The sequence below is a fragment of the Eschscholzia californica genome, unplaced genomic scaffold, assembly GCF_041429995.1.
Source record: "Eschscholzia californica isolate CP2 unplaced genomic scaffold, dmEscCali1.0.p SCAF_5, whole genome shotgun sequence".
In the NCBI taxonomy this organism is placed as follows: Eukaryota; Viridiplantae; Streptophyta; class Magnoliopsida; order Ranunculales; family Papaveraceae; genus Eschscholzia; species Eschscholzia californica.
In genome coordinates, this window is record NW_028238472.1 from 27,104,158 (window position 1) to 27,175,693 (window position 71,536).

Here is a 71,536-nt window from a genome sequence, read left to right on the forward strand (position 1 = left end):
CAATAACTATGGTATGCATCTGGGAATAGATCAATAACTCCTTTGATAATACTCGGGTGACGATCAAACAAGAAAGTATAAGTACGACTTCTATCTACAACACGAGCCAAATTCTCTAAAAACCAATTCCCATTTGAGTTGTTTTCAACACTAACAACAGCTAAAGCAATAGTAAAAAATCTTGAAAAGAAAACGTAGTTAAATAAATAAATTGCAAGTAGAAGACTGGTTAAACAAACAACTATTTATACCACAATACTATATTAAGTCATTAACTTAAGAAACCATACCAAACATGTTTGCATGACATATATTTGCAGAGGTTGAATATGAAAACATGTTTGCATGACATATATTTGCAAATATGGTTGTAGAACACACAGATGCAAACAAATAACAAACATGCAAACAGGTGTTTGCATACCTGATGGGCCTAAAAGGTTACCCTAAAAGGTCACCACCCGCAAGTATACAGGCGTCAAGTAATAATATCCCGGTAAGACCGGGGTCGATCCGCAGAGACTAGTCAAATCTATTCTCAATCTAAAAGTAGTAAAATAGTAATTTTGACTTTTGTGTTTGATGAGGAAATAAAATAGTAAAGCGAAACAAAAACAAAAGAAACAATGAACCACTCAGAGGAATGAATATGGAGAAAAAGTTAAAGTTTCTGAATCCACCTCGAACTATGATAAATAAATTCTCTTTAACTTAATCATGATTTCTAACTTTAAAACTCAATATTTGCTAAATTACCATTATCCAAATATCAGAAGATTTATCTTTATAAAAGAACATATTCAATAACTAAACAGATAAACCTATATTTCGATTAAAAGATACTAACGATTCAACAATTGACTATCACATGTTATAACTAGAAGAAATTGAATAAGAGTTTTTGTCTACAATAAAACACCAATATAATCATGAAAAGAGAAAGGAAAAATTATTTAACCAAGTTTGGGGCTTCATCTTCCACTTTAGGTGAAGATTTAGCAACACATATGATCAAGAATTATTTTCATTACAATAAAGAGACAAAATGATATTAAAAGAAATCACCTGAATGTGTTACTTAAGTTCTGATCACTATCTTTTTCTCTTTTTCTCTTGCTATCCCTTTTTATTCTTGATCCAATATGATCCTAATCCCCTTGCTCGGCTGCCTCTAATTTTCCCAGTGGCTTTGTCCCCCCCCCCCCCCCCCCCCAATTCGCTTTTGAAGAGCTCCTACTTTATAACCCTTAATTCCCTCATGTCAATCTCGGCCAACTCCTATGCTGCTTTGTTGTTGATGGAATGAAAATTAGTCAACTTAGTAAATCCAATTTGAATCTCATTTGGAAGTCTCCCACGTGAACCATAACTTGGTTAATTTGGTGCCAACCAACATGGTATTAAATGTGTAAGAATGAAAGTAATGGGTGGAGATGTGTTGTTCATAAAGAAGCAAATAATTGATGGGGTGATTATTCCCTTTAATGAGTTGGTCCCACTAAAAATAGACGGAAACAAATCAAATGTTTGACCACTCATGCATATTGCGTGATGACTTAATATCACTACAATTGAATCCTCCTTCACGTGCCCATCAATGTCACTTCCAAATCTAATCCGACCACCCTTAATATTTTAAGCTCAAGTCCCTTTATAGATATCTAATTGTCGAATATGCACCACAATAACTATTCTTCGATTAATCCTGAAAAACATGTCAGTTCAACCAATTTTATCAAATTTAATGATTAACAAACATAATTTTGACGATAAATAATTGAGTTCTAGCGAACTCATCAAACGTCCCCAAGTGAGTCAGACGACTTCAAATCATCTTCAATTCTAGCAACCTCTTCATTTTGGTCTAAAGGATTTCAAATTCGGCACACTGAGAGGATATTTCAATATTTGGTTCCATTTGGGCTCAATAACGATGTTTTCGGGAAAACTATAGTCCTCTAAGATTGTATCCTCATCATTATACACAGGGTGTTGTGTATTGTGTTCTATATTATCTTGGTAATCCTCTTCTATAACATTAGTTGTCCTACAGAGCATTTGTTGTATAGTTCTGCAAATATTTTCAGTCTTTTTTCTAAAATCTGACAAAACTCGGAAGTACTCTTTTGAAGATCACTAACAGTTTGGGCTAATGAAGGTGATGCTAAATATGGAGAGTCAACAGTTTCACCGTTATCCCATTGAGGTTGAGACACGTGTGGAGCATAAGACTCTCCATTACTCCTCCTTAGCATACTAATAGCTTCGTGCAATAAAGATGAAGAGTCAACAGTTCCACCGTTATTCCATTGAGGTTGAGACACGCATGGCATATAAGACTCTCCATTACTCTTAGCTAGCATACTCATAGTTTGGTGCAACAAAGATGTAGAGTCAACAGTTCCACTGTTATCCCAGTTAGGACGAGACACGTGTGGAACATATGACTCTCCATTATAATGAATGTAAGATGATCTATCAGAATATCTATAATGAGACTCATTACCTTCTTGCGGTTGACAATAATCCCAACGATCATCATTATGCAAATTATAGCTAGGTTGACGAACACTATTTTGACCATTTGCTAAGTACCACCATGGTAGATTTGAATAACTCTCGTCCCTTCTGACATTATGTTGGGACCACGATCTATCCATCTCTCTTTTAATTTATTTTTTTTTATTTTTTTTTCGAAACCAAAGAATCACTACGAAGACCCTAAAGGAAAGCAAGCACAACCAAGCTAACTCCACCAAGCAACCTAAACAAAATTTAGCAACAAGTTGATTAGACTTAGATTTAGTGAATGAGTTTGTCAGATTCACCCTAAAAATCTAGACAGCTCCTACTTTGTAACAAAGCTTGAACTATAATTTGTTATGAGGGTTACTCCGTCAAAGTACTACGGTCACACATTCTTGGAGACAGCCAACGATGAACATTGTGATAGCCGTCCTACCTTCGGTAACGTTTCCTCTTCTCGAGGTGATCTTTTAAAGAATTGAGTGACACTTCCTTTTTAGGAATGCCCAAATAAAAATTAAGTCCCTCAATTGTTTCAAAGATCCTATGAGCTCGAAACTTTAGGGGTTAATGTCTAAATCAGATTTTAATTTTTAGGTGAGGTTTAGGATCGTGAATGTTGTTACCTATTTGGACAAGAGAACGGTGATGAAATTCGTCTCCTATCTTTCAATTGGGTTATTGCCCTACTAGAATGCTTATACTAAACAATTCGGTTAAAGCAATTAGGCACACGAAACACACAATTACCCACTGACAGGAGATTCGTGGGTGATCAACAAGTTACCTCCCGTTTTAGACGGGCGATGACCTTTGTAGACGACCCGGGCCACTCTCCCCTCGAGTGTTCGAACCCGAGGCTTCGTTTTGGTTTTCGGTTACAATTTTAAAAGCCCTCCAATTTAGCGTCAAAACTTTAAAACAAAAAATAAAAACTAGAAAGTCTAAAGTCTCTCTCTCACCAAAAATAAAAATAACTAAAAATATAATGTAAATTTCTTCTTCTTGAGCTCCTCTCCTTGTTGCGCCTTTTTCTTTGCTCCTTATCGTTCTACACACCAAAAATGGAAAAGCAACTCAAAGTGTCCAAAAAATCAAACCTTACCAAAAATAAAAACATTCCAAGATTAAAACAAATTTAAAACTTAGTCCCAGGCAGCGGCGCCAAAAACTTGATGGCCCTAAAAGGTCACCACCCGCAAGTATACATGCGTCAAGTAATATTATCCCGATAAGACCGGGGTTGATCCGCAGAGACTAGTCAAATCTAGTCTCAATCTAAAACTAGTAAAATAGTAATTTTGACTTTGGAGTTTGACGAGGAAATAAAATAGTAAAGCGAAACAAAAACAAAATAAACAATGAAGCATTCGGAGGAATGAATATGGAGAAAAAGCTAAAGTTTCTGAATCCACATTTACTATTCTTCGATTATTCCTGAAAAACACGTCAGTTCAACAAATTTTATCAAATTTAATGATTAACAAACATAATTTTGATAATAAATAATTGAGTTCTAGCGAACTCATCAATACCACACATTATTCCAATCATGTGCCTGCATACAGAAACCTTAAAAAGTGTACCTACAACAGTTTCAAGCAAATTATCTTTGCATACATTTAATCAGAAAAAATTTCATATTCAAATGTCAAATAATCCTTTATCGAGTAACAATGATGCAAACAACTATTTATAACACAATACTAAACATAAATTCATTAACTTAAGAAACCATACCTTCGTTACCATTCTTTGCACAAGCTGTTAGTAAAGTCCCCTTATATTTGGATTTAAGATGCGTCCCATCAATCCAAATAACAGGCTTGCAGTACTTAAAGCCATGAATACAAGCCTCGTATGCTATAAAAACCCTTTTAAACTGATAAGTGTCCATATGAAGTTGTAACTGCACATACCTAACAGGATTCCACTTCATAATGGACTTCGTATACCAATCAAGTTTAGCATATCCAAATTCCTCATCACCAAATGCAGATACAAGTGCTTTTCTTTTTGCATTGTAAGCAATATGGTGCAGGATTTTAATACCATAATCTGATTGAAAAAATTAATAATAACTTTGTTTTTCTTTTTTGGATCAACCTTTACTTCACTTTCTATCAAATTAGATACAACACTAGAATGAACTGATGACTTGTTTATATCAGTAAAACCCCCACCACAAGTATGCTCAGGAACATATTTATTCAAATAAAATAACGATGAAATACCATAACTTGAACAACCATGAACCTTCCACCCACAACCCTCAATCGGACATACTACTACTACCCGATGAGCATTGTTCCTCTTCATTCTATACTCAAAACAAAATTTGAAGGAATACCTATTCAATGCAAACCTAAATTGATCAGCACCTCCTTCAAACTTCTGACCAACTTCGGTAAACACAATCCCCAAGATTCAGACCGGAGAGGATGTTGGAACAACTTCGATGAAGAACCAGCTTGAGTAAAACAAGATGAAGAATTAGATGACTCAACTAAATCCATTTCCTGAACATCGAAACAAATATGTTAACAATGATGCAAATACAAAAGCAATGTTCTACCCAATTGTGCAAACACCATTTACAGAACAAATTCATCAAAAATAAATGTGCTCATTCATCAGAACCAACAAACCATGTATGAAAATAATCAAACACAAAACCAAAAACAATCTATAATAACATCAAATAAACAATTGATATTTAGGTTTGAAGATTCATCAAAAATCTGTTAACAATGCTGCAAATACAAAAGTAATGTTCTACCCAATTGTGAAAACACCATTTGCAGTTCTACCCCAATTGTGCAAACACAATTTGCAGAATAGATTCATCAGAAATAAATATTTACTCAATCATCAGAACCAACAAACCATGTATGAAAAAATCAAAACAATAAACATAAAGCAACCTATAATACATAAAATAAACAAGGGTTATTTCCCTAATGGCCCCCAACTTTGTGACCAGCTTCCCGCCTGACCCCCAACTTTACGAGAAATACCCATATGGTCCCCTTCCGTTATAACACCGTCACTCTCTCTCCTCCATCATGTTTTCCCTCTCTGCCAACTCACGCCACATCATCTGTTACGCCACCTCATCACCTTCTTCGGCAGAGGTCGCCGGCGACCTTCAAACTAAAAAAAAAAATAATTTCTCTATTCCTCTCTCTAGAAATTTTATTTTTCCTCACCCTCTCTCTCACTCTAAAACTCCGGCGAAGGGCCTTCGCCGGAGTTTTAGAGTGAGAGAGAGGGTGAGGAAAAAAAAAAATTTCTAGAGAGAGAGAGGAAGAGAGGAAATTTTTTTTTTATATTTTTTTAGTTTGAAGGTCGCCGGCCGGAAATTTGGCCGGCCGGCAACCTCTGCCGGAGAAGGTGATGAGGTGGCGTAACAGATGATGTGGCGTGAGTTGGCAGAGAGAAAACATGATGGAGGAGAGAGAGTGACGGTGTTATAACGGAAGGGGGCCATATGGGTATTTCTCGTAAAGTAGGGGGCCAGGCGGGAAGCTGGTCACAAAGTTGGGGGCCATTATGGAAATAACCCAATAAACAGTTCATGTATAGGGTTGACGATTGATCAAGTAGATAGAGGAATATAAACAGAGCAAACAAATCAAAGATAAATAATAATCTATTATATAAATAAAACTAGGTTAAATATTAAGAAAACTAACTTACAGTAAAGAAGATGAACTTAGGAAACAAATGTGAATGTTGATGAACAAATTATGGAACGAACCAGTGAAGTAGAAAACTTCGGCAAGATGAAAAACTCCTAATTCTTTGTATAAAAAGAAAACTAAGAGAAGATGAAGACCTAGAACTACATATGAATCAGTGAAGGAAGGAAAAAAAACTTCAAATCATCGTCTTCTCAATCAAAAATCTCTGCCCTAGCTTTCTCCCGTCGAGTTGTAGTCGTGAGGTAGAGAGAGAGAAAGCAAAATAGAACAAAGGTATTATTGGAATAATGAAAAAATTCTTTTAAAATTTTGACCTGAATAATAATTAACGAAATTATTTTAAACCTAACCTCTAGTTAGCCTTAATATTTTGATAGGAAATGAGTAATAGTAAAAGATTGTGGCTTTTTCAGCTATTTTGAAATTATTTACTACATAAGTCGTCATTCTCCAAAGTTAAAAAAATGGTTATTTCCCAAATAGTTCCTAACATTGTGACCAGCTTCCTGCCTAGCCCCTAACCTCTCGCCGGTGAAGACGATGAGGTGGCGAGAAGATGAGGTGGCAGAGAGAGAAGATGAGATGGAGGAGAGAAGGTGATGACTAGTTAACGTTGTGCTAACGGTAACTGAAAAATGGGCTCATCTGGGTATATTTGATAAAGTTAGGGGCTAGGCAGGAAGCTGGTCACAAAGTTAGGGGCTATTTGGGAAATAACCCTTAAAAAAAGTGTTAGTATTTAATACCGGCCAGCGCTTTGGGGAAATCAAAATAGTTTCCGGGGTGTGAAGACTACGTAAAAAACTAGTCAATAGTTGACCTGTATATTTTCCAAATGTTAGGGGGAAAGCAAACTTTTTGACCATTTCTTCTCCATTCCAGCAAGGGTTGTTGGAATCCGGTCACCACTATCATCACCGAAATCCTCCCACCACCATCATCACCAAAATTTGGACACCACCATCATCACCAAAATCCGGCCACCGCCATCTTCACCAAAATCCGACCACCGCCTCTCTCTTTATCGATCTCACTGCCTCTCTCTCACTATATCTCGTTCTCTCTATCATTGGATCTCGTTTTCTCCGATCACCAAACCCTAATATTCAGTTTCGCTTTCATTCACCCTAAACTCGCTCTCTCTCCCTCGACCCGTCTCTCTCTTACCATCTCTCTCTCTCTCTCTCATACACAGTTCCGGCGAAGGAAGCTCTTCCTACGCCGGAACAAGACCTCGAGGAGAGTTTCACCAAACCCTCCTCGAGGTCTTGTTCCGGCGAAGGAAGAGCTTCCTTCGCCGGAACTGTGTATGAGAGAGGGAGAGATGGTAAGAGAGAGAGGGGCCAAGGGAGAGAGATACCCTTAAAACTAAGAGAAAGAGGGAGAGAGAGAGATCGATATTTAGGGTTAGGATTTGTATTTGAAGGTCTAAGAGAGAGAGACAAACAATAAGAGAGAGAGAGGGGAGAGGAGGAAGAAATGGTGGTGGCTGTAGCCGGGGATGGTTGTCGGAAATGGTGGCCGGAGTTGAAGATGATGAAGAAGAAGAAGAAGAGGAAGAAGCAATGTTTAATTTCCCTTTAAAATTTGTTTCCCCGCAAAATTTCTAAAATTTCACATACTCCCTTTAAAATTTGTTTCCCGGCAAAATTTCTAAAATTTCACATACTCCCTTTAAAATTTCATACCCGGCAAAATTTCTAAAATTTCACATACTCCCTTTAAAATTTCATACCCCCGAAACTATTTTGCTTTCCTCAAAGCGCTGGCCTTTAATACCTCGTCTACCCACCCGCCCTCTATATCAGTCCAAAATACTCGGACGTTTTCTGTCTGATTAGAAAAACATGGAAATGAACAAGGACCTGCTCTCTTTTCCGTTCTTAACTCACACGCTCTCGTTTCTCACCAATTCTCGGATCCCATTCTCTCTCCCTTGTTCTTTCACTCACTCTCTCTCTCTACGGCTCTACCTCTTTCTCTCCCGTCTTCTTCCTTTTTGAAAAACCTCATGAATCCGAAAGAGTAAAAAAAAGAAGATAAATTCAGTACGAATTGATTATTTGCTAGTCTGATCTTCAGTTATTCCATACAACTCTTTCCCGGAAGGAGCAGAAACAGAATATAGACGAGAAAGGAAATAACTCATGTAACAACGAGTAACATTTGAATAGAGCTTGTCTGAATAAGGATTATTCATTAAGAAGAAGAAGAAGAAGAAGAAGGAAATGGAGAGTTATTTGAATGAAAACTTTGGAGGAGTTCTAGCAAAGAATTCATCTGAAGAAGCACTTCAAAGATGGAGAAATGTTTGTGGATTTGTCAAGAACCCTAAGAGGAGGTTTCGGTTCACTGCTAACCTCTCCAAACGTTATGAGGCCGAGGCTATGCGTAAAACCAATCAGGTTTTTCTTTTTGGTTTTTTCATGATTTATTTTTCTCCATTTGTTACTCATTTTATATAATTCTTCTCCAAGTTTAGATATTTTTGTGCAGCTGCCAGTTTGGTTTAGGTGTTTTTATTGGAAAATGCTAGGGAACAAGAAAAACCAGACATACTCTAGGCAGAAATCCTATATGAATTGTCAGTTTGACTCGTGTTTTTCATGATTCTGATCCTACTTTTTCTTGTTCTCTAGCATTACTCGTTTTAATGGTAATTCTTTTAATGCAAATCAGCAAATGGATTAAAAGCTAAAACTTACTATAAAAAGTATGGATCAGCTTGCGGATTGCAATTTTTGTAAGATATTGAAACCAAAGGGTGATTAAGGATGAGACTCTAAACTTTGGATTAAGATCTAATGCAGAGGAATTGACAGAATAGATGAATAAACATATTCATGTATTTGACAGTTAGGGTTGAATCTAATGGTTTGGCTTAATTGTATGATCTGGTTCAACTAATATAATGATATCTTTGAGGTGTTCCCAAATGATCGAAGGGAATCAAAACTAGCAATTTGGTTCCCCAACTTATCATGGGTAGTCACTAAAACTTCGATAACGCATAGAGAATTCTGATGTGTTTAATTTTGTAAAATTTTTCTTTTCAAGTTGTTAGACGGACGCACCTTTGAAAGGCAGATGAGATTCTATTTGATTTGTTGTGATTTCTCATAACCGAGCTCTCCCACATATTGTAGGAAAAGTTAAGAGTTGCAGTTTTGGTTTCTAAAGCTGCACTGCAATTTATCCATGGTAAGATCTTTGCTAATTCGAACACAAAGCTGATTTTAGTTATTATAGTTATTCATTTTGATTCCATTGGTTATGTTCAGGTATAACTTTACCTAGTGAATACATTGTGCCCGATGATGTAAAGGCTGCGGGTTTTGAGATTTGTGCTGAAGAATTGGGTTCAGTTGTTGAAGGCCATGATGTAAAGAAGTTGAAAGTGCATGGTGGGGTAGAAGGTATAGCAAACAAGCTCCGAACATCGACAGTGAACGGGCTTACTGGTAATGCGGATTCATTGAATTGCCGGCAGGAACTTTATGGTATCAACAAATTCACTGAAAGCCAAGTTCGAAGCTTCTGGGTTTTTGTTTGGGAAGCCCTTCAGGACATGACTCTCATGATTCTAGGTGTTTGTGCATTAGTATCTCTTATTGTCGGCATAGTAATGGAAGGATGGCCGAAAGGAGCACATGATGGTCTTGGAATAGTTGCAAGTATCCTGTTGGTTGTATTTGTTACTGCTACCAGTGATTACCGCCAATCACTACAGTTCAAGGATTTAGACAAGGAGAAGAAGAAGATCAGCATTCAGGTTACAAGAAATGGGTTCAGGCAGAAGATGTCAATATATGATCTTCTTCCTGGTGATCTAGTACATCTTGGAATTGGAGATCAAGTCCCGGCAGATGGGCTGTTTGTATCTGGATTTTCTGTCTCTATAAATGAATCCAGTTTAACAGGAGAGGCTGAGCCTGTGATGGTTACTTCTAATAATCCTTTCCTTTTATCTGGAACAAAAGTTCAAGATGGGTCGTGCAAGATGCTGGTGACTACTGTCGGCATGAGAACTCAATGGGGTAAGTTGATGGCTACTCTCAGTGAAGGAGGAGATGATGAAACTCCATTGCAGGTCAAACTCAATGGGGTTGCAACTATCATCGGAAAGATAGGTCTGTTCTTCGCTGTTGTGACCTTTGCAGTTTTGGTACAGACCCTGTTTAGCCGAAAGCTGAGAGATGGGACCCAGTGGAGTTGGTCTGGAGACGATGCCTTAGAGATGCTGGAGTATTTTGCCGTGGCAGTTACTATTGTTGTGGTTGCAGTGCCCGAAGGGTTGCCACTGGCAGTGACCTTGAGTCTTGCCTTCGCCATGAAAAAGATGATGAACGATAAAGCACTTGTTCGTCATCTTGCTGCTTGTGAGACTATGGGATCTGCTACAACTATTTGCAGTGACAAAACTGGCACACTTACAACAAACCACATGGCTGTTGTGAAAACCTGCATTTGTGGAAATGTCAAGGAAGTAAATTCAAAGGACAATCGTAGTTTGTGCTCCGAAATTCCTGATTCTGCTTTAAAGATCCTTCTCCAGTCGATATTTACTAACACAGGTGGAGAAGTTGTAGTTAACGAAGAAGGGAAACATGAGATCTTGGGATCACCAACGGAGACTGCTCTGTTAGAGTTTGGCTTGTCACTTGGTGGAGATTTTCACGCTGAGCGCCAATCATCTGAAATCGTAAAAGTTGAACCCTTCAACTCCGAGAAGAAGAGAATGGGGGTAGTGCTACAACTATCTGAAGGAGTTCTCCGTTCCCACACCAAAGGTGCTTCAGAAATAATTCTGGCTGCATGTGACAAGGTTATAAATCCTAATGGTGAAGTTGTTCCGCTGGACAAATCTTCTGTCGATCATCTGATTGATATAATTGAACAGTTCGCTGGTGAAGCTCTTCGAACTCTGTGCCTTGCTTATGTAGAAATGGAAAAGGGATACTCTCCCTCAGATCCAATTCCACTTACTGGATACACGTGTGTAGCCATTGTTGGTATTAAGGATCCTGTTCGTCCTGGGGTAAAGGAAGCTGTTGCAATTTGTAGGTCTGCTGGGATCACAGTACGGATGGTTACAGGGGATAACATAACCACTGCAAAGGCAATTGCTAGGGAATGTGGAATTCTAACAGATGGTGGTATAGCGATCGAGGGTCCTGTATTTCGAGAGAAGAGCTTAGAGGAACTACAAGAACAAATTCCAAAAATTCAGGTTTAAAAATCTAAGATCCTGTTCTCGATGTTGATTGAGAATGTGTCGTGGTGGACTTATTGAAAAACAACAATTAATTTTTCTTTTTAATCTCAGGTGATGGCTCGATCGTCGCCTCTGGATAAGCATACTCTGGTGAGACACTTAAGAACCTCTTTGGGCGAAGTCGTTGCAGTGACTGGTGATGGTACAAATGACGCTCCAGCACTTCATGAAGCAGATATTGGCCTTGCAATGGGAATTGCTGGAACTGAGGTAATTATCCTGCGCCTTAAAATTGTCTAGAAGTTCCTTTTTCCGTTTTCAGTTTTTCAGCTCAAAGCATTACAGCTTAAGAATTATTCTTGGTCGATGATTTTTTGTCTACCCGATGCATCCTTATATCTCACCAAGTCAGTTTTGCTTCTACCATTTCTTGATGGTAGTGTGGCTTGTTCTTCAGTTCTTCTGATTAGATCTATGAAATCATTGTATTACGGGTAAAGCAGAAGTTCTCTACAGCCCAGACTAGAAAACTAAAATGGGCAAAAGTAAATAACTTGGTAAAATCTTCCAACGCATTATATGAAGTTCTTTGACTACCTATGAGCTTAATATATTAATTCAGATCGTTTCTAGTATATCTTGTATCTATGGCTTTGGTTATACATGAGAAATTCATGGAAAGGCATCAAGGTGTAGTTTAGAAATAACAAGAATCCTAGGCTTCACCCTCTCAAAAACAACAGATCAGATTGACCGTGATTATCAGATTTGAGATGTATTACTTGATTTGGTTATCATATGGATTGACTTTGCCTTATCTGCTCTATTTCCGACTATTTATCTGTTCGAAGGGACATATTTCTTCTGTCAATTGAGCAGTCTTCTTTATGTATGATAACCTACTAGTTATATATAATATATTAGAGGTCTGATTCCCTCGATTTGCAGGTTGCAAAAGAAAGCGCTGATGTTATAATCCTAGATGACAATTTCTCCACAATCGTCACAGTAGCCAAATGGGGGCGTTCAGTCTATGTTAACATTCAAAAGTTTGTACAGTTCCAATTGACAGTCAACGTAGTTGCCCTGATAGTTAACTTTTCCTCTGCTTGCTTAACTGGTAATAACAAAATCCGCATACTCCTTTTTTTTTTTTTCTCTAGCTGGTTTATAACTTATTTTACGCCGATCATTCAGGAAATGCTCCCCTAACAGCAGTTCAGCTTCTATGGGTCAACATGATCATGGATACACTCGGAGCACTTGCACTAGCCACTGAGCCTCCTAATGACGAACTAATGAAGCGAACTCCAGTTGGAAGAAAAGGGAACTTCATCAGCAATGTCATGTGGAGGAATATCATGGGACAATCTATTTATCAGTTTGCTGTAATATGGTATCTCCAGGTTGCAGGAAAATCGAAGTTCAATCTCGACGGGCCTGAATCAGATCTGATTCTGAACACTCTAATTTTTAACTCATTTGTCTTCTGTCAGGTATATCTCTTGCTCTTATATAATTTAATGTTCTCCAATACGGCAAAAATCACCGAGTGAGTATTGGCGGGAATTAGTGATTCATGCATTAACTGTGGGGAAAGTCATTTCATTTTGTTCTTGGGTTTTCGACGTTGAATAGGAAACAAGATCCAGTTGTTCATCCAATAATAGAGATCTGAAACGACCGTCACTCTGTCAATCAAAAATAAGAATACTAGAAATGAGTCCCAAACATCTCTGAACAAATTCCAGTCTGCCAAACGACTCAGAACTGGTCAAACCCGTAATTCTTTAGATATCAATGCTTGGAGCCTCACTTGTTTGAATCTGCAAGGTCTCAGTCTGACTTGTTTAGTTCAGGTGCATAATCGTCATTGGTGGAAAATGCTACTTACACTGCAATCGATAATGTTGTGCAGGTTTTTAATGAAATAAGCTCAAGAGAGATGGAGAAGATCAATGTTATTAAAGGCATACTAGAGAACTATGTATTCGTGGCTGTTCTCTCTTGCACTGTGCTATTCCAAATCATGATCATCGAGTTTCTCGGTACTTTTGCAAACACCTACCCGCTCACATTACACCAATGGGTCATGAGTGTTTTCATTGGATTTCTCGGCATGCCAATTGCTGCCTTAGTCAAGATGATCCCTGTTGACATGTGAAGTACTTTCCGGTATTTTTGTGAATGACACGGTTGGAAAAACCAATTCTTCTATAACCCGAAAGAGCATATGCGCCAAAGTTAGGGCTGAAATGCTTGCTTTTGTTGCTGATTTACGCTCACAACTTTTTGTAGACAGACTTTCAATATGGATTTTAGAGTTTACCTAAATTGATCGGAGGGATGGGAAATGGCGAAAGCTTTACACCAACCTAACTGTTCCCACTACTACCAGTTCGACATTGATGTTTTTAACTTGTCTTGTAGAATCTTTTTTTATGGTTATTCATTTATTGTATCTTATCAGTTCTAATGATCAATATTTTTGCTTAAAGCTCAACTGAAACACAAAAAAGCTATGTCCAGAGCTTCAACTAATGTTCTTTCGTGTCTGCATTTCTTAATGTTATTTATTTACTTCTGGTGTTGTAGTTCTTGAAGAAAGATTGAGTGAGCAAGTTTGTCTCAATAAAAACACACTATCTTCGATTTTCTTCTCAAGAATAGAATGATTGTCTCCAAAAGTTTTGGGATTGGCCAAGTACAAGAATTAGATAAAGAGATAATAATTAAAAGGTTATTTCCCAAATAGACCCCAATTTTGTGACCGGTTTCCTGCCTAGCCCCCTACTTTGTCAAGAATACCCATATACCCCCTTTTTTTGAGTTACTGTTATAACACCGTTAACCAGTCATGAATTCTCTCTCTTCCATTTCATCATCTCTCTCTGCCACCTCATATGCTCGCACCTCATCGTCTTAACCGGCGAAGGTCGCCGGCCAGGCAATTTTCCGGATGGCGACCTTCAAACATAATTTATTTTTTAAAATTTCTGTTTCCTCTTTCTCTCTCTAAAAATAAAATAAAATAAAATTTTCTCGCCTCTCTCTAAATAATCCGGCGAAGGGGTTTCCCTTCTCCGGAGCTAGGTTTGTTCGAAAAATTGGGCGAAAAATTTATGTTTGAAGGTCGCCAGTCGAAAAATTGGCCGGCCGGCGACCTTCACTGGTGAATACAATGAGGTGGCGAGAATATGAGGTGGCAGAGAGAGATGATGAAATGGAGGAGAGAGAATTGATGATTGGTTACAGTGTTATAACGATGACTCAAAAAGGGGGCCATCTGAGTATTTTTGACAAAGGGGGCTAGCCAGGAAAGCGGTCACAAAGCTGGGGGCTATCTCGGAAATAACAAAAAGTCAAAATAGTATTGAAAACGACTGGAAACAAACAAAATATTTCATAATTATTATTTAAGTCAAAAAACATACGAATACGAGAGTTCTGGCACTTGGTCATTTTGTGTAACTAATTCTTTTGTTTTTTCTTTAAATTTTAAATATATATAATTTTTGTAGGTTTTTGTATGTATCTAATACACTAACTAATTTTGTAAGCGGAATCTGATGAAGGATATAGTCCTTCGGTCTGAAGGAGGTGTCCTTCTGAAGGAGGTGTCCTTCCGAAGGAGTGTCCTTCGACCAAGGTGGAAATGCGTACAATTTGTCAGGTATGATGACGATAACTTTATCCGGAAGATCATCTAGCCCGGTCAAATTGGGGGTCGTAATGCTTAGCTAGAAGCTGCTTACGATCGTCGGATCACTTCGGTAATCCGCGACTAACATAGACCGGATCTTACAACGGGTTACACCAAAGAGTGGTAGCTTGATCGGATAGAGTTGACTCATGGGAGCTTGCCTATAGATGGATATGATCTAGTCTGATAGTGCTAAAAAGATAGAAAGAATCGGGCTTGAAAGAGAAGTCCGGAAAGGGCAAAAAGGCACACTTTTAGCCAGGGAAGTAAGGGATTCCCCTGGCCGGCCATGTTAAGGAAGTGGGCCGGCCAGAACAAGCTCATAAGGGGATGCCCTGGCCGGCCATACTTATGGATGCCCCAATTAGGGTAAAACCCTAATTAAGAATCCCAGATAGGTTAAACTCCTTTTTGTGCTTATCTTTTCTGTGAGACTCTTTAGGATTCCTTATTTGAGCGGGACTCTACTAAGGTAATGCCCATATAAGGGTCATTAGAGAACAGAAAAGGTGCTGGAGAAAACTTCCTCTCTCTCATAATATATAGCTTATGGAGAGAGAGGGTTTTAGAAAAAGAGCTCCCAATCTATCTAATGGAGTCAAAAGAAGAATAGTTCTTCTTCTCAACCTTCAATGGAGTTCTAGCAGACAACAAAGAAGGGAGATCAAGTTATTTACTCGGATGTCTCAAGTAGAAGAACGACATATGGAGCTCTCATCTTCTTCGGGATAAAGTTAATGGAATCTAGTTCGTGGGAAAGCGAATCCAGGTATTTTACTTTCAGTTTCTAGTTCATTATTATTTCATGCATATGATCCTGGTTAATTAGTGTTAATCATATGATGATTGAGATTCCACTCACAACACTAGTTAGATGATTGTTAGTATTAGATACGTACAATGGTTATTAGATAACCCCAAAACTTTACAGTGTCATTACGAGCCGTTTGCATGTAACTAGTTTTGGCTAGAACGAATTAGATTCAGACTTTACTTATTAGATAGATTAGTTTGAATAGAGATTCGGACACATTTTGGTTAGTTTTAATTAGATTTATTCGTAATCGAAACACGTATTTGAAAGAGTTTCAATGCGTAGAATTGTTAGATTTGGTGTTTTTGAAAAGGATTTTCGAAGACAAATCTAACGGATCATAGATTTTAAAAAACGGGTTTCAAAATCATGAGTTTTGGTGATGAATATCACAAAACAACAACTTTATAGGTATGAACAGCAGTTTCTAGCTGTAAACAGCAGTATTCTGGGCGAAAACAGTAATTTTCTAGGCGAAAACAGCAGTTTTAGTCAAGAAAAACCTGAAAAAACAGCAACAATGGCGTTTCGAAGGAAGATGAAGACAGGAGTTTTAGTCAAGAAAAACCTGAAAAAACAATAATTTTCCTGGCCAATGAGCTGGATGCGCGCAAAGGGCGCGTCCAGTACGCGTCCTGGACGCGTTCCTAGTGCGTCTGGAACGCGTGTCCGAGTCCCACTGAGACGCGACTTTGTCACGTCCGAATCCTATCGGGAAGCGACTTTGTCTCGTCCGAGTCCTATCAGCTCGCGTCATGGACGCGACCGACCAGGCCATCCAGACGCATCTTGGACGCGTCTGGGAAGGACCGGACTTCTCGGACTCCTTGTCCGAGAAGGTCTCAGCTCGGAAAGACGCGTCTACGGCCAGAAGACACGTTTTGAACGTGCCGGTCCGGTTCGGCCAGTGCTACGGCTAAGTCCTGGACTTGTCCGGAGCAACCCGGGCTAAGTCAAAGGGCATGTTGACCTAGTTTAACTTGGGTCTTTCGAGTATTACTCGGGCCTTAATCCGAGTGGGAGATATTGACTTTTCTTCTTCTGACTTTCAACAAATTTTTCCGAAATCGACCCGGGTCATCCGAGGGCCCAAACAAAATTTTTCCTTGAATCGATTTTAGAAATCATTAAGGAAGAAACATAACGTGCCATTAGTTCATATTTTACGAAAATAGACTATAAGCATGATTGACATAGATATATCACAATTTCCCACAAATAGCAAAACTAAAAACGAATCTAGGATACATACTTTATTTTATGAATGTCGTATTTTGTATGTATATGTATGTGAATGCGTAGAATAGTATTGCCTTTAGATAAGTAATCGACTCTTTTTCCTAAGCACAGAGGAGTATGTGCCGAATAATACTTAGAGTATAGGGTCGTAGAATCCATTGATGAACCGAACGATGAGATCATGGTTCAAGTGAGAGTAATCAATGGAGGTTCAAGGACGTAAATCCAAACGAACCATAGGCGAACAAGAGGTAACCTAAAAGATTTGATCTTTTAGGGCCTATACTAAGAATTAAGAAATTCCTTACGCAAACTCACATAAACTTTACGTAATAAGTAATGAATGGCTATGATAGAGTTCACAGTAACGCAAACTTGATAAATTACGTAAAAGTCTCCAAAAAGAATTTTGAGTAAAGCCTACCCAGAATAAGAGACCTGTTGCACCCTTGTTCATCGATGGTGGGTCTACCTCCGCAGGGGTCTATCTGTTACCTCGGGACAGTACGGATAGATCTATGAAGAGGTCTACTTGTCTAACTGGATATTCTCAACGAGTCAACAAAAGGGTTTTAGATTTTGAGGCAAATGAGGAATTGAACACATAAACGTGTTATTCATCAACCAAGAGTCATAGGATTATGATTAGTAAAGAGTTACTCACCCAGGACGATGGTGTTAAAGGGGTCTTGGAATCGCATTATTCAACCGGGGATGTTTCATTGAATAATGTGGCAAAAACTAAATTTTTGCTATGATAATAAGTTTTAGGATTTTGCTTTTTCTTTTAGAGTAGAGTATATATGACAAATAGAAAACAGTTTCCCAACCTTCGTTCATTCCTTGAGAAGGAATAAAACGAAAGTTATTTCCTTGATTGGATTAGAATCCGATAAACATAATCGAATTCGAAACAAAGAAAACGTCGGAGAATATCCCATTCCTATTGTTCGTTGTTACCTCAGTTTGTGAAAACAACTGAAAAGAACATTGCGGAACGTTTGAATCTAAGAAACAAAGTTCTTCAGATTCAACAACCAAAGGAATATAAGAAGAGTTCTTATGATTCGTTAGGACATAGGGTCAGAGTTTTAAAAGCAATGGCTAAGCCATTACAAGAAACTACCCGAAGTACCTGGAAGACAAAAGAAACGAATTGAGAATTCTGGTTCTTGCATCTTTGTTAACAAAGTTAATCTAGCAAGTTTTGTGGATTCCCTCATAGGAATTATATACTTGACTAAAAGGAGAAAAGATCCAAGAGGGAGCAGAAGCAAGTAATTGCTAAGGAGCAGAATTGGGTAAAAAAATGTTCTTTTAGACACTGATCTAGCTTAGAACTTAATAAGTGTTATTATGTTCTTCAAGAAACATCTAATGTTTTAAATCAGTCTTAAATTAACAAAGTCGGTTCTAGGAGAACTGACACGTTAACAATGATACCATAGGCTACAATCAAAGGATTCAAACCGGTCAACTCTCATTTTGTCATTGCGTCTAATTGACATAAGACACATGAGGAAGATCCAATGGTATGGACTTCTAAGTCTAATGATTTTGAATCATACAACACATGTGAATTTTGTCCAAAAAGACTATTTGACAAAGTCACCTTTTCGAAAGGAAGATATGACTAGTAAACTAATAGTCTTCACACATACGGATGTATATAAAACCATTAGTACACTAACTAGAGTTAACCCAAATCCACTTGAAAAAAATATAAGTCATTCGATTGAATCGAGATGATGAATATTTAAGTCAGAAATTTGATGACCATCAAGAGATTGAGAAATAGTTTCTCATCTTGCTCCAAACACATCATATGGGTGATGAGTCCAGTGGGAGTAATCGAACATGTTAGACATGAGTCGATTAATGATGGGTATAGGTTAATCTTCCGAACACTTTATGGGATATATTCTCAAACACGGTCATTTATCCTACCTAACCACATTCCGTCTAAAGCTAAAGAAACATAGGGGATTCTTCTACAATCCATCAGAGAACAAAGAGTTTGTTGTTCGTGATGTGTCTTGCGTGAAATAAGAGTTATTCCAATAAGACAAGTGGGAGAAATTCAAGATATCGAAGAAATTCAATAAGAGCAACAAACTGACAATGGTATTACAGACCAATGACGGTATGCGAATGTTAGAAATTGCGGTTCATATCTATTTTAGTTGTTAGATATGGAAAGAAAGGTAGAGATAGTAGATCTCGGAGATCCTTCTGCATAAGTCGAATTAGATTCGAATGAGAACACTCAAGGAATTGAGAACATCTCAAAGTTGTTCAAACCCCTCGTAGGCCTTGAAGGATCATAGATCTATCTCAGAGGACCAAATCCTACTGAACAAGAGATGAGCTACCCACACAACAGCTATGACGGAATCACTCCGAAATATGACTTGGAGTCATAAGATCAGAATTGAATCCATGTTTGAAATCAAGTTTGAAACTTGATCTATTTTTCTTACAGGAATAGTTCATGTTAAGTACAAATAGGATTTTCATAGTGAAAAGCAGACAAGGATGGAAACATTGGTGTTTCCCAAAGCAAGACTAAGAAAGAAGGTCACCAAATTCATGGTATAGACTATGAAAACACCATCTCTCAAGTCACGAAGCTTAAAGAGCATACTGATCAATCACTAACAAAAGAATGTGTACGAGTCACATCCTAGTGGAAGTTAACACTTCTACAAACTAGTGGAAATCGCAAGCTTCAAAAATCCATCGGTGGATTCAAGTAGGCAAGTAGGAGTAGGAATCTTCGATTTTGCAAAGTAATCAAGAGTTGGTTTCTTTGCGAATGAAGAGAAATCTTGAATTCAGGAAGTTCAAAAAGGTTAGTGGGAGCGACCCAGTTTTCTTTGGTCCAGTTTGTACACGACATACTAGACATTGAGAATAACATTCTGATGTTGAAAATAGTTTAGAACTGGCTCAATTAAAAGGACCACACTCAAAGGTGAAAGGCTTTTGGGCATCAAAAGATCTATGGAAATAGATCGAGAAGATGATAAGACTCACTCAAGAAAAGTCTTGAAAAGTCTAAATATGAAAGACTCAAGTAGAGTATTTCTACCCATATCTGAAGCTAATCAAACATGGATTAGTTCGAATCTTAGCAAAAATTAGTTATTTGCAAGAGGCTCTGACGCCACTGTTGGGTTATGGTGGTGTCTACTAATGTCGTATAGCGGAATCTCAGACATCTCATGTCTTGACATTAGCATGGTCTCAAGATCATCATGCATAAACTGATGATTAAACTATAAAGAAAATAGTTGATTACCTTAATCGCTATTTTCCCTCGAACCTTTCCAATCGCTTAAGAAGACCAAGAGCTCCAATGGTTTCTCCTCTTATTGAGACACCGAATGGAATACTTAATCTCCCACCTTGAAAGCTAGCTAGCACTCCAATGGTGGTTTGATATGAAGAACTCCTTCTTCTTGCTTTGACTAGTTGATAGCTTGGGAATTAGCTCGCTTTCTCCTCTCTACTTAATGTGGTAGAGTAAGAAAGTTCTAAGAGAAATTCCACACTTTATTCTCTGCCCCAAGAGTCTTTATATAGAACCCTAATAAGAATCCACTTCTAATTTGGTGTTCTTAAAGACCCTTTAGAATAAGATTTAAGGAAATTGCCGAAAATAACAACTAATTGATAATTTCTCAATTCCTTGAGGAGGTGACTGATGCACCCGAAAAGGTTGCACACCCAAGCGGAGGTATCAAGTAGTAATCCGGCAAAACCGGGATCGATCCAAGGATAGGAAGGTAGCTTAGATGTCGAAGGGTCTAATCCCCCGGTCTATGTATCAAATGCTAACTTAGACTAAATAGGAAAGGAAAAAAGATAAATGGGGGTTTTAGATTGAATAAGTAATACGAGAAGAAAATGAGTAAAACTAAACTAAACAATCAATGTAAACGGGCGAGAGAGATTCGAGAGAAGTATCGGAGGAACAAGAGTCGGGAGGCAACAAATAAATGAGAGAGGTGTCGAACCCGGGAATCCATAATGATTAACCTACGACTATATGTAGTCCGATCTAATGTTTCAAAGTATAATCTATGTTCGACTCCTAAAGTAGATGTCCTTAAGTACTACGTATATCCGGAGATCATACTTAGTCAAACAAACGTCTAAATCGGTTAATCCCGAGTCATCGAAAGTGTTGACTAGTCGCCTAACTATGTGAAGTGCATGACAAGACACATGAAATTATGACTTAGACTACAATCGATATCGGATACTTCGTTTCGTCTATTAACTATGCGAAGTGCTTGACAAGACACATGAAAATACGATCAAAACGATAATCGAAATAAATGAACATCAATTTATAATCAAAACATCAAATCATATTAAACATAATCACGAATTCATCACATTTTATCTCATATAATCGACACACTAAGGTTAGCTAAACATGGTGATTGAAAAGAAATGGAAAGAAAATGATGAGGGAACCCCCCTTTTTCGATGTGGTTCGAGGCTAGGATCTTCGAAAAATATGAGTTTTTAGTTGCAGCTGATCTCCCCTTAGCAATTTTCTGGGTTCCCCATAGCAACCACCATCATCTTCTCCATTTACAACACAACCTCCATTAAAGCTAACCCTAGCTTTCTCTCTCTAGAAATTTGTAGCCCAAAATCAAATCAAACCACTTGGGTAGCTAGCCAAGAACATGGGGAGTAAAAGCCCTAAGGTTTCCGGCAAGAAAGTGGTCGGAACCCTAGAAATTCGGCAAAACAAATTCCGGCCTAAAATCATATAGATCCGACCATGTATGCTGCTGTCCGAGCCAGATGTCCCTTGGTTGCGTCCCGAGCGTTGCTCCCGTGCCGGCCAAGATACCTGCAGCCGCGTCCCGAGCTCGGAAGCTGTTGTGCCGTGTTCTTTGCAGCTGTTCCTTGCTCGTTCCGGTTGCTGCTGTTCGTGGAAGCTTGCTGTGCGCGACTTGCTGTTCCTGGTTGCTTCCCGAGCAGCTGCTAGTGCTGCAGTCCGAGCTGCTGCTCGGCCGGCCTATGCTTTGGCCGGATCCTCCTTCTTCCCTCTTGTCTTTCTCTTCAAACCCTCTCTTTCAAGCTCTCTCTTTAGCAACCAAGAACACCAACCCTAGCCACCCTTTCTCTCTCTTCTTTCTTGCCTCCTTTCCCCCAGCTAGAGATGATGAATAGTAGCCTAAACTACTAAAACCCTAGAGTCCCTTGACTTAGTCAATTCATTTAGACTTTGTTGACTCTAATCCATAAAGAGAGGGTGCTCATATAATTCTTCCTTGTCATTCTTCTTTGGGCTTGTGTGGGCTTTGGGCTTGGTTTAGAAACTAAGAGGTACCTCCATCCTTGTCTCTACATCTTCAAATTGTCACAAAGGACTAAAATACCCTCGGACTTCTTTCTTTCATAACTTCCCCGTCCGAACTTGGAATTGATTTCCGTTTTCACCGTCGGACTCGTCATTGCCTCCACTTGTAATTTGATTCGCTTGAAGTCATTTTCTCTTGTTTTGGGCACATGAAATGATAGTGATAGTTCGCTCCTTTTATTCCGAATCACACGCTTAACTCCAAAATAAGTACCTAACATGAAAAACACATAAAATATTATTGATAACACTCGAAAAGGACTAATTAGTCTAAGTTAAGCTCTCCAAATGTGACATTTTTGTGTCACATCTGTAACGTCCAAATCCAACGTAAATTATCACATTTTATGTTCCTTATCTTAGGAACCGACCCTCCAATTTTCAGCCCAATCCGAGTCCTAAAAGTGCTCTAATCGGTTCAAGCTCAAAACCCCATTTTCGGGCCTTTTTGCTATCTTTTGCCTAAAATCTCTTTAGGGCTATGAGATAGGTTTATGGGACACTCCCATGGTTAAAGCTTAATAAGCTTTAATTTAGTATTAGAATACTAGAAATTATCATCGAGATGATAACCAGCAAAATCCACATAGATTTGATCTACCAACTAAACTGTCACCTAAGACCAAATATGGAAGTGATTCTAGGGTCATAGGCATCAAGCTTTCCTGAAAAGCTTTGACTGGTAAACTTGAGGGTGTAAGGAGTTACGTGAGAAGGCTCAAGATTTGCAAACTCTTATTATCTGAAATAATTTAATTATTTCGTCGTTAAATCGTGGTTTAGTATTTAACCGACAGTCCAAAAATAGTGAAGCATTCCACGTAGGATTATCAGATACGTGATCTGGTAAACGAACCCCTACTAAGTGAATTTGGAATAAATTCATTATTAATTCCCTAGTACAGCTCATTGCATGGACAACAATGATTTAAGAAGACTAGCATGTGAGATTGACTGACAGGACAGTTTCATGGACTATGTGAATTGGGAATTCAAGTCAATTACATGGGTGTAGGATTGGAAATATACACTGGATAACCCAACATGAGAGTTCTTCAATGAGTATTGAAATACGTCATGAACTCTTATAGGCAAGATCAGAGAGATTCCTTAAACATGAGTGCTCCACTCATCTTATGTAAGGATTGTCAAACTTTGGTACCGCCAAATGCCGCGCCGTAAAAGGAGGTTATAATAGCGGAGTTACCGGGAATGACACGATAGACATGAAGTTAAGTGGGAGTACAAAACTGGATTATGTCCTCCTAACAAGGTTAGGATTAGTATCTCCGGGCCACTTGAGGAGAAGCAACTAAAAATGTACGGCCGTACTGTAATGGATTAATAGTTAATCATTAGCTTTATAGTTGTTCTCCAGATCAAGAAAGTATGAAAAGATGTGACGTATCAGATGAGATGCGAAGGGACATAGGAATCGAGCATTGCACTTGTTCTAAGTACAAGTGGGAGACTGAAGGATATAGTCCTTTGGTTTGAGGAGATGTCCTTCCGAAGGAGTGTCTTTCGACCAAGGTGGAAATGCATACAATTTGTCAGTTAGGATGACGATGAGTTTATCCGGAAGATCATCTAGTCCGGTCCAATTAGGGGTCGTAATGCTTAGCTAGAAGCCGCTTACGATCGTCGGATCACTTTGGTAATCCGCGGCTAAGATAGACCGGATCCTACAACGGGTTACACCAAAGAGTGGTAGCTTGATCGGAGAGAGTTGACTCATGGGAGCTTGCCTATAGATAGATATGATCCAGTCTGATAATGCTAAAAAGATAGAAAGAATCAGGCTTGAAAGAGAAATCCGAAAAGGGCAAATCAACACACTTTTGGGTCGGGAAGGGAATCCCTTTAAGGGATTCCCCTAGCCGGCCATATTAAGGAAGTCCGTCATCCAGAACAAGCCCATAGGGGGCTGCCCTGGCCGGTCATTAGAGAACAGAAAAGGTGCTGATTTTCTCCGGAGAAAATTTCATCTCTCTCACAATATACAGCTTATGGAGAGAGAGGGTTTTAGAGAAAAAGCTCCCAATCTATCTAATGGAGTCAAAAGAAGAATAGTTCTTCTTCTCAACCTTCAATGGAGTTCTAGCAGACAACAAAGAAGGGAGATCAAGTTATTTACTCGGGTGTCTCAAGTAGAAAAACGAGGTATGGCGCTCTCATCTTCTTCGGGATAAAGTTAATGGAATCTAGTTCGTGGGAAAGCGAACCCAGGTATTTTACTTTCTGTTTCTAGTTCATTATTAGTTCATGCATATGATCTTGGTTAATTAGTGTTAATCATATGATGATTGAGATTTCGCTTAGAACACTAGTTAGATGATTGTTAGTATTAGATACGTACAATGGTTATTAGATAACCCCAAAACCCTACATCTCAAACATCTAATGTTTAACACTAGTTATCCAGGATCATATGCAACAACTAATAAGAACTAGAATCGGGAAAAACTAACGTTCAACGCAATTTTTACCTCGAACCTCTCCAATCGCGTGTGAAGATGAAAATCTACAATTGTCGCTCCTCTACTTGAGACATTGAGTAGGTTAACTTGATCTCCCTTCCTTAATGTCTGCTAGAACTTAATAGAAAGTTGAGAAGAACCTTTCTTCTTGGCTAGATCAATAAAAATGTAAGCTTTTTCACTTTAATTTTCTCTTTTTTTAATGTGTGAGAGAGATGATTCTCTTAGAGAAAATTCCACCCCTTTACAGAATTCTCAATTGTTCTTATATAGGCAACACCGTAGTAGAGTCCCACTCAAATAAGGAATCCTAAAAATCCTACAGAAAAGATAAGCAGAAGTTAGTGTTTTAACTAGCTTGGATTCCCTAATTATAAAGCAAACAGAATAGTACTTGTTTCCTTCGAATCAGAAGGACAATACTCCAAACACCATCGGAGTCCTGATTTCTTGAGTTGAAACTAAGGAAAAGACTTTGAGAACCCTTTGCTAGGGAAAAAACCTTTACTATTACTTGATTTCAAAAAAGATGTAGACTGAGTTACAAACTAGAGAGCTTCTCTACTTATAGCATTTCAGATACAACCCTTCCACTTCCCTATACAGCAACTAGACCACTCTCACATTACCTAGACACTTCAGTAATATTTAGAATTTAATGTTCTTAGACTAATTAGACTAATGACTTGACTGACCCTAGAAATTTCTACCATATTCCAGAATCATTTGCATCAATCCCTTTTTCCTGAATAAAACTCGTCCTCGAGTTAGTTTGTTGCTGCTCCGTCCCCATGATAAGCATATAAATTAGAAACATTACAAGTAGAATGAATTTTTCATGTTCTTTTGGACTCATACGGTAATGCGGCAAATTCAGAACGCTAACTCCTAGGACCAAATCAATATGATGCTGGATACTTCTCGTAGGTTGTAATTTGGCAGGTAGATAACTTGGGAATACTTTAGGAAATTCTTTTACCAGTTTTGGTATTTCAGCAGAATGTGTTTGTTGTTGTCGTTCCTTCACCTCTTTCAAATCAAGAGCATATGTTGTCGAATCTGCCTCGAACTCTTCTAGAAATTGTTGAAAGCTCAAAGAAGCACGTTCTTCTTCCTTTTTACCTTTGAGGAAGTCTTCATCTTGCATCGGCGCCAAAACCACTTCAACTCCATTCCTGTAAAAAGAATAAATATTCTTTTCTCCGAGATGAACTATTTTGTTATCGAATTGCCATGGTCTACCCAGCAATAAATGACAAACTTCCGTCAAAACGACATCACATAAAACCTCATCCGCATAACTTTTACCGACAGAAAAGGGGACACGCCATTGATGTGTTACCTTTACTTCACCCCCTTTCTTGAACCAGATTACTTCGTATGGCTTTGGATGTGGTCGCATATCAAGATTCAACTTGTTCACCATTTCTCTAAAAACAAAATTCTCGCAGCTACTACTATCAATGATAACACTGCAAAGTCATTCCACTGTTGAACATCTCGTTTTAAAGATGGTACTGCGTTGTGGCGTGTTTTCGATGGATTTTGGTGTTAGCATTGCTCCCAGACAACGAGAGTCTGCAGATCTTTGTCATCATATAAAATTTCATCTTCGATAAACCCTAATAGATTTTCAGCATCATCATTGCTGGTGTCGAAAATTAGCTCCTGGTTAAATCAACATGAAAAAGGGAGTTGATGCATGAAAACCTCTGTTATGATGGAATATTCTGTTGTCAGAAGAAAGATTCCTCTATTTAGCTCTGATTTCCTGTTCTGCTCTGCTCTGCTCCGCTTCTTTGACCCAGTTCCTCGCTCATTGCTTCTTGCTCCTGTTCGTCCGTTCCCGGGGGGAAAACTTGCAGAGGGTTCGGAAACCCCTCCGACGCCAAGACAGTCAGGGTGCACTTTGCAGTAAAAGAGTGGATATTGATCGATCCTTTTGGGGGCGAGTTGTGAGAACTGTACTTCTGGGGGTGATCCTTCTAGTATGAAGATATCGTATTTTTGGGGAGAAAGTGTGTGTCTGTTCGGAAGAGACCGTGTCCTGTAAAGGACGATGTGGGGGGCCTTTTATAGGCGAAGTTAGGCCGACTGTGATTAGTGGCGATGGTGAGGCGGTGGCCGTCAAACCGTAATAGAAGTTACCTCTTTTGCGTATCTAGGGTTTCTCTTTGAGTCTATCCCGGATCTTTGATAAGTGAAAGTTCCTAAGTTCAAGGATACTTCATTGATATCTTGCCGAAGTGATAGACTCTAAAGGAGAAGTTTCCCTCCTTTAGATACGTGGAAACCAACCGGGCTTAAACACTTCAAGATGTGTGGCCGACTGAGATCTTTCTGGAAAGTCCGGGATAAAGTCATTAGGTCGCGCAGCGCTGATATCTCCCCAGTTCTGGGCGTAAGATATGGGTTGAACCTGTGGAGACCCCCCTTATTCCTTTAGAGATCCCAGGGCTGATCTGTCCATGCTAAGGGCGTTTTGTGTAGACTGGTTTCTTCTGGCCGACCTCCCAGTTAGGGGAATGTGTGGTGGACCATCAGGGGTTTTAGCTGTCCTGCTGCCTTAAGCCGAGCTGTTCCAAGAGACCTCTGGTCTGATCTTTGACTCTTCAGACGTTAGTCAATGTCTGGACATTTTGTGCATCATCAACCATTGTGCTCGTCGTGTTGGAAAGGTTTAAAATCTTCAAGCCCTTCATTAACTAGCATATATACATTCTTTCCTCGACATTCAGCCGATTTATGCCCCTCTTTTCCACACTTGAAGCATTTTATTTTGTCACCCACAAACTAATTTCTAGTGTCACGATTTTCAGCATTAAAATTAGTTGTCCCAAAGGTTCGATTCTGTCCACGGCCTAGAGAGTTTGGTGTTGATACCGAACTTTGTATAAACGATGGTTTTGCCCATGTCTTTGAAACAACACTGTCTCGAGCGAATGACATCTCCAACTGCTGCCCCTTATCAATCTGGTTATAGCGATTACTCGGTCTTATTTATTGTGATTCCACCTTCATTGCCAACTGTACAACACTTGCCAAAGTCCAACAAGGTGGTAACTAAACCCAATTCCTAATACTTGGACGTAGTCCCATCAAATAACAATGTCTGACATGCCTTTCTGATTCAACGAAGTTTACACGCGTCTTCGTTTTATAGAAATCGTTGGTGTACTCCATAACGGAACTACTCCTGTTAGAAGTGACTCGAATATGGATTGGTACTGAACCCGGTTTACGACCCGCCAACCCGTTTACAAGCTCGGCGGCGAATCTCTGACCCGTTAGCGGAGCTGATTGCTGAGACAGAGCTGGTATGCGAAAGCTAGGCTTATGTCGGTGATTAGTGTTTATCCGTGTATAATGTCAGTTGTAGAGAGAGAGAGTCGGTGAGGCGATGGGATTAGGGTTTCATGGCTATATAAACTAAACCCTAAGGAGATATCAGTAAGACACATCTCACTAAATCTCTTGTGTAAACTTGTTTGCTTATCATAGTGGAAATCATCGCACTGTTGTCGCCGTGGAGTAGGTCTCACCAACCGAACCACGTAAATCTCTGTGTTCTGTTCTTGATTGTTCTTTACAATTCCTATAGCTTGTCTGGATCACTCGTATTGTTCACATTAAACCCCGATTGGCATAAAAAACTGGTATAAGAGCCTGGGTATTGAGGTTTCTGTGATGGCGAAATACGAGATAGAGAAGTTCGATGGAAGTAACGATTTTAATCTTTGGAAGATTCAGATGCGAGCAGTATTAGTTCAACAGGGTCTGCTGAAGACGTTGAATGGGAAGGCTGCACTCGCTGAATCATTATCAGGAGTAGAGAAGGAAGATCTCATGGAGAGAGCTCATGGTCAGATTTTACTCTGTTTGAGCAATGACGTCTTGCGGGAAGTAGCGACGGAAACTACAACCGATGGGTTATGGAGTAAGCTGGAGACAAGGTATATGACGAAATCCCTAACTTATCGTTTGTATCTAAAGAAGAAATTATTTAGTTTACAGATGGTAGAAGGAGAATCTTTGAAAGACCATATGGATGAACTCAACCGAGTATTCTTAGATTTGGCAAATATAGATGTCTAATTCGAAGAAGAAGATAAGGCAGTACTTATTGCTTGCATCCCTGCCACCATCATATGAAGGCTCTGTTGATTCTTTTATGTCTCGTAAACCAACTACAACTTTTGAGGATGTTAAAGCAGCATTGAATTCAAATGAGTTGAGACGAAGGTCAATGGAAGAAAGCAGTTTAGGTGATGGTTTGGTAGTAAGAGAAAGGATGCAGCATGTGGTCGAAATATTAAAGAACAATCGAGAACAGAACACAGAGATTTTCGTGGTTCGGTTGGTGAGACATCCGGGTCGCCAGCTGAGGAAGATGAACCATTGCCTTGTAAACGGGTCGGCGGGTCGTAAACCAGGTTCGATACCAATCCATATTCGAGTCACTTCTTACAATTACAGTGTTACGAGGAACAAGGAAAGGAGAGACATCGGGCACCAGAAAGGTATGGGATGGCAGATATGGTTGCATTCCCACTTGTTGTGGGGGAAAACATTGATGGAGGTTAACCATGCACCTATGAAGAAGCTATGAGGAGTGATGAATCGAGGCAATGGTCTTTTGCCATGCATAAAGAGATTGAGTCTCTTCGGAAGAATCAAGCCTGGGAATTAGCTGAGCAGCCTAAGGGTTAGAAGCTTTTTGGTAGCAAATGGGTTTTCAAGCAGAAGGAAGGAATCCCAGGGGTGGAAGATGCACGATACAAAGTAAGGTTAGTAGTTAAGGGGTTTACACAGAGAGAAGGGATAGACACTTCAATGAGGTATTTTCTCCTGTTGTTAAACATAGCTCTATTAGAGTATTACTTGCTATGGTTGCTTTGTGTGATATGGAATTTGAGCAGCTTGATGTTAAGACTGCATTTTTACATGGAGAGCTAGAGGAACAAATCTATATGCGTCAGCCGGAGGGGTTTGAAATTCTCGAGAAAGAAGACCAGGTATGTTTGCTGAAGAAGTCTTTGTATGGATTGAAACAGTCTCCTTGGAAGTGGTATAAGCGTTTTGACATGTTTATGATTAAAAAAAGCTATGACAGAAGCAGGTATGATAGCTGTGTGTACTACAGGAAACTATCAGATGGTTCTTATGTGTATTTACTCCTATATGTGGATGACATGCTGATAGCTTGCAAGGATATGTCGGAAATTCACATGTTTAAGGATCAGTTAAAAGGTGAGTTTGAAATGAAAAGAAAGATATTGTGTATGGAGATACGGGGAGACAGATCTGCTGGGAAACTATTCTTGTCTCAGAAGACGTACATCGAGAAGTTGTTGGAACGTTTTGGTATGACTGAGGCAAAACCTGTCAGTACTTCATTGGCAGCACACTTCAAGCTTTCGGGGGAACTGTCACCAACAACTACTGACGAGACGGAGTACATGTCTCGGGTGCCTTATGCAAATGCAGTAGGTAGCTGGTGGTCGCTATGGGGAACCCAGAAATTGCTAAGGGGAGATCGGCTGCACCTTAAAGACTTATATTTTCCGACGATCTTAGCCTCGAACCACATCGAAAAAGGGGGATTCTCTCATCGTTTTCTTTCCATTTCTTATTCAATCACCATGTTTAGCTACTTTAGTGTGTCGATTATATGAGATGAAATGTGATGAATTTGTGATTATCTATGTGATGATTTGATGTTTTGACAATAAATTGATGTTTCTCTTATTTTGATTACTTGTTTCAATCGTTTTTCATGTGTCTTATCAAGTACTTCGCATAGTTAATCGATTAGGCAAAGTGATCGATATCGATCGTAGTCTAGACCCAAATTTCATGTGTCTTGTCATGCACTTCACATAGTTAGGCGGCTAGACGACATTTTCGATGATTCGGTTTTAATCGTTTAGGAAGTTTGTTTGACTAAGTATTATCTCCGAACGTACATAGTGCTTATGAACATCCACCGTAGGAATCGAGACTAGGTTTGTATCAATACATTCGATTGGACCGTAAATAGTTGTAGGTTCACCACAACGGATTCCCGGACCTCGACACTTCTCTCACTTATTTGTTGCCTCCCTACTCTTGTTCCTTCAACTCCTCTCTCGAATCTCTCTCGCCTGTTTACATTGATAATTTAGTTTGTTTTACTTGTTTTCTTCTTTTGTTAGTTATTCGATTATAAAACTCCTCATTTACCTTTGTTCCCTTTTCGTCTTAGTCTAAGTTAGCTAGTAACACTTAAATCGACGAATAAGACCCTTCGATATCCAAACTACCTTCCTATCCTTGGATCGATCCCGGCTTTGCCGGATTACTACTTGATACCTCCGCTTGGGTGTGCAACCTTTCGGGTGCATCAATTTATTATCAAACACATTAAATTATCACAAACACATATGCTGCTGTCCCGAGCACTTTGCAAGCCGTCCCGAGCACTTGCAAGCACTCGCAGCCGCGACCTGGCCGTGCATAGCAAGCTGCCGTTCGTGTGGCTCCATCCCGAGTGGAAGCTTCCCGAGTCCCGTGCTGATAGCGTGCCCCTGTGCCTTGCTGTTGTCGTGCTATATCTTGCCGTCCCGTGTTGCAGCAGTCCCGAGCTGCTGCTCGTATTGCAGCTCGGGCTGCTGCTCGGCCGGCCAAGCTAGGCCGGCCTAGTGTGCTGGCCGGCCTATGCTTGGCCGGCCCTCCTCCTTCTTCCTTCTCTCTTTCTAGCCCTCAACCCAAAACCAAGCTTCAAGAACAAAAAACCCTAGAACCCCTTTCTCCCTCTCTTGCTTGGTGAAGAAGATGATGAATAATGTCTAACTTGAATAAAAACCCTAGACTTAGTCAAGTTGACTAAGTCTTTAGACTACTTCAAACCCTTGACTTTGTCCATCATTAAAGACTCTTGACTTGGACCAAAAAGGGTGCCCATAGAATCTCTATTGTTCTCTTCCTCTTTGGGCTCTTGGGTTGGGCTTCTTTCTAAAGCAAGGGAGTGCCTTCATCTTGTCTCTACATTTAGAACCAAGGGGGTGCCTTCATAGAATCCTTGTTTCAAGACCGAACCTCGACTTCTTTCATTCACAACTTTTCCGTCCGAACTCCGAATCGACTTCCGTTTTCACCGTCGGACTCGTCATTGACCTCACTTGTTGTTTGACTTCTGATATTGACCAAAATACCCCTGGTACTCTTTTCTTCCCTTTTGCCGCATAAGATGAAAATGTGATAATTCGCTCTCTTTATTCCGATTTACACGCCAAACCCCAAATAAACTACCTAGCAATGAAAACACATAAATAATTAGAAATAAAACTCGAAAAGAACTAACTCATCAAAGTTAAGTGACATAAATGTGGCATTTTCACGCCACATCAGTAGCATTATGTATGCTATGGGGTGCACAAGGCCTGATATTTCACATGCTGCTACTGTAGTAAGCAGATACCTAGGCAGACCTGGGAGAGGTCATTGGCAGGCTGTGAAATGGATACTGCGGTATCTGGGAGGAACTGCGGAGCTTGGTCTGATTTACGACAGAAGGGCTAACACTTCTTGTTCGGTAGTTGGGTTTGTAGATTCAGATTTTTTGGGAGATCTTGATCGGAAGATGAAGGAGTTGAAGGAGATGTCCTTCGACCAAGGTGACAATGCGAACAATTTGTCGGATAGGACAATTGATGTGGAAGATCATCAAGTCCGATTGATTTAGGGATCGTAGAGTTGTAGCTAGAGACCAACTACGATCGTCGAATTACGAAGTAATTCGCGGCTAACTTCGATCGGATCCTACAACGGGTTACACATAAGAGTGACAAATTGATCTAGGATATGACTAGTGGGAGTGAGATATAATCATGGGAGTGTCCCATAAACATATCTCATAGGCCTAAAAAGGAATTAGGCAAAGATAGTACAAAAAGGCCAAAAACAGGGTTTTTGGGCCTAGACCGGTTCGGGTACTTCTAGGACTCGGATTGGGCTGAATTTTGGAGGGTTAGTTGCTGATATAATAAAAATTATATCTGCCAATTTTCGTGGTGTTTGGGCACCTCCTCCTTAGGGAATTGAGAAAATATCAATAGTTGCTATTTTCGACTATTTCCCTAAATCTTATTCTAAAGGGTGTTTTAGGAAACCTAAAAGGAGGTGGATTCTTATTAGGGTTCTATATAAACACTCTTAGGGCAGAGAATAAGGTGTGGAATTTCTCTCTAAGCTTTCTTACTCTACCACATCAAGTAGAGAGGAGAAAGTGAGCTAATTCCCATTAACTATCTATCTAGTCAAGAAGAAAGGAGTTCTTCTTTTCAACCACCATTGGTGTGCTAGCTATACAACAAGGCGGGAGATCAAATTGTTTGCTCGTGTCCCAAGTAGAGGAGCTACACTTGAAGCTCTTGATCTTCTCATAAGCAATTGGAAAGGTTCGAGGGAAAACTAGCGAACAAGGTATTTATCTTTCTAGTTTTAATTAATGATTATCATAGGTTTATGCATGTGATCCTGGGAATACTAGTGTAGACATTAGATGTCTTAATTCCGCTATAAACACTAGTAGAAGGGTGTAAAACCCAACAGTGGCGTCAGAGCCTCTTGCAATTAGCCTATCTTATCTAAGTTTTGGACCAATTCCATGCTTTTCTAGATAGATTATTGTGTTTAAAAGTGTTTAAAACACAAAATTTTTGATTAATTTTGAATAAGATTCAAGTATTTGTCAAAAGATTTCAAAATTTGTTCTTGAAAAGAATTTCAAAACCTAAAATTTTGATCCAAATTGGTTTGATTAAAAGAGTTGTTTTAAGTTTTTTGGAAACTTGTGAAAAACAAAATTTGGAAATTTAGAATAGTTCTAAAAAGAATTTGAAATATTTTAGAAGTGTTTCAAATTTTGGAAAAAGCAATTTAAAATTGCAACACAAAAAAAAAAAAAGGGAAACTATTGAGTTTTTTAGAAACTCAATAGGTCCGGCCAGGAAGCTTCCTGGCCGGACCAGTAGCCTGGAGGACGCGTCTGGTAGACGCGTCCCAGATTACTGTTGGATGCGTCTGAGGACGCGTCCAGCTGCTCCAGGTCGCGTCTTCCAGACGCGACCAGTAGCTTAACCAGGACGCGTCTTCCAGACGCGTCCAATAGCTACTACCAGACGCGTCTGGGGTCCTGGGTGTCTCGGACTAAGTCCGAGACACCTAGTGCTGGTCCGGTCCAGCACCAGATGCGTCTAGGACGCGTCTGGTGCTTGGACTAGCGTCCTGGCTCCGGCCAGGACGAGATCAGGCCTATTGGCCTCGGCTCGGACATGCCGGCCCTATGGGCCGTGCCATATCCGGACCTTGTCCAAGCCCTTTTGTGGGCTTGGGCCGGGACTTGTCTAGGACTTGTCCCGGGTCTTTTCAAGGCTTTTCGGACCACGAAAAGGGACCACTATTCGAGTGGGAGTTTTATCCAAATTTTCTCCCAAAATTCCAATCCAAATATTTCCGAAATTAACCCGGGCCATTCAAGGCCCAAACGGAATTTCTCTTTAAAATCAAATTTTAAAATCAAACCAAGACACACCATTAGTCTAATCTTTTGATGTAGACTTAAGGTGCGTACATGACATACGGATGTCGACAAAAGTATCTCCCGGATATACATGCATATATAATTGATAGCCTTGAAATATATTATATGATTGCATGTGATGTGAATGCGGAAACTAGTATGGCCATAGAATTTATTTCTTATTCTTGTTTTGAGCACGGATGGGTGCATGTTTTGTAATAATTTTAATTTCAAGTTTACACGATCTGCGAATCGTTTGAGTCTTGTAATTAGAGTTTAGGGTTTATGAGTCTATTGATGAAACTCAAGGAAGAAATTCAAAGGCGAGTGGGAGAAATCAATGGAGGTTCAAAGACGGAGATCTAGACGAACTAAAAAGGCGAAACAAGAAGCAAACCAAAGGAGATTAGATCTTCTAGGTTAGGGGCCATACTAGGATCCATATGTGCTTGATTTACTTTCTCGCGCGCATTTACTTACTTATTTACGCTTTATGTCGTGGATGTTAGTTAGGCTAATTAGTTCACTAAAACGAACGCCAGACTAGCAAAAAAGTCCCTAAAAGTAATTTTGAGTACAGTGCCTATCCAAATTAAGACACTCCTTGCGCCCTTGTTCGAGGAAGGTGGGTCGGCCTTCGCAGAGTACCTCCTCTACCTTGGGACATTGCGAGTAGGCCTATAGAAGAGGCCTACATGTCTAAATGGTTCTACTCAATGAGATCAGCAAGAGAGTCTTGGATACTCGAGGCAAAAGGATGGATTTTACACTAAACATGTAATCCATCAACCGAGAATCATATGGTATGATCAGTGAAAGTATTCACTCACCTAAATCAATGGGAATTAAGGGCAGGGCCCTAGTCCGCTTAATCCTTGAGAGATGGGATCTCGGAATCGCATTATTCATCTAGGGACACGTTTTATCTTGAATAATGTGGCAAAAACTTAGGACTTTTTGCAAAAATTATCGAATGTAATACTTAGAAAAATCCTTTTTTCTGTTTCATGTAGTTTTACTATGGCAAAAATCAATCTTTTCAACCTATGTTCAATCCTTGATGAGGACAAATTGAACATGGATAACTTCTTTGATTGGGAAAAGAGATTGAGAAGTGTTCTCAAATCTACAAACAAAGAAAGCGTACTGGATACCCCTATTCCAAGAATAACTGCGAACTCAAAGATTGAGGAACAAAAGCAGGCCAAAAGTATCCGGATGAAATCAATTTCAGTAACTTGCCTTATGTTGGCAACCATGGAGCCTAATCTTCAAAAGAGATTCAGGAAAATGGATGCGCACACAATCATCCGTCGATTAAGGGACATGTCCCGAAACAAATCACAGTTGAGGAAGTACGGAACTTCTAAGGCAATCCGGAGAGGCATTGGAATGTCTGAATCAAAGAAAGAACTTCAACTGATTCAAAAGAACAAAAGGAAAAAGGAAGGAACTCACGATTCCGACCAAGGTATCTATGTTATCGAAGTTAACTTAGCAAATACATTTGATTCTCAATCCTGGGTATTCGATACCGGATGTGGTGCTCATATCATTTATGATGTGCAGGGCCTTAAGGGAATCAAGTATTTATCTGGAAGGGAGCTTGTCCTACGAGTAGCAAATAGAGCAACGGTTGCTGCGAAAGCTGTAGGAACTTTCAGTCTACCTTTGGAAACTGGTCTAGTTTTAGAACTTCATAATTGCTATTATGTACCCTCTATTTCTAGAAACATTATCTCAGTCTCAGAATTAGACAAAGAGGGATATCACCTATTAATAAAAAACCAGCGTTGTTCTTTATACAAAGGTGAAATGTTTTATACCAGTGCTAAGCTATACAACGGTCTCTATATTACGAATATTGAGAACGAAGTCTTCAACATAGAAACCAATAGGCTACGGTCAGATGATTCAAATCCAAGTTACCTTTGGCATTGTCGTTTGGGTCACATTAACATGACACGCATGAAGAAGCTCCATGAACATGGACTTCTAGGTTCGTATAATTTAGAATCATATGACACATGCGAATCATGTTTAATGGGTAAAATGACGAGGTCTTCTTTTAAAGGAAAAGGAGACCGAGCCAAAGAACCCTTGGAACTCATACATACGGATGTATGCGGACCAATGAGTACTCCGGCGAGAGGTAACTATGGCTACTTCATCACGTTCACGGATGACTTCACTCGTTATGGTTACATATACTTGATGAGGCATAAGTCCGAATCGTTTGACATGTTCAAACAATTTCAGAACGAAGTAGAGAATCAACTTGGCAAGAAAATAAAAGCCATTCGATCCGATCGAGGTGGTGAATATTTGAGTCAAGAATTTGACGATCATCTTAGGAGTTGTGGTATAGTATCTCAACTCACTCCGCCAGGAACACCCCAGATGAATGGTGTTTCTGAAAGGAGAAATCGCACCTTGTTAGACATGGTTCGATCTATGATAGGAGAGATATGAAGTTAAGTGGGAGTACAAGAATGAATTATGTCCTGCTAACTAGGTTAGGAATAATATCTCAAGGCCACTTGAGGAGAAGCAACTGAAAATGTGATGAGTACGTAAAGTACTCCTTTTTCGGACTATATTTTACAATCTTTACGTGTTAATTTTGGTGGAATTAGTTAAGTTGCATGATTTTTGTAGGAAACTCTTAAAGATACAAAGAAGTTATTAATTATAAGAAGTTGGTGAAGATATTTGATTGACTGGTGACTTGGTGGTTGAAGATTGAATAGGTTCTAAAAATGTAGATACTATGAGGTGTGTTCTGTAGTTGTCCATTCTACAAGGGGCAATTCGTGATTATTAGGGACTGAAGAGGAATATTTGGTTTACCCCCACGTGAATTGAAATAAGGAAACAAGCTTGGTAATTTAAATTGCCTTGGCCTTCAATCCTTCTATTAAACCGCCCTTCAATTGCAAACCACCTAATTGAGAAATTGAAGGCGGTTCTCAAGATGGAAGTCGGCTGGGAGATATTTATAAGAAGTTTCTAACTTAATAAATTTTGTCTAATTATAAAAGGGTCCAACCCATTCAATTGAAAACACACCTCCACACACCAATATTGAGTGCAACTTTAGAGGAGCAATTCAAGAGAGCCATTAGCTTCTGTTAGAGTATAATCTTGGGAGATTCTTGAGCTACAATTGAAGACAAGTTTTGGAGAAAGAGGGGAGTAACGGGCTTCATCAAATATCAATTCAGTTTTATCTTCTTCACTCTTTTCCTTTACTTGTTTATTATTATTGGACCATGTATTTAATATCCATGGGTTTCTAACTCTTCCACTAGGATAGAGGATGAAACCCTAACAAGAGTGTTTGAATTTCAATGTCATATTTATTTTATTATCTCTTGTTAATGTGCTTAAAGTTTTAAAATTAATCGTACTTCAGTTAGTCTAGTAAACTAATAACTTGGATTTGAATTGCAATGTATTTTAAATGAAGTGGGTTATGGGTTTTGATCATTGTTAAAGGGTTTAATTGTCTTATTTTCCGAAAATTGAAGATTGATTTCTAACAATTTTTTAGTTCTCAGAAGAGTGATAATAATTTGAATTAGATATTAGATTTGAATATGATTGTTAGTGCTGAATTTCAATATCCTAGATTTACCAACTTATAGTTTTTCATCACAACTTTATTTTCTAAGTTTCAATTTTTAGTTTTCCAAATATCTTATCTAAAATCAATTGTCCACTTTCCTAGTTTATTTGTTTTTAGGTTTAGGTTTAATTCCAAACAAATCTCCGTGGGATCGACTTCGTAATACGTACCATATTCACATACGGTTCGTGCACTTGCGAGTTTTAATTTTGTCTAATTAGCCTAGTATTTAGGTTCACTAGATTTCAAATCAAGTTTTTGGCGCCGCTGCCGGGGATTTGTTTTTAGGAATTGTTTCTAAATTTGGAAGTGATTTTTAAACTAGTAGTTTAGGAATTTATTTGCAAAAAAAAAAAAAAAATTATTTTGTGTCTATTTTTTTAGGAGCTTTCTAAATTCTGGTTATTTGAGATTGTTTCAGATTTAGCAAGAGGTGAAGGAAAAAAAAAGCCTCGGATTCAAACACTTGAGGAAAGAGTGGTCTGGGTCGTCTGTAAAGGTCGTCGCCCGTCTGGAACGAGAGGTAACTTTTCTGATCAGCCACGAATCTCCTGTCAGTGAGTAATTGTGTGAATTCGTGTGCCAAATTGTTTTGCCGAACTGTTTAGTGTAAGCATTCTAGTAAGGGCACAAACCCAGTTACAAGACAGGAGTCGGATTTCATCACCGAACTCTTGCCCAATTAGGAAACAACATACGCGATCCTAAGCCTCATTAAAAAATTAAAATCTGATTTAGACAGTGACCCTAGGGTATCGAGCTCATAGGACCTTCATAAACAACTCTAGAACTCGATTTTTATCTGGGCATTCTCAGAGGAAAACGTGTTAGGCAATTCTTGTCAAAAAGGCCGCCTCGAGAAGAGGAAACGTTGCCGAAGGAAAACGGTTATTTTCAGCTTGCATAGTTGCCTGTCTTCCTGGAGAATTGTTTACTATCTACTTTGATCGAGTAACCCTTATAACAGTCATTGTTCAAGTGTTGTGGCGAAGTAGGAGCTGTCTAAATTACTAGGCAAATCTGACAAGCCATTCACTAAATCTACGTCTAATAACTTGTTGCTAGATTCTGTTTAGGTTGCTTGGTGGAGTCAGCTTGATTGTGCTTGTTTCCTTAGGATATTCGTAGTGAATCCTTGGTTTTCGAGAAAAACCAAAATATTCTTTTCTCCGTCCGTGTCAGTTTATGCCACCTAGACCTCGTGATCACTTAGGTCGTTTCATTAAAAGAAATCAAGGAGGTGAATTTGTTGAAGTAATGGGTGAGAACATAGATCAACGTAGGATTGAGAGTGCTCCACTAACCCTAAGAGAGTACATGTACCCCACAAGGACTAGTCGTCCGTCGTGTATTCAGTTGCCTGTCACCACAGCTCATTTTGAGCTAAAGCCGGGTATGATCCAGATGTTGCCTATTTTTCGTGGTGCAGAAAATGAGAATCCCTATCACCATATTAGGGAATTTGAGGAGATTTGTTCTACCATGAAATATAGAGATATGTTTGAGGATGAGTTAAAACTGAGGTTGTTTCCCTTCTCTTTGAAACAGAAAGCTAAATCTTGGTTGCACGCTTTGTAACCCGAGTCGATCAGTCATTGGGAAGAGTTAACCGCAACATTTCTTCAAAAGTTCTTCCCTAAACACAAAACCGCTACCGTTAGGCAAAATCTTGCTGGTTTTGTGCAGCAAGATGGAGAGTCCCTTAGTAGTTATTTAGAGAGGTTTAACGACCTCCTCTTACAATGCCCTCACCATGGTTTCGAGAAAATACGATTAGTCCAGATTCTCTATGATGGACAAGATTATCAAACTAAAACCATGGTTGAGTCATTCTGCAGTGGTGGATTTGTGAATAAAACAGCGGAAGAGGCAATGGAGTACCTCTATAATGTGGCAGAGAAATATCACCAATGGGAACCCTTTAAAGAGCCTAGGAGGACTGTAGCTAACAAGGGGGACATATACCATATAGAATCCCATCCAGCTTTTGCTGAATTAGCAAAAAGATTAGAGGCCGTAGAAATGGGTCAACAAAAGTCTTCTGTAGAGTCTAGAAGTACACCAAATCCGGTTATGAGTGTAGGAAATGAACCCGTAAGTTACCCATGTTCGGTTTGTGGAGATCCTACACACACGGGTAACCGATGCACCTTATTCTTTAGTGACCATGAACAAGCCAATGCTTTTTATCAAAATCAAAGGTATGAGAACAAACAAAGGTTTGATCCATTCTCTAACACCTACAACTCAGGGTGGAGAAAGCATCTTAATTTCTCATGGTCCAATGGACAAACTCATATCACTCAATCTGAGAATATTCTTACTCCTCCCGGTTTTCCTAAAGAACCAACTGTGCAAAACCCTCCTACTCACCCAGAGTAATGCTCGGTTCCAAGAAACAACAACTCAGATTATGAACTCCCAAGCTCAGTCCATTCTAAAGTTAGAGGCACAAATAGGTCAATTGGCAAATACACTAAGTGCAAGGGAACCTAGTAAATTCCCTAGCCAGCCTCAACCAACCCAAAAGGAGTGTTTGAAAGTAGTTCTTCAAAGACAAAAGAACAAGTACAGGCAGTCACTACACTTAGGAATGGAAAAGTTATAGGTGATGAGGAGGAGGAACCTGAAAAGTGTAAAACTACTACATCATCCACCAAGGATCTAATAGATAGTGAGCCACCTCCTAAGTGTATAGACGAGAGTTCACCTAAGAGGAACCGTACCGTTCCAGCTCCTTTTCTTGAAAGGTTAGCTGCGGATAGAAAGGGTGCAAATGCTAATGAATTAATGGATATTCTTAAAGAAGTAAAAGTTAGCATTCCACTACTCGATGCAATCAAGCAGATTCCTGCTTATGCAAAACTCCTAAAGGAATTGTGTACTCATAAGCGTAAGCCACAAGTACACAAGAAGGTTTTTCTAACTGAGAATGTCAGCTCCATCATTAAAGAGCAGAAACTCCCTCCTAAGTATAAGGACCCTGGTAGCCCGACACTTCCCTACACTATAGGAGATCATCACATAGAGCGTGCTTTACTCGATTTAGGTGCCAGTGTCAATCTTTTGCCGTACAGGGTCTATTTGAAACTAGGATTAGGGGAGATGAAACCCACATCTGTAATGATTCAATTAGCTGATCGTTCTATAAGACGTCCAAGTGAAATTGTTGAGGATGTATTGATTAGAGTGGGTGATCTCATTTTTCCTGTTGACTTCATAGTCTTAGATACTGAGCTAGTCGAAAATGTCAATAGCCAAATCCCAATTATCTTAGGTCGGCCATTCCTTGCTGCGTCAAATGCAATCATTTTTTGTAGAAGTGGGTTGTTGAAGATGTCATTTGGTAGCATGAAAATCAAATTAAACATTTTCAATGCTGGACTGCGCCCATCTAATCCTGATGAATTTGATGAGGTAGACCTAATTGAGTTGTTAGTTCAAGATTTTCTACCGACCACATTGTCTAAAGATCCGTTAGAGCTCCTTTTGGCCTACTTTGAGACAGCCGCTAAGGAAGAAGAGGTCCAGGAAGTAAACGTTGTGTTAGAATCAACTCCAGTTTTAGATCACCTCAAGTGGAAAGCCAAACCTGAACCTTTAGAAATCAACCCATTAGTACCTGGCTCATCAGTTGTAGAACCACCTAAGTTAGACCTAAAACCACTGCCTGACACACTTAAGTATGCCTATTTAGGTTCTACTGAGTCCTTGCCTGTTATAATTGCTTCAGACTTAGATCAAGAACAGGAAGGTAAAGTGTTAGGTGTCCTTAAAGAACACAAAGAGGTGATAGGATGGTCATTAGCTGATATTAAGGGAATAAGTCCTTCTGTGGTACAACATCAGATCTATTTAGAAGATGATGCTAAAACATCTCGTGATCCACGGAGAAGGTTAAATCCTGCCATGAAAGAGGTTGTTAGGGCTGAGGTTATGAAACTTTTAGATGCAGGTGTCATTTACCCAATCTCTGATAGCTTATGGGTCAGCCCAGTTCAAGTCGTACCTAGAAAGACAGGTATCACGGTAGTAAAGAATGAATAACGAGTTAGTACCCACCCGTGTGTAGACGGGATGGCGTATGTGTATTGACTACCGTAAGTTGAATACTGCAATGAGGAAGGATCATTTTCCTCTTCCTTTTATAGATCAGATGCTAGAGAGGTTAGCCAGACATGAGTATTTTTGGTTTCTTGATGGATATTCCGGTTATAACCAAATAGCCATAGCACCTGAGGATCAAGAGAAAACCACTTTCACTTGTCCTTTCGGGACGTTCGCCTACCGTCGTATGCCGTTTGGGTTGTGTAATGCACCAGCTACCTTTCAACGGTGTATGTTCAGTATATTCTCTAACATGGTAGAACGTTTTCTCGAAGTCTTCATGGATGACTTTTCTGTGTTTGGGTCCTCCTTTGATGAGTGTCTTCAGCATCTTACCCTCGTCCTTCAAAGGTGTAAAGAGAAAAATTTAGTGCTCAATTGGGAGAAGTGTCATTTCATGGTTAAGTCTGGTATAGTGTTGGGACATGTTGTTTCGTCTAGGGGCATAGAAGTTGATAGAGCGAAAGTAGATCTCATTTCCAAACTCTAAATTCCGAAATCTGTTAGAGATATCCGCTCGTTTCTTAGTCACGCCGGTTTTTATCGTCGCTTTATCAAAGTAAAATTACTAGACCCCTCAGCACCTTACTTGCTAAAGAGAGTACTTTTATCATTGATGAAGCATGCATTGAAGCGTTTGATAAACTTAAGAAATCATTAACTTCTACCCCCATCATCAAGCCTCCTGATTAGAATGCACCTTTTGAAATCATGTGTGACGCATCAGATTATGCAATTGGTGCTATCTTAGGGCAACGCCATGACACCTTCGGTGATCTATTATGCAAGCAAGACTTTAGATGGAGCCCAACTAAACTACTCCACCACTGAAAAGGAGTTGTTGGCAGTTGTGTATGCGTTAGATAAGTTTCGTTCCTACCTCATCGAATCTAAGGTCATAGTTTACACAGATCATGCCGCTCTGAAGTATCTTCTTTCCAAAAAGGATGCTAAACCGCGTTTCATTAGGTGGATTTTATTGCTACAAGAGTTTGACCTTGAAATTAGAGACAAAAAGGGTACCGAGAATGTTGTAGCCGACCACTTATCACGCATAGTAGTTGAGTCTAGAAATGACGAGAGACCTATCCTTGACACTTTTCCGGATAAACAACTCTTTTCCATCAATTAGTTACCATGGTTTGCTGACATTGTGAATTATTTAGCAACTGGTCAGATACCAGAGAAATGGTCTAAACAAGATAGAAATAAATTTTTCTCAGAGGTCAAACATTTCTTTTGGGATGATCCATATCTATTCAAGCATTGTCTCGATCAGATCATTCGTAGGTGTCTCCCTGATAGTGAGATCATGAGTGTGCTCAACTTTTGTCACTTTGGAGCATGTGGAGGGCATTTCAATGCGAAAGAAACCGCTTCAAATATATTGCAGTGTGATTTCTATTGGCCAACCATTTATAAGGACTCTCATGAGTACTGTAAGAGTTGTGATAGATGTCAGAAACTAGGAAAAATCACCCGTTGTAACATGATGCCACTAAATCCCATATTAATAGTCGAAATATTTGATGTGTGGGGTATAGATTTTATGGGTCCATTTCCTAGTTCATGTGAAAATCTCTATATTTTAGTAGCAGTCGACTACGTGTCTAAGTGGATAGAGGCAATACCAACCAGAATGAATGATCGCCATGTGGTGATTAAGTTTGTCAAAGAATATATCTTTTCTCAGTTTGGTACACCGAAGACCATTATATACAAGTGATGGTGGGAAACATTTTTGCAATCGAAGTTTTGAGACACTTCTCAAAAAGTACTCCATCACTCACAAAGTCTCTACACCTTACCACACACAAACTTGCGGGCAAGTAGAAGTATCCAATAGGCAAATCAAACAAATTTTAGAAAAGACTGTGAGTCTGAATCGTAAGGATTGGTCGTTACGTCTATATGACGCCTTGTGGCCATATCGTACTGCCTTCAAAACTCCAATAGGGATGTCTCCTTATAGACTTGTTTATGGAAAAGCTTGTCACTTACCTGTAGAGTTAGAGCATAGAGCCTATTGGGCTATCAAACAATTAAATTTTGACTTGTCTTCTGCCGGAGATAGTCGGAAACTCCAACTCAATGAGTTGGATGAAATCCGAAATGATGCGTACCAAAGTGCAAAAATCTACAAAGAATGCACAAAAGTATTTCATGACAAGTCCATCAATAGGAAAACGTTTGAGCCTGGTCAAAAAGTCCTTTTGTATAACTCTAGATTACACCTATTTCCTAGCAAGTTGAAATCTCGGTGGTCTGGTCCTTACTTAGTTAAAATTGTCTATCCTCATGGAGCCGTAGAAGTTGAGATCCAAAGAATGGTGACATCTTTAAAGTCAATGGACATTGTTTAAAACCTTTTCTTGAGATGTCCATTAGAGAAATTAAGGAGGAAACACTAGAGAATCCCGTCTATGAGGATTAAGTTCTCACTTCACTGCGTCTGGCTGAAGACGATAAACTTAGCGCTATCTGGGAGGCAACCCATGCAGTTAGTAGGTTTAGGGGCACCATGCAATATCTGATAATATCCTTCCTTTCACCCTTTTATTTATTTTTACATTTCTCTTTGTCCAATTTTAGAACATTGAGGACAATGTTCGGTTTAAGTTTGGGGATGGGGGGTACAAAAATTTGTCCCTTATTTCAAAATGCAAGAGGGTTCAAAATTTTTGAGTCGATAGAATTATGTGAGGCTAGTTGAGGATTTTTAGCTTGTTAATAGCTTTAGATCTTAGTTGTTATACTATCCTTGTCCAAAGATTTTGTCACGAATTTCGAGTCTTAAGGATATTTGTTACCTAGCCATATGAGTACTACATAAGTGACGAGTTAGCACTACTAAGAGAACTAGACTAATCATTAGTGGAGACTTAACCCAGTGAGGATTTTTTAGCCTTTTTATGTCCTTCGAGTGATCTCTTCTGCATAAACTCCGAGTAGAATGAAGAGCTACTCAACCTCGTAATTTTTAGAAAACTCATTTGATCTCGTGAGTTAAATTCTCCAACCACTGAGGGTGTCATCAGGAATGCGAATAAACCTCATTCTTGTAGTCTGAGAAACTAGATTAACAGTACCATAGTAGAGGATAACAAATCATATCACCATACCACTTATTCCAAAAGAATTCTGAGAGGAAGACAATCAATAAAAGAAAAGGAAGAAGCAGTGAAGATCTCCAATGAAAAGATGGTTGAAAAAAAAAAGAGAAAAAAAAAGGAAAAAAAAGGGGGTTAAAACCACAAGAAGATGAAAAAGAAGAAATTTCCAAAGGAGTAGACTTCCCAAGGTATTAAAGAGTATATCCTCAGAAAACCTACAATTCCATTTTACCATCATATATGTTATCTCTAGGACGGTACTGTTAGATAGTTAATCAGGTGAGAAGATGAGTGAGCTTCCCCATCCTTAGTAAAGTGGTTAAATTCCTTCCATGAGATCGTCTCTCTGAAATTTTAGTCCTTCTTAAAATCATGTGCTAAGTCCTTTTTCCATATTCATACTCACACATGCGAGTAAACCATTCCGAGTGACTTTTATTTCTGAGAGTATGTCCGTGAGGCTGAAGTCGAGGCGAAATGTATTAGGATAGGGATTGAAGTTTTACTTTCTCGGAACTGAAATGGTGCTCATATTGGCTGATGGGCCTAGAAAGTTTCCTAAATAGGTCTACACCCGCAAGTGCACGGGTGTCAAATTGTAATAAATTCCGGTAAGACCGGTTCGTTCCTCAGAGACTAAGTGAAACCTATTCTAAGACTTGGAAGTAAGACGGTTTTTGTTTTGATTTTGGTTTTGGTGATAAAAATATTTAAATAAAATAACGGAAATAAAAAATGAACTCAAATGGGGGAGAAGTCTAGGGGTTTCGGAATCTACTACATAAAATCACCTTTAAAACAAATAGTTATCTAATCAATCCTCTTTCTTTATAACTCGGAATTTCAGATAATGAACTATCTTAATTCCGGAAGATGTTTTCTTTAAACCCAATAATCTATAACAATGTAATTGTTTATTTCGAAAAACAAATCTCTAAACTATTGTTTATCAATCAATAAGCATATATCATCAAAGAATCTAATCTAAGCATGATATATCAAATTTAAAAGTATAAACAATGAAAAGAAAATCAATTCTTCAAATTAAAATAATTTCAATTTTGAATCACAATCAAGAGAATTAACAAAATAAAAATATGTCTCTAAAGGTTCAAGTATGAGTTTCATCCTAAAACCCTAGATGGAGAGAGTTAGCTATTCATAATATGAGATTAAAATAAATACGGAAAGTAAGAGAGAATATGGAAGAAGAACAAAACTTTTCTTGCTGATTTCCTGGAAATGGTTTCCTTTTGATTTTCCTGTCAGGAAGCCAAACGCACCCTTAAGGAAAATAGTTTTCTCATCTTCTCGGAAATATTTTCTCTCTCGGAAAATTATTTTCCAGAGAGATTATTGACCCAAACGTGGTCTTCTTCTCCACTTCTTTTCTTCTCTCTGTTTTATTTCAATTCAAATCAACTAAAGCCAAATTACAGAAAAAGTGAAGAAGATTATAATAGATTTAGACATTAGAAAATGATTCTGTTTCTCTACAAATTTCTCTCTCTCTCTCTTTCCTGTTTCTTTCTCTGATTCCTTTCTCTCTGTTTCTTTCTCCCACTAAAAGAAACTACAGAAAAAAAAGATGACAATAGATGATGAAGAAATAATGGTCTCTAACTTCTCTCTCTCTCTTGTATTTCTCTGGTTTGGTGAGCTCGAGAGAGGATGATTTGACCCCCAATCCGAGATGTTCCAAAACTAAGATGATGCTCTGTTTTATACTTCCATGGTCGGGTCTCTCTCTCTAGAAATATATTTCAAAATAAACTTTCCTTCTCTATTATTTCATGTAATTTCTCTCTCTATTCTTCACTAGATTTCCAATCTCCTTAGGAACGATTCTCTCTCTAGAAGGTAAGAACATTTCTCCTTAGGAATGAATAGTGTCTCAAACTTTGATCTTATCCTATTAGCTTTCTAAAGTCTGACGTTGGGTGAACTAGTTCTATTTTGACTCCTCTTAAAATCTAAATAGTTTGAACCCTATTGTATTTTGAAATATGAATTTTGTGGGTATATTCACTGGAAACCCTCACGAGACACAACTCGTCCACTAGGGGAAACCTAGGGGTTTAACGATTTGTTGCACGAGCTAAGTGCAACCGCGATTGCCTGCGAAAGTGAGTTAGGATTTTTATTTTCTTAGTATAGTATTTTTCTGTTTTGCTAAAGGACTAGCAAAATATAAGTTTGAGGATGTTTGATGAGTACGTAAAGTACTCCTTTTTCGGACTATATTTTACAATCTTTACGTATTAATTTTGGTGGAATTAGTTAAGTTGCATGATTTTTGTAGGAAACTCCTAAAGATACAAAGAAGTTATTAATTATAAGAAGTTGGTGAAGATATTTGATTGACTGGAGACTTGGTGGTTGAAGATTGAATAGGTTCTAAAAATGTAGTTACTATGAGGTGTGTTCTGTAGTTGTCCATTCTACAAGGGGCAATTCGTGATTATTAGGGACTGAAGAGGAATATTCGGCTTACCCCCCACGTGAATTGAAATAAGGAAACAAGCTTGGTGGTTTAAATTGCCTTGGCACTTCAGGAACTTCTATTAAACCGCCCTTCAATCCTTCTATTTTTTTTTTTTTTGAGAATAAACCCATAACATTAAAACTGGAGTACATTACAGCCCAACAGGGAAACATGAAGGACTAAAAACCAAATGTTACAACATAGGGACTAAAAGCGAAGCCGCCAACAAATGGGCGTCCTTATTGTAGACTCTATTACAATAAGACACCTCCACGTTCTTTTCCAGGATGATAACCCTAATCCTTTCAATCTCCCTGATTAGGCGCCACGGGATATCTCCATCAACGGCTGAAATTGCTTCTATCAAAACCCTAGAATCCCCCTCAATTATAAAATCTTCTAGCCCTAATTCATTTGCCAGCTCCAAGCAGCACTTCAACCCTTCCATCTCACTATAAATTGGGGATTTTGGTTGTAAGAGCTTTGATTTCGAATACATGGCTACTCCTTCACTGTTCTTGGCAATGGCCGCACACGAAGCCATGTTTTCCCTATATGCTCCATCGAAATTTATTTTGATCTTACCTATCGGAGGGGGAATCCATCGATTAACCTGCAACAAGTTGTTAGAAACCTGATTTGGTTCAAGGTTGGAAACATACCTTATTTGATCCATTGCTTACCAGAGGCATCTAGCCAGGTCGATCTCTTTGTTTTGGAAGTGAGCTTCGTTTCGTGATTTCCACCATTCCCACAGTAGGTATGTGATTTTGTACCATTCTGAATCATCGAGTTGGTTTGATGTGATGGTATTTGATAATAAACTAATGGGTTCTCGATCTCCTTGGTACAGGTAATTGATCCCAGCCATCGATGCAAGCTCTCTGAATTTAGGGCAGTCTCCAAACAGGTGAAACCTATCTTCCTGTTGATTTGTGTTGCATAGTTTACAAGTTTGAACTATATGATTCACCCTTTTCCCAATGTTTACCAACGTGGGTAGGCCATCATGCACCATCTTCCATATAAACAATTGAACCTTTGGTTCCATCTGATTCTTTTTCCAAAATAATTTCCAAGGAAAAGTTATGGCTGATGCTGAAATTGTAGGCAAATTTTTGATTTGGGTATAGTAAGACTTTGTGGTAAATTTCCCATTTTCCACAGGACACCAAATTAACCTATCTCTTTGAACAGATTGTGGTAAACTGATGTTTTGAATAGCAGAAATGGTAGTTGCATCAAAGTATGTGTTTATGATTTCCATATTCCAAGCATTGTGATTACTATCTATTAGATCAGACACCCAGTAGATGTAAGTAGGCATTTCATTAGTAATGATTGGTGTATTGTTTAGTATGCCTGGAATCCAAGGATCCGATCTTATCTTTATGTTAGTACCATCTCCTACCATCCATATGACATTGTTCCTGATAGTATTTTTAGTCTTTGCCATTGCTTGCCAAAAACTTGAAGCTCCTGTTGTGGTTGTTTCATTCCAATAGTCATCTTGCTTGAGATATTTTGCTTTTAAAAGTTTAACCCAAATTGAATTTCTCTCTGTGACAAACCTCCAAGTCATTTTTGCAATCAGGGCTAGGTTTACCTCTTCTATTGATCTAATGCCCAGACCACCTTTATGTTTTGGACTAGTTAGTATATCCCATTTAGTAAAATGAATTCTTGTCTCCTGATCAGAATGGTTCCACCAAAAATCCCTCTCTATTTTCTCCAGTTGTTCTATGATCTTTTTTGGTAATAGCTGAAAGCTGCAAGGGTAAGTACAGAAAGCAGATAGAATAGATTTAATTAAGACAGTTTTACCTGCTTGAGTTATATACTTGCCTTTCCAATTTGATAGAGAGTTTTTGAATTTCTCAATTAGCCAAGAATAACTCTGAATACGATTACCTTTCTTGAGAATTAACGATCCTAGATATTTTTCATGTTCCACCATAATAGGAGCCGAGAGCTGATCGACAAATTGATTCTGTATATCCTGGTGGACACCCCTGCTGAAAAGTAAAGAAGACTTGGAGAAATTTACCTTCTGGCCCGAGAAGGAAGCATATTGATTCATCAATTGTTTTATTGCATTTAGATTCTGAATGTTTGTTGAACCAAATACTATCAGATCATCCGCAAACAGCAGATGTGTTATGCTGGGATTAGCCGGATTAATTCTGTAGCCTGTAAAAATGTTCTGAGATTCATAGTAATGAAATAAGAGAGAGAGAAACTGTGAGGATAGAATGAATAGGTAGGGAGATAACGGACATCCCTGCCTAAGGCCTCTAGAGGCCGAAAAGTCGCCTACTGTTTTCCCATTGACCTGGATATTAAAGTTCGCACTAGTGATGCATGACATAATCAGGTTTAAAATAGGTCCATCCAGACCCGAAGCTTTTAGGACTTTATTAAGAAAGTCCCAATTAACCCTGTCGTAAGCTTTGGCCATATCCATTTTTAAAGAAAATGTGCCCTCCCTGCTGGTTGATTTACTCATGGAGTGCATAAGTTCTTTAGTAATAATGATATTATCAACAATTTGTCTATTTGGCACGAAAGCGTTTTGGGACCAAGAAATGCACTCATCTAAATGTGGCCGAATACGATTTGCTATGATTTTTGTGATGAATTTATAAACCGTATTGCATAGGGCTATCGGTCTGAAATCCGAGGCCATACTCGGATTCCTAATCTTTGGGATCAATGCAATAGTCGTCTGATTAATAGATGGATCGATAGAACCTGATTTAAAAGCTTCCTGAATATAGTGAACCAACTCTGTCCCTATCGAGTCCCAGTTGTGTTGGTAGAAAAAGCATGGTAAACCATCTGGCCCCGGGCTTTTTATCGATCCCATAGTCATGACGACTGATTTTATTTCTTCCAAAGTGGGAATCCTTGAGATGTTGGCCAGGTGATCAGATGTAAAGACCTTATATGCATGAAGAATTTCGGTTGGCGGTTGTTCCACTGGTTCAGCCGAAAATAGATTCTGAAAATGAGCAATGAGTTCATTTGAGATGTCATCGAACTCATTTATGGTTTGTCCATTTGATAGTGTTAACTGGTGAATCTTATTTTTCTGTCTTCGAACCGACATTGCCAAGTGATACGCCTTGGTATTGCGATCTCCATTCTGAACCCATTTGGACTTCGCTCTTTGTTCAGCCTTTGTACATTGTAGATTTTTCAGATACAGAATCTCCTCTTGAATTTTACTTTCCACTTCTAGAATTTCAGTAGTAGAGATGAGGGATTGAATATCTAGAAGTCGTTTCTTCAAAATAGTAAGTCTATTTTTCAACGTACCAAACGCATGTTTACTCCATCCTCTAATTTCATTTTTAATCTGTCGGGTTTTCCCAACAAATGGGCCCGTGGTGTTCAACCATTTCTCTTGAAAAACCGACTTGTAATCCTCATGTTTGGTCCAAAAGACCTCAAACTTTGATATGGTGTTGACTGGAATTCCATGAGTTATTAGTTTCAGCAAGATTGGGGCATGGTCACTGTTATAACGGGGTAGATGAAAAACTCCCGCCTCCGGGTATTTCATAAGCCAACTGGAATTGCTGAGAACTCGATCAAGTCTTTCTTTCGTCAGATGAAGAGATTTGCTGTTAGTCCAGGTGTAGGCTGGTCCATTGAATCCGAGATCTAATAATTGAGCATCCTGGATGAATTTCTGAAATTGAGTCATAAATGGAATGTTAGTACTGCCACCCCACTTTTCACTTTTTTCAGACAAAGCATTTAGATCACCTAAACACACATAGGGGTTTGACGTAGCCTCAATTTTCGTCAATAAATCGGTCCAGAAAGGTAGTCTATTACACACTTGGGGCGGACCATAGACACAGAAAATGTCCCAAGGGATATTATCTGAGTCCTGAATAATCGTAGCATGTATGAGATTGGAAGAATGATGGTGAATATGTAATTTAAGGTCGTTTGACCAGTGTAAAATTAGTCCACCACTACGACCAACAGAGGGAACTGAAATAAAATTAGGAAGATTAAAATAATTAAAACAAGGTAGAGGGATATAATTAGAAATTCTCGTTTCCGAGAGAAATACAACAGATGGTTTAGTGGAACCGAGGAACTGTTTCAGAGTTTCTTTTGTCGGGTTGTTCCCCAAGCCCCGACAATTCCAAGCAAACACATTCATTGTTGGGGCGGCATTAGGGCTGCCGTGGCCCGTTCCTCATTGCCATGCCTTGGTGACGATCTCAGTGTCTTTCTGTATTGTTTCTTTGTTCTGACATCAGCGAGCAGCATCTCATCATCCACCGAGTTACTCGTACTTGCAATGTTGCCTTTGTTGTGAACCAACTTTTCTTGTGTATCCTGATACAGGTCACTTGTATGAATAGAAGCTATTCCTTGTTCTGTTTGGATCTTGCTTCGTTTAACCTGGTACAAACTAGACAATAAATTACCATAATTATTACGAATATTAGGGTTTTTAGCACAAACCGTTTCTATTGGACTATTCTCATTATTATCAATGGTTAAATCCTGCAATTTTGGAATTAAGTCCTGACTGGAAGACCCCAATTCTTTTATGGGATTTCTGGTGGAAAATGGGACTTTAAAAGATTCAGGAAACTTTGGAGTCATAGCTTTAAGAACACGGTTCTTATCAACTTCAGACAGATTATGTTTTAAGAGGTCACCAAAAGCCAACACAGTAGAACAAAATTTCATAGTGTGGCCTATGTAACCACAGTAGATACAGAATCTTGGAAGTTTCTCCACCCTGATTTCTATAGAAATGAGTTTGGTATTGGAGAGTTTTAGATTAACTCTCGGAGTTAAAGGTTGGTTTAAGGGAAGTTTACTCTAACACGGCCAAATAGACGCCATTTCACAGCATCTTCATTAGTAGTCGGAATGAATGTCCCCAACGTTCCTGCAAGTCTATTCACAATTGTGCTATTTAAATGACTAGTAGGAATGCCATGCAATTGAACCCAAAACCAAAAAAAGTCAAAATTATGGTCTCCTGGGGAGATTTCCGCCTGACATTCTTGTAAGACTATGAGTTCTTCTTGCATAACCCAAGGGGAGCTTTCTAAAGCAATGTCCAATTCCGATGCAGTCATAAACTTGATGAGAAAGAGATTGTCCTTTATTTTCGATATGGTAAATTTGTTTGGTCCATGTATTAACCGAGAAAGTCGATACATGGCCAATCCAATGTCAATTTTCTTTTGGCTTTGGAACCACACCACTCCTTGCTTGATCAGATCCGATTCCCAAGCGTTAATGTCACCTCCCTCTACCGTGATAGGAGGAATTTCATTTGTTGATAATGCCTCAAATTGACGTAGGAATTGAGAGTTTTCAGACTCCATAGAACAAAGTTACAAGAAAACCAAAGTGATAAAGACAAAGACAGTAAGAGATTGAGACTAAATCTCGCAGAAAAATGCCCCTTTAGAGCGACGAATGAGAGGATTTCAGACTTTAAAGAGCCTAAATCGAGAAGATCGTCAAGATATCAGCGGAAAACCGCCAATAACTGACTGAAAAAGCAGAAATAACCGAAAAAATAACTAAATGCGCCGCCAAAAGAAGAGGCTCCGGCAATAACTGACTATGTAACTAATATCTCAGCCCGGGAGCAAAATATCTTCGCCTATTATCGAACCATAGCAATCTTCATCATCTTCTTCTTTCTTCTTGTTTTCGTTTTTGTTTTTGTTTTCCTTTTTCGTTTCCCTTCAATCCTTCTATTAAAGCGCCTTTCAATTGCAAACCACCTAATTGAGAAATTGTAGGCGGTTCTCAAGATGGAAGTCGGCTGGGAGATATTTATAAGAAGTTTCTAACTTAATCAATTTTTCCTAATTATAAAAGGGTCCAACCCATTCAATTGAAAACACACCTCCACACCTCAATATTGATTACAACTTTGGAGGACCAATTCAAGAGAGCCATTAGCTTCTTTTGGAGTACAGTCTTGGGAGATTCTTGAGCTACAATTGAAGACAAGTTTTGGAGAAAGACGGGAGTAACGGGCTTCATCAAATATCAATTCGGTTTTATCTTCTTCACTCTTTTCCTTTACTTGTTTATTATTCTTGAACCATGTATTTAATATCCATGGGTTTCTAACTCTTCCACTAGGATAGAGGATGAAACCCTAACATGAGTATTTGAATTTTAATATCATATTTATTTTATTATCTCTTGTTAATGTGCTTAAAGTTTCAAAATTAATCGTACTTCGGTTAGTCGAATAAACTAATAACTTGGATTTGAATTGCAATATATTTTAAGTGAAGTGGGTTATGGGTTTTGATCATTGTTAAAGGGTTTAATCGTCTTATTTTCCGAAAATTGAAGATTGATTTCTAACAATTTTTGAGTTATCAAAAGAGGGATAATAATTTGAATTAGATATTAGATTCGAATATGATTGTTAGTGGTGAATTCCAATATCCTAGATTTACCAACTTATAGTTTTTCATCACAACTTTATTTTCTAAGTTTCAATTTTTAGTTTTCCAAATATCTTCTCTAAAATCAAGTGTCCACTTTCCTAGTTTATTTGTTTTTAGGTTTAGGTTTAATTCCAAACAAATCTCAGTGGGATCGACTTCGTAATACGTACCATATTCACATACGGTTCGTGCACTTAATTGCGAGTTTTAATTTTGTTTAATTAGCCTAGTATTTTGGTTCACTAGATTTCACATTAAAATGTACGGTCGTACTCAAATGGATTGAAGGTTAATCATTTGGTTTGACAGTTGATCTCCAGATCAAGAAAGTCTGAAAAGATATGACGTATCAGATGAGATACGAAGTGACATGGGAATCGAGCATTGCACTTGTTCTAAGGACAAGTGGGAGACTGAAGAATATATCCGTTCGGTCTGAAGGAGATATCCTTCCGAAGGAGTGTTCTTCGACCAAAATGACAATGCGATCAATTTGTCAGTTAGGATAACGATGAATAAGTAATGAAGATCATCCAGTCCGGTTCAATTAGGGATCGTATTGCTTTGCTAGAAGCCGCTTGCGATCGTCGAATCACTTCGGTAATTCGCGGCTAACATAGACTAGATCCTACAACGGACTACACATAAGAGTGGGGCATAAAAGGGTTCAAATAGCGATTCGGAACAAGATAGAAGGAATGGGGCATAAAATGGGGTGCCCCTAACCAATGCTACTATGGCCGGCCATGAGATGGTTGTGTTGGGTTTTGGTGGTGTCTACTGTTTCTGGAACATTTCCCGAAGTTGTCGCATCATGGAGTAAGCATCCATGTCTATGAACTGCTCCCGGAGAGTCGGTTCTATGGTTGCTAGCATTAAGCAAGTTACAGGCTCTGCCTTCTTCCGCACACTCTTTTCTTCATCTATCTCTTCTTTTGTCGAAGTAGCATCCAATATAGGAATTGGAGTTTCTAGTACATGTTGCTTGCCTTCCATCCTGAGAACTATTCCCAGATTCCTCCCCCAGTCGAGGAAGTTGTGCTCATTCAGCTTCTCCTTTTCGAGAAGTGAGCGGAAGTTGAAAATATCTTTCATCATCTTTAAAACTACATAAAAGAAATGGCAAAGTTTTAAAACTCGTTATCGTTTTTGAAAAACATTAGTTTTCCCACATTATTTGATAAAATCATCCCCGATTGAATAATTGATTCCAAGACCCCAGTTCTTCGGAGTAAAGCGGACGAAGGCCCTACCCTTTGACTTCGTCGTTCCGGGTGAGCGAACTATTTGACTGATCATACCTTATGACTCTTGGTTGATAGATTTCATTGATGAATGACTAATCTATCCTTTTGCCTCGAGAATCCAAAACGCTTTTGCTGATTTCGTTGAGTAGAACCATTTAGACATGTAGGCCTCTTCTAAAGGCCTACCCGCATTGTCCCAAGGTAGAGGAGGTACTCTGCGAAGGCCGACCCACCTTCCTCGAACAAGGGCGCAAAGGGTGTCTTAATCTGGATAGGCGATTACTCAAGATTACGTTTGGGGACTTTTACGCTAGTCAGGCGTTTGTTATAGTGAACTATTTAACCTAACTAACATCCACGACATAAAGCGTAAATAAGTAAGTAAATGCGTGTGAGAAAGTAAATCAAGCAGACATGGATCCTAGTATGGCCCCTAACCTAGAAGATCTAATCTCCTTTGGTTTTCTTCTTGTTTCGCCTTTTGGTTCGTCTTAGATCGTCATCTTTGAACCTCCATTGATTTCTCCCATTCGCCTTTGGATTTCATCCTTGAGCTTCTTCAATGGACTCATAGACCCTAAAGTCTAATTACAAGACTCTAACGATTAGCAGATCGTATAAACTTGAAATTAAAATTAATTACAAAGCATGCACCCATCCGTGCTTAAAACAAGAATAAATAAATAAATCTATGGCCATACTAGTTTCCCGCATTCACATCACATGCATTTATATAATATATCAAGGCTAAGAATTATATATGCATGATAATCTTGGGAGATACTTTCTTCGACATCACATGTCACATTACGGACCTTAAGTCTAAATTCGACTAATGGTGCGTTCCGGTTTTATCTTTTATGATTTCTAAAATCAACTTTAAGAAAAACTCTGTTTTGGGGTTTTGAAAGCCCAGGTCAATTTCGAAAAAAATATTGGTTTGACTTTTAACGATATTTGAAATCCGTTTTTGAGAAAAACTTTTTCGGGTCATCGGATGATCCGTTTTGATTTTTGGTCATAATTTGGTGGGACCGGGAGAAAAAGTTGAGACTTTCTTCAAAAAACTCCCACTCGAGTCAAGACCCATGAAACTTTGGCCTTAAGATCCTCAGACATCTTCGGAATAGCCCAAGACCAACTTTTGGTCTAGGCCCAAGACCCGGAAGTCAAGGCCCATAAGGTTGGTCCGGCCCAAAGATGGTTGGGTCAAGAATGGGCACGGCCCAAAGCCAGCCTAGACTTGGTATGGCCGAGCCAGACGCATCTAGATGCGTCTCGGGCTCGGCCAAGGTCATAGGACGCGTCCTGGCCGCAACCAGGACGTTTGGCCTAGGTCCGGATTCATCTAGATGCATCTGGACCCTTGGCCGAGCCGTCCGGATGCATCAGATGCATCCTGACCATAAGCCGCATCCCCTAGTGCATCTCGGATGTAACCGAGATGCTTGGGGATGCACCAGACGCGTCTGGTTGGAGTCTCCAGCTGTCTCGGATAGAATTCGAGACGTGCTCGGACCATCCGAGCAACCAGACGCGTCCTGTCGCGTCTGGTGCCAAGTTATGCATCTCAGACCCAGTCCGAGATGCTCTCGGGTGGCTGGGACGCGTCCTAAGTCTTTCCGAGTGGCACATGCATCTCGGACCTAGTCCGAGATGCTCTCGGGTGCTGGGACGCGTCCCAGACGGGTCATAGGCCCCATATGTCCAGACGCAACCGACTCAAATACAATCCGAGTCGGTCTCGGTCTTTCGACCGAGACGCGTCTCTGGGTCGGCACGCGTCCTTTGGACACATTCGGCCAGGACTTTGCACAACTTGGAAGCTTCCAATTTTTCCTTTTTTGGAAACTCCGAAGTTTCCAAATTTTTTGGAAAACTCCATGTTTCTATATATTTTTTTTTCATGTATAGCTTCTAAAAGCCATAAATCCCAGCTTTTTAGAAACTTCTAAAAAACCAAATTCTTGTTCTTGAGAGAATTCCTAATTCATGAAGAACAACAATTTTGAAAACCTTTTTCAAAAACCAAAATTAATCAAATTCAATGTTTTGAAACACTTTCAATCATCAATTTTGATTATAAATTTGAAAACTAATTGAATCCTATTCATTGTAATCAAATCATGAGTTTAAAATACTTTTAAAACACTTTTATAAACTCAATTTATCAAACTATCAGGCATATCAAATATGAACTAGTTCGATTCTTAGCAAAAACTAGTTAATTGCAAGAGGTTCTGACGCCACTGTTGGGTTATGGTGGTGTCTACTAATTTCGTAAAAGCGGAATCTCAGACATCTAATGTCGACATATTAGTACTCCCAAGATCAACATGCATAAACTAGCAATTAAACTAATAGGAGATAGTAGATTACCTTAATCGCTATTTCCCTCGAACTAGTAGAATAGATTAAAGAAGACCACGAGCTCCAATTGTCGCTACTCTAATTGGGACACCGAACGGTGTATTTAATCTCTCTCCTTGAAAGCTTTCTAGCACTCCAATGGTGGTTTGATAATAATAAGACCTTCTTGCTTGACTAGAAGATAGCTTGGGAATTAGCTCACTTTCTCTTCTCTACTTGATGTGGTAGAGTAAGCAAGCTTAGAGAGAAATTCCACACCTTATTCTCTGCCCTAAGAGTGTTTATATAGAACCCTAATAAGAATTCACCTCCTTTTAGGTTTCCTAAAACACCCTTTAGAATAAGATTTAGGGAAATTGTCGAAAATAACAACTTTGGGTATTTTCTCAATTCCTTAAGGAGGGGGCTTCCAAACACCACAAAAATTTTCAGATATATTTCTGTATATATAAGAAACTTACCCTAACAAATTCAGCCAAATCCGAGTCCTAGAAGTACCCGAATCGGTCTAGGCCCAAAACCCTTATTTCAGGCCTTTTCGCTATCTTTTGCCCAAATTCTATTTAGGCCTATGGGATATGTTTATGGGACATTCCCATTGTTATATCACACTCCCACTAGTCATATCATCCGATTAAATACCCATTCTTATGCGTAACCCGATTTAGGATCCGATCGAAGTTAGCCGCGAATTACTTCGTAATTCGACAATCGTAGTTGGTTTCTAGCATAAACTCTACAACCCTTAAATCAATCGGAGTTGATGATCTTCTTCATCAATCGTCCTAGCCGGCAAATTGCTCGCATTGCAAACTTGGTCGAAGGACATCTCCTTCAACTCCTTCAGATTGCCCATAGTAGTGGGCCGGCCATAAAAAACCCATATATGGCCGGCCATACCACGGTTTACCCTAATTAGGGTAAAATCCTAATTAGGGAATCCCAGAGGATTGAAACTCCTCCATGCTTATCTTTTCTGAAAGAGACTTTTTAGGATTCCTTATTTGAGTGGGATTCTACTAAGGTAATGCCTATAAATAATCTCATTAGTAGTTTAGCAAACGTGTGGAATTTTCTCAAGAAGAAAAATTATACATCTCTCTCTCTCTCTCGAATATACAGCAAGAGGAGAGAGAAGATTGTTGAGAAAAGGTTCCCATTCTATCAATCTAGTCAAGAAGAAAGGTTCTTCTCAACCTTCTATTAAGTCCTACCAGACATTAAAGAAGGGAGATCAAGTTAACCAACTCGGTGTCTCAAGTAGAGGAACGACGATTGAAGCTCTCGATCTTCACACACGAATTAGAATGGTTCGATGGAAAAATGCGAAAAGGTATTTATCTCTCTTCTAGTTCATTGATTAGTTCTTGTATAAACGATCCTGGTAATCTAGTGTTAACATATAGATGTTGAGATTCCGCTTAGAACACTAGAAAGTGTATTAGATACACACATAACCCTACAAAAACCGCCTTCCTAAATGGAAATTTGGAAGAGGATGTGTACATGACACAACCTGAAGGGGTTGAAGACACCAAAAGGTCCATTTATGGACTGAAGCAGGCAAGTAAGAGCTGGAATCTTCGTTTCGACGAGAGAATCAAGGACTTTGATTTTCTGAAGAACGAAGAAGAATCTTGTGTATACAAGAAGGTTAGTGGGAGCTACCTAGTTTTCTTGGTCCTGTATGTAGATGACATACTGCTCATTGGAAACAAAATTCCTATGCTAGAATCCGTATAGAAAAGACTCAGGAAATGCTTCTCAATAAAAGACCTTGAAGATGCAGAGTATATATTGGGCATCAAAATCTATAGAGATAGATCAAAAAGGATGATTAGACTCAGTCAAGAAACTTATATAGATAAGATTCTTGGAAGGTTCCAAATGAAAGGCTCTAAGAGAGGCTTTCTACCCATGACACATGGTACAGTGCTTATCAAGACTCGAAGTCCTCAAAACAAAGATGAGCAAGCACACATGAGTAAGGTGCCTTATGCTTCGGCTATAGGATCTATCATGTACGCCATGATCTGCACTCGACCGGACGTCTCATATGCCTTGAGCATGTGCAGTCGTTACCAATCTGCTCCAGGTGAAGCACACTAGCCCGCAGCCAAGAATATCCTGAAGTACTTGAGAAGAACAAAGAATCATTTCTTGGTGTATGGCGGAAAGGAAGAACTAATCGTGGAAGGCCATGTAGATGCGAGCTTCCAGACAGACAGAGATGACTACCGATCACAATCTGGTTACGTCTATTGTCTCAATTGAGGAGCAGTGAGCTAAAAGAGCACAAAACAGAGCACTGTAGCAGACTCTACCACAGAAGCAGAATACCTAGCCGCTTCAGAAGCAGAATACCTAGCCGCTTCAGAAGCAGCCAAGGAAAGAATTTGGATAAAGAAGTTCATCATAGAACTTGGTGTCATTCCTAGCATTCAAAAGGGAAAAACTCTGTATTGTGACAACAATGGAGCTATTCCCCAAGCTAAGGAACCAAGATCACACCAAAAGTCCAAACATATCCAAAGGAAGTACCACGTGATAAGAGAGATCACAGAGCGAAAAGATGTGGCCATTTGCAAAGTTCACACGGATCAAAACATAGTAGATCCTTTAACTAAACCACTACCTCAACCCAAACATGAGAGTCATACCAGGGGCATGGGTATAAAGCACATCGAAGAATGGCTTTAGTGTGTAAGTAGATTAATAAACAGTTTTATGTAATTAATTACCTACATTCGATAAATGAAATAAATTGTTTATTTATTTCGTCGTTTAAAAGTTTGGTATTTAAAATGATAGTCCAAAAATGATGAGGCATTCTAAGTAAGGCTTGTCAGATAAGTGATCTGATGAATGAAACCCTACTAAGTGAATTTAGAATAAACTCGTCATAAATGTTCCAAGTCCAGGGCGTTGAAATGGACAACAGCGACTCAAGAAGACTAGCATGTGAGATTGACCGATAGCACTGTTTCATGGGCTATGAGAACTGGGAGTTCTAGTCAATTACATGGGTGTATGATTGGGAATATACACTGGACAAACCCAACAAAGAGAGTTGTTCAATGAGTAATGAAATACGTCATGAACTCTCTTAGGCAAGATTGAGAAGATTCCTTAAACATGAGTACTCAACTAATCTTATGTAAGGATTGTCAAACTTTGGTACCCCCAAACGCCGCGCCGTAAAAGGAGGTTATAAAAGCGGAGTTACCGGGAATGACATGATAGACATACAGTTAAGTGGGAGTACAAGAGTGGATTATATCCTCCTAACAAAGTTGGGATCGATATCTCCGAGCCACTTGAGGAGAAGCAACTGAAAATGTGTGGCCACACTCGAATGGATTGAAACAATCATTCGCTAGGTCAGTTGTTCTCCAGATCAAGAAAGTCTGAATGGTATGACGTATCAAATGAGATACAACGAGACATGGGAATCGAGCATTGCACTTGTTCTAAGGACAAGTGGGAGACTGAAGGATATATCCGTTCGGTCTGAAGGAGATGTCCTTCAACCAAGGTAACAGTGCGATCAATTTGTCAGCTAGGATAATGATGAACTAATCATGAAGATCATCCAGTCTGGTCCAATTAGTGTTCGTAATGCTTTACTAGAAGCCGCTTACGATCGTCGAATTACTTCGGTAATTCGCAGCTAAAATGGATCGAATCCTACAACGGGTTACACATAAGATAAGTAACTTGATCGTAGAGATTTGTCTAGTGGGAGCTGAGATATAGATGGATATGATTCAATCTAAAGATGCTCAAAAGATAGAAAGAATCGGATTGAAAGAGAAGTCCGGAAAAGGTAAAAACCCAATTTTAGGGGCAACCAGGGATTCCCTTAAGGGGAGATCTCTCGCCGGCCACTACATGGGGTTGGGCCGGATAGAGCAAGCCCGTTAGGGGCTGCTCTGGCCGGCCATACCAATGGGAAATCCCTATTAGGGTTTTTTCCATAAAAGAGTCCAAGTTAGTTAAAACACTAACTTGTGCTTATCTTTTCTGAAAGAGACTTTTTAGGATTCCTTATTTGAGTAGGACTCTACTAAGGTAATGCATATATAAATCCTCATTCGTAGTTCAGAAAAGGTGTGGAATTTTCTCTGACATAATCAATTCTCTCACACATAAAGGAGAGAAAAGATAAAAGAGAAAAGAGAAAAAGCTCTCATTCTATCTTTCTAGTCACAAAGAAATGTTCTTCTCAACCTTCCATTGAAGTTCTAGTAGACGTCAAGGAAGGGAGATCAAGTTATACTACTCGGTATCTCAAGTAGAGGAACGACAGTTGGAGCTCTTGGTCTTCTCACGCGATTGCAAAGGTTCGAGGGAAAAACAACAATAAAGGTTAGTTTTTCCGATTCTAGTTCTTAATAGTTCATGTATAGATCCTGGACATAACTTAGTGTTAAACATTAGATGCTTGAGGTTCCGCTATCAACACTAGTTAGTGTATTAGATACACATAAAACCCAACAACATAGTAGTCCAAGAGGCAGGAGCAGGAGAAAATACTTTAAGACAACCAACCACCCATCTACTTGTCCATATATTTGGATCCCTTGAAGTTGATGGAAGCAGTTCAAGAAGGTGGAGTAGAGTTGTAGAGGAGAAACTTCACTGCATAAATTCTAAAGCTGGATTGGGTTCTTTCAACTGGGTAGACATGCAATGTAGGTATGGTGCATGGGTTATACCAGCATTTCAACTATACAAAATCGAATAAATGAGTTAGTATTTATGATATAGTTCAAGTTTTGAAAAAGTAAACTCATCTATATCAAAAAACGTATTGGTGATAACAAGAAAACTCTCCTAACTCTATGTTGAGAATCATGGTCCATACCTCATCACATCAACAATAACAGTTCTGGCCCTAGAGATGTCTCAACCTAAAAGACTTCCACCTACATTACTGGTGTAATTCTTCTTCGTGTATCTAATAAAATACAAACAAGCAAGACATAACACAAACTAATAGAACATAAATAACTCAATGGCATGTTTGTGGGTAGAAGAAGAAGGTAAAAGGTCTAGCAATCATCATCCTTCACAATAAAAAAAAACATAAGAAGCACCATATAAGCATAATCATAAAACTACCACCCTCATCAACACAACAATAAATAGAGGCTAGAGAGAGAAACCAAAACCCCAACTAATACAATCACATACTCACTGAAACATTAATACAAACACTTCAACCTCATTTCTACTCACACTAACAACTTTTGATTCAATCAGTTCACCATGAGATCGCTTTGAAGGGAGAAAAATTACTGAGAAAGATGATTAATGGATCAGTGAATTCTCCACCTCCAAACAAGTTGTCATCTTTGTTTTCGTAACAATAATGACAGAAACCTGAGAAATTAGTATAGATATTATATTAAAGAGATACAACTATAGATTTATTACCATTAATCTCTTCAATTAGCGAAACATTTTTTGCTAGATTATCTGAAAGTTTCGATTGTGATTCTCATTAACTTGTTGAATCCAAATTAGATTTTCATCTAAAATAGTTTGGAACCGACGAACATGGATCATCTTCCTTACCTCTCAATCGGAACAAGAAGAAAAAGAAAAACCCTAAAAAAGTTCTCGGTTCTTTTGGAGAGAAAGAAAATTCTAATTTGTAAAGGTACAAGGGTATAACCCGTGCCCGTAGGGCACGGAAAGTATTTCCGAACGATAGCAAAGATGTGAATTTTTCTCTTTCGAATTAACTTAGCAAATTATCAACAACAGTAGACAACAACCGTCGTGTTCAATTAAATGGTTACACTCAATACAACAATTAGTAACAACCCATCTCTTAATATTTTCTTCATATGGAAATTAAAGTTTAAAGTGCGCCTTCAGGAATAAGTTGAAAATAATTTTTAAAAAATCAAAATCAATTCATTAATCATCTTCTCATTGTGGGGAGAAACTGAACCTTCTGGGCACCATTATGCATACTATCAAGCTTGGTTCCTCATCTATTTCTCGATGGTTCATAACTTCCGAAGAGTCAACATAAACTTAGGGTGATCCTTCTGCGAAAACACAAATAATAATATATCTCCAAACTCCAGTAATCGTCTCATACTGCAACCAAACAAACAAAAAATAGTTCAGACCATTGCTAGAACCTACATTTCATATTTGAAATCTAGTTGCAGACATGAGTTGAGGCAAACCTGATTTCAAAATAGTTATTCTTTATCTGACAGTTTGAATAAAAGCTCACAAATACGATTGCATCGAACAACAGAAAAAGCAAGTACATACATCAAGCATATCAAACATGTGTTTTATGTTGCTTCTTAATCCCCTATTGTCCATGTAAGCACTAAACTTGTCGAGATAGCCGACTCATCTTGAGCTAGGTTTTCTTTTTAGTGTGATGTTAAGCTAGAATAGATTGACATCTAAGGCCATTGAAATGCTATTATGCTTTACAGAGAAAATGAAGATCCAATAACTATAACACCTTTTGAAGCACAGCTTGAATCAATTGTAGTATTCATGAAAATGGAGATTAAAGTAAAGAACTGAGATAACTGGCAGAATTCAGTGCAAAGTTAAGAACCCAAAATCAAGTTGAAACCAAGTATACTTACAATCACTTTCACATTTGCAATAGTATGGAGGAGTATTCTCGAACATGGTCACAGGTTTCATTGGAGTTATCTGTCTTTTATAATTTGAAGATGGGCTAGACCCTACTATTGAAGCCACTTAAATTAATTGAGTGGGGTATTCATGAAAGTATTGAGTTTTTGCAATGGAGATTGAAGTAAAGAATTGAGATATTGGCAGAACTGAGATACTGGTAAAACCCTGTGCAAAGTTACGAACCTAAAATCTATTTGAATCCAAGTATACTTACAATCAGTTTCACATTTGCAATAGTATGGAGGTGTATTCTCGAACATGGTTACATATTCATTGGAGCTTTATCTACCTGTAATAGAAGGTGCACTAAACCCTTTAGAAGAACAAATTTAATTGTTGAAAGATAATTTGAATATGAGTTATCCCCTACTACGGAAGCCACTTGTTTTGGCACAGATAACACAATCTTTACACAAATAAAATAGTTTTCAAAAGCAATTAGTTCATGTGTTGCGTATTAATGGTTCGAAGATGTATTAATAGCTCACAAATATAAATACGAAGTACCCTTCATGTGTCGCCTCTATCTATTTTCCACATATGCATTATCTTAACAAATGACAACCCTAAATGAAACAGATGAAAACAAATCAAAGCTCTGAAATGGCCTGCGACGAAGATATAAATCGATATCCAAGTATGAATACCCTATAATTACCATTAATCCAGTTTTGAAAGTTTGGAAGATAAGCAATTATATATTGTTATTTACTGAACTTATTTGAAGAGATTTAACCTAAAGACACAATTGAACACCTAAACTACAGTTCTCTGGCTCAGTCTAAGAACATACCTGTCAGTGTTTTGTTCTTCGCAGCAATTTCGAAAAATAAACAAACATTCTTAAGCCTATTTGCACCTATACTGTAAACCCAAATAAAATCGATCACACTTATCAAAATTTACAGTATAAAACACTGAAAAATAAAAGCTAACACAAACGTTCACAATTTACAGTATATAACTTAACTCTAACGATGAATAACACTAAACCATTGCCAAAGTAATGTTTGGTAGGACAGTTGCCATCATATTATCTGTACCCATAGTGGTGTTGTTGTTATTAGAAGTAAGGTCTTTCAAAATTACAAAAGTGTGGTTCAATATATGGGTTTTAATAGTAGGGAATCAAGGCCTAACAATATAAATTTCAAATTCACTCCTTAGAAATTAGTTTACACTCAAATTTCCTGCAGTGAAAAGGATAATTCATGGCAGGATATCAAGTAGTGGATTTAGCAACGAAGACTGGTGAAAGCAACCTTGGGAACCTAAAGGAATGGAAGGGCTTAGCATTAACATAATTGATTTGTGAGACTCATGAGGAGCAAATATTGTCGATAACAACAATGAAACAAATCGAACAACAAAGAGAAAATGAGAGAGAGAGAGAGAGAGAGAGAGAGAGAGAGGGAGAGCTAGAGAGAGGAATGTGTATGTTGTGTGCGTGTGTGTGTGAGAAAGAGAGACGAACTTCATCAACCAAGTCTCGACACTTGATTAACAGTTATGAAGAGGTAAATACAATCGGTAAGCAAAGTCGAAGTAGAAGATATTACACCCGTAGCAGACCAATATGACGAACAACACCAATATAAGATCGTCGGAAGCTAGAAGAAGTTGTAAATTAACAAAAAAACAGTTTAAGTTTGCGATATAACAACACCATACTGAAAAAACCAAGAAACAATTAGAAATGAAGAAAAGAAACGAATCAAACTACAAATTCCTCGAATTGCTGTAAAATGGTGAAACCGCCATCTGAAATCCCAAAAGAGAACTCTGATTGGTTGCAAATCGACTTTGGAAATTGATTTGGAAATCGACTCATAGATAACACAAAATCAATTTTGTATGAAATTGATTTGGAAACACTATATTCCATTTCATAGCAAACCCTCAAATTACCTTGATTCCTCATGAACCCATTATCACCATCTATATTTACAGCTAGCTTCAGTAATTCAACGCAAAATATTGCCCTAAATATTCAGACACAGATATAAATATTTCACTAAACAGAAGAAGAAGAAGATTGAAACAAAATTAAACTAAATCAAAGTCCTAACTATTCATCAATCACCATCAGGAAAAACTAAAACAGGTTGAGTTGCTAAAATAGATTGAGTTGCTTTACCTTGATTATGAACCCTAACTATTAAACAAATCGGAGCAAAACTCATATGTAAGATGTTTCTTGAAACCATGAGATGGACTGTGGTTAGAGAGAGACACACAGCAAGTGATGAGAGATCGAGAGAGACACAGGGAGAGAGGCAAAGAATGTGATGAGTGCGCCGGAGAGAGGGTTGCGTGGGGAGAGAGAAAGATGAGAGCTGGGCGCGGGGAGGAGAGATTTTGAAATACAAAAATGGGAGAGAGAGGGGTGCGGGAGAGAATGAGTGGCAAGGAGAGGGAAGGGTTGTTTGGGGATTCTTTACAAAACAGACTTAGCATCTTTGAAAAGATGCTATTTTTAACTTTTCATTGTAATTTAAACCCTTGGATTCTTTGAGAGACAAATCTGTACCATTAAAGTTTTAAACATTAGATCTCAACTATTGGAGATAAACATCTCTAGGTTAATCCTAGCCATTGAGAGGAGGGGAAAAGATACCCTCTTCCCTTATTATATAGATATAGGGAACTAAAAGAATAAAAAATGACCTGATTGATAATTACTCATATTATTTTAAACTTTATGTATCAGTACCCATCAGGAGCGGGCCTATATAGGGGCCCTTGGGGGCGCATGCCCCCACGGACCCAAATGTGAGCTCCATTACTGTTGAAAGAATAAAAGGACAAGAGGTGCCTCTAGTTTTAGTTTATAACCAGCCAACTCATTAATCAAGACCAACCCAATATTAATACATTCTTGTTTAAGCAAAAGATTTCAAGGCCCACCTTAATATTACTTTAATTAAAACAATTATTACCCATCACCTTTGGCAACCTATCCGTTACTTTTCGCAACTTTGGTAAACGTGAACATGTAGCCATTACCGGACTTACCTTCGCCCACTAAACATAAAGTTTTCATTGACCTTCATATTTCTTGTTTTTGAGAAAATTCTAAAATATTTTTTCGGCTCTTATTTTTATCTTACGTAAATCCTAGATTACTTTTTATTGTAATTAAATTTAACTTTTCAGTCTACCTTATGTACTAATTCAAATCCTAATTCTAACCCTAATAAGAAACAAACAAAGATGTAGAAGTTATAAATTTGGTAGACAGATTTTCTTACAAAATTGCAGTTTAATCTTTTTTTTCTTTGTCGTGACATCAAAAGAAGACAGGTTTATAATTTTTCTTCTCTGCTCTTATATGAGTTAAATTAAATTTTTTATTTTTAATAAGTTTATTAAAGTCTGTAAGTTGATTCGACTCTATATATATGTTGCTTATATTCCCAGAAGTCACTTAGAGACATTTTAAACGAAAAGTTATGGATGAACTATCATCACAATTCAAGAAATTTCGTAATAGTTTACAAGAAAATAACAAAGACAAGAACTTAGGAAGAAAATCATGTTGATATCTTGTTGCCATCACCACCAATGGAACAAGAAAAATAGATTACGGAATCGGATGGGAGACGAATGGATGAATGTTAATTTACTTGAATACACTGAGAAGGATGTATTTGATATTATTACTAATGAAGTTATTATGCAACAATTTCAGAAAATAAATACTCGTCAAAGACAACTGTAAAAATGTAAATAAGTAAAATATTATGAATCAATAAAAATCATCTTCTTATAGCATGTGAAATGTATTTCTTTTAACTTAAATGTGCCCCGACATTGAAAATAGGGAAAATGGTTATTCGAGTTCAAAATATTATCATAATAACTAAAAAAATCATCATCTTTTTCTATTAACTAAAAGTTGTCATAATAATACTGGAAATGATACATAAGGTTTTAAATAATATGAGTAGTTATCAATCAGGTCATTTTCTATTATTTTATTTCCCGAAATACCCTCAGCCTTAAAACTCTCTTTCTCTCTAGAAAAAGGGTTTATTCTTCTTCTCCTTCAGCACTTCATCATTGGGCGGGAAGAAAGATGAGTTCTTCGGCGATCGAACCAGATTTTCCTGATCTGGTTTGTCAACTTGACAACTTTCAAGGCATGGTCGATGCACTTTCTTCTGTTCGATGGAAACGTCACCAGGTCTGGCTTTTCTCTCTATAGAGTTTCTGTTTCTATTCTCATTACACAATATCTAGGGTTTCTTCTTATTACTTCGAATTGTGTACTAGATTTTCATGAAATATCTAAGATGTTGTTCTTGAATTTACTGAACGTGGTATCGTTTTGATTGTTGAAGATTCCGGTTGTATTCATGCTAAAGTTTATTTGAAACATGAGGTATGGAATTGATTTTACGATTTTTTTTTTCTTTCTTAATCCAGTGTCTAATTCCAAATTAATTTGATTTGTGAAATTTTAAAGAATCAAAGTTGACTTGTTTGGTAGTAGCTATTCCTTAGTTATGATTACAGAGCTGAAGGAAGACCTAGGTTTGGAATTAGTTTGGGCCTTCTTATTGATTCTTTGAATACATTTTCTGTACCTGGACTTTCAAAAACTGTCGAAATTCGGTACTCAGGTATTGATATGCAGCTTCTTCTCAAGTAGGTTCTTCATTTTCTACATTATTAGTAAAAACCTCTATTTAAATTTGTCTTGGGGTGGTCTTGGATATTTCACTCACCCGAAAGGGTAGCTTAAGTAGTGAGGCTTGTTGCCCACTTTTGAACTGACAACCGGCCCTTGCTGCCACCAATCTGTGACTATTCGAACAATCTCTGTCGTTACGTATTAGTTTTAGCTCAAAATGTTGATCTTTGAAAGGTGTTTGTAGCATGAATATGTTAGACTTATGGATTATGAGTTAGTGACTTTATGTGCTTGAGCCTGCAGCTCATTTGGTTTATATGGTATGAAGTCTCAACATCTCTCAAGGGTTAGTATCATAACAGGAAACACAGTGATTTAATTAGGCGACTATGACGTTTATTCTATCAGACGACCTGCTATCGTGAAGTTTAAATATTTGTTGACTGCTTCATGTATGGATACATCTAAATGCATCAACCTGTTTATGTTGTCTACATCGAAAAAAATATTTATACCCATATAAATGCAGGTCAATTGATTCACCAGATGCTTGTATGTATGCGGAGATGATGACGAGGATCCCAAAAACCATTTCATGGGATACAAATTTTAAACCCGCTGGAAGCACTGCATTAAGTTTTACTGTCAAGGTATCTGTTTTTCATTTTCTTCTTTCTAAGCACTTTTTGCTTTCGATATATGGACGGTTAAATTCTAAACTTACTGTAATGAATTAGTCTGCAACTTTAAGGGAAGTTATAGATGATCTTGAATGGCCAGGTGCAAGTATTCAAATAACTCTAGTACTAGACCCACCTTCTGTTACCTTTAGAGCTGAAGGTCATGGTGACTTACAGGTAATTTTTCCCTTATCCAGTTGAAGAATTCATTTTATCACCGTTTGTTTAAGCATCTTTTTGTCTCTCGACAGATAGACTTCATGTATTATGCAGACATGGATCTATTAATGGCATTTCAATGTGATCAGAGGATCTCTTACAGGTACATCTGAAAACCTATATTTAGAAGAGGAAAAAGCAAGAAGAAGATGCCACAAATATTTTACGTGCCACTATGTATTACGGTTTTTATTTGATTTGTTCTTCGTGCCTGCAGGTATAAGTAAAAATTCCTCCGCAACAACTTCGAACATATATTGTTCCGTTACAGGACAACTACATGCAGAGTAGGGTTGAAGCTCTTCAAAATATAGAATCAACCATTCATGAATTAGGGAACATCTTCCAGCAACTAGCAACCATGGTATCTTAGCAAGGAGAATTAGCCATCAGATTTGTAGAGTCGATCTAGAGAAATATTCATTCATAACTTGGAAATATTCATTGTTTAAGGCTTAAGTGAGTGTTAGAACTGAAAATTAAGTTTTGACAGTCAATTATCATATTTAAAGCTTATTAAATTTGGAGTTCGGGGCATCATATTTTGTGGACTAAGCAGTGTGAAATTCGAATTGACAGGATTGACGAGAACATGGAGGATACACAAGCAAACGTCGAAGGAGCACAAGGAGCGTTACTGAAGTATCTTAACGGGATATCTTCCAATCGGTGGCTGATGATCTAGATATTCTTTGTATTGATTGTATTCCTTATGATTTTCTTATTTTTTGTTGCTTAATAATGGCAGAAATTACGTGAAAGAAAGTAAACCAAGAGAGGAATATGTTCTCTTTTTCTTTTAATCTTCTTTCTGTAATTTGCGTTTACTCTGTATCAGATTGTTCGGTCAGTGAAGTTTATATATCAAGGATATAGCTTTGTACTATATGTGAGGTTGTAAATTATTTTAGCCCTGAAAACCAGTTGGTTAGTTCTTTTTTCCGTCTCTCTCTGCTCTCATCTCTCTCTCAAAATCGTACGAACTTCTAGATTACAGATTTAAGAATGTGTTTTATATAGTTTTGTATTGTACTTGAGGTTGCAAATTATTTGCAAGATATGCAACTCAAGATTATATTCTACAAAGCTTGCGAATCATGTTTGCAATCTATATTTTGCAAACACAGTTTGTAGTGTACATTATGCAAACACATGTTTGTAGTTTACATTATGCAAACACACGTTTGCAGTTTACATTATGCTAACACACGTTTGCAGATCAGATTCTTGCAAACACGTTTGCAGAACAGATTGCTGCAAATACGTTTGCAGAACAG

The 71,536-nt window shown here is 38.5% G+C and overlaps 5 protein-coding genes and 1 non-coding gene across 10 annotated transcripts in view; 2 read left to right on the forward strand and 4 right to left on the reverse strand.

Moving 5' to 3' along the window:
- Positions 1-5,042, reverse strand: part of LOC147538050 (uncharacterized) — a 5,814-nt gene extending 772 nt beyond the window's left edge. Inside the window, exons 1-4 of the mRNA XM_086642936.1 lie at positions 4,930-5,042; positions 4,761-4,846; positions 4,267-4,584; positions 1-160 (exon numbers count right to left, since the gene is read on the reverse strand). The exon at positions 1-160 is cut by the window's left edge and continues 85 nt beyond it. Coding sequence (XP_086499062.1) covers positions 1-160; positions 4,267-4,584; positions 4,761-4,846; positions 4,930-5,042 — 677 coding nt within the window. The remainder of the gene's footprint in view (positions 161-4,266; positions 4,585-4,760; positions 4,847-4,929) is intronic.
- Positions 5,043-7,989: 2,947 nt separating this feature from the next.
- LOC147538051 (calcium-transporting ATPase 2, plasma membrane-type-like) lies at positions 7,990-13,779 on the forward strand. Its single transcript, XM_086639456.1, has 7 exons — positions 7,990-8,635; positions 9,377-9,431; positions 9,512-11,460; positions 11,557-11,715; positions 12,394-12,565; positions 12,643-12,941; positions 13,364-13,779. Exons 1-7 carry the CDS (start codon positions 8,459-8,461, stop codon positions 13,607-13,609), a joined length of 3,057 nt encoding a protein of 1,018 aa, XP_086495582.1. The 5' UTR covers positions 7,990-8,458; the 3' UTR covers positions 13,610-13,779.
- Positions 13,780-25,773: 11,994 nt separating this feature from the next.
- LOC147538052 (uncharacterized) lies at positions 25,774-26,493 on the reverse strand. The gene has a single exon (XM_086642938.1). The coding sequence runs from the start codon at positions 26,491-26,493 to the stop codon at positions 25,774-25,776; it is 720 nt and encodes a 239-aa protein (XP_086499064.1).
- Positions 26,494-39,910: 13,417 nt separating this feature from the next.
- On the reverse strand, positions 39,911-40,017 carry LOC147538053 (small nucleolar RNA R71). Its single transcript, XR_015226817.1, has one exon. It is a non-coding gene; the product is annotated as a small nucleolar RNA R71 (small nucleolar RNA).
- An 8,138-nt stretch (positions 40,018-48,155) lies between these two features.
- Positions 48,156-48,638, reverse strand: LOC147538054 (uncharacterized). Its single transcript, XM_086642939.1, has one exon. It carries the CDS (start codon positions 48,636-48,638, stop codon positions 48,156-48,158), a length of 483 nt encoding a protein of 160 aa, XP_086499065.1.
- A 20,139-nt stretch (positions 48,639-68,777) lies between these two features.
- Positions 68,778-71,179, forward strand: LOC147538055 (uncharacterized). 5 transcript variants are annotated; one of them, XM_086641790.1, is made up of 6 exons: positions 68,778-68,910; positions 69,220-69,349; positions 69,890-70,010; positions 70,098-70,217; positions 70,292-70,362; positions 70,477-71,179. In XM_086641790.1, the coding sequence occupies exons 3-6, from the start codon at positions 69,915-69,917 to the stop codon at positions 70,484-70,486; spliced, it is 297 nt and encodes a 98-aa protein (XP_086497916.1). In that variant the 5' UTR covers positions 68,778-68,910; positions 69,220-69,349; positions 69,890-69,914; the 3' UTR covers positions 70,487-71,179. The 5 variants fall into 5 exon arrangements, 3 of the variants coding, with proteins under 3 accessions (XP_086497916.1, XP_086497914.1, XP_086497915.1); XR_015225633.1 differs by lacking the exons at positions 68,778-68,910; positions 69,220-69,349 and adding an exon at positions 69,435-69,812 and having other exon boundaries at positions 70,477-70,718; positions 70,839-71,179; XM_086641788.1 differs by lacking the exon at positions 69,220-69,349 and having other exon boundaries at positions 68,785-68,910.
- Positions 71,180-71,536: the final 357 nt, after the last annotated feature.

What these genes read in the sequence shown, in the direction of transcription:
- LOC147538051 (XM_086639456.1), top strand. Translation starts at nt 8,459, where the DNA reads ATGGAGAGTTATTTGAATGAAAACTTTGGAGGAGTTCTAGCAAAGAAT. An exon ending in TGGGAATTGCTGGAACTGAG is followed by an intron (nt 11,716 to 12,393) that starts GTAATTATCCTG and finishes CTCGATTTGCAG; the next exon opens with GTTGCAAAAGAAAGCGCTGA. An exon ending in ACTCATTTGTCTTCTGTCAG is followed by an intron (nt 12,942 to 13,363) that starts GTATATCTCTTG and finishes AATGTTGTGCAG; the next exon opens with GTTTTTAATGAAATAAGCTC.
- LOC147538052 (XM_086642938.1), bottom strand. Translation starts at nt 26,493, where the DNA reads ATGGTGAACAAGTTGAATCTTGATATGCGACCACATCCAAAGCCATAC.
- LOC147538054 (XM_086642939.1), bottom strand. Translation starts at nt 48,638, where the DNA reads ATGGATCAAATAAGGTATGTTTCCAACCTTGAACCAAATCAGGTTTCT.
- LOC147538055 (XM_086641788.1), top strand. Translation starts at nt 68,876, where the DNA reads ATGCACTTTCTTCTGTTCGATGGAAACGTCACCAG. An exon ending in TTCGATGGAAACGTCACCAG is followed by an intron (nt 68,911 to 69,889) that starts GTCTGGCTTTTC and finishes ATATAAATGCAG; the next exon opens with GTCAATTGATTCACCAGATG. An exon ending in CATTAAGTTTTACTGTCAAG is followed by an intron (nt 70,011 to 70,097) that starts GTATCTGTTTTT and finishes GTAATGAATTAG; the next exon opens with TCTGCAACTTTAAGGGAAGT.